General features: G+C 35.4%; 1 pseudogene across 1 annotated transcript; it reads right to left on the bottom strand.

Annotated features, from left to right (window-relative positions):
- Nucleotides 1–38,066: 38,066 nt before the first annotated feature.
- On the bottom strand, nucleotides 38,067–71,715 carry LOC129894656 (60S ribosomal protein L8-like; annotated as a pseudogene). The gene is made up of 4 exons (XR_008767696.1): nucleotides 71,563–71,715; nucleotides 71,309–71,468; nucleotides 70,947–71,122; nucleotides 38,067–39,026 (listed from the first exon to the last, which is right to left on the bottom strand). The product of XR_008767696.1 is annotated as a 60S ribosomal protein L8-like (transcript).
- Nucleotides 71,716–72,089: the final 374 nt, after the last annotated feature.

The raw sequence follows: 72,089 nt of genomic DNA, 5'->3' as shown, positions 1-72,089 counted from the left end.
GCCTACTGCTTGTAATATTGGATTCCTGATCTTGGATATTCTTTTTGCCTAAATGAATGTTTATCTTTGTTTCTTGGTTATGTGTCTCTAATAGGTAGCTTGGTTTATTACATATGTTGATTGTTAGCACTATATCTTTTTAGCTTATTTTCTAATGACGTTAAAAGGGGGGGAAATGTTCAATTGTTATGTATCTCCCTATGTTATGTAATTTGTTTTTTATGACATGTTTATATGATGGTAATGCATTAAGCCAAGGGAGAAAGAGCACTGCATTGATCAACTCCATTGATCATTTTTGTTACTAATATTGTTGATATTGCTATATACTGAGAATTTTTGCTGAAAGTCTTTTACAAAAATTGGATACGTTTGTCATCATCAAAAATAGGAAAATTGAAGAGTAAATCTTGTTGAACAAGTTTTGATAATATGGAAAAAAATCTATTTTTGGTAAAAGAATATTTATAGAAATAACTAAAAAAAGGCAAACAAGGAAACAGAGTCCTTCTAACAAGCCGACCTCCTCTCCTATAAAAAATATAGCAGACACCAAAGACAGCCACCATCGCACCTCCAAAACAATGTCACAGTAGTGTCACATGTCGCTGTTGCAGCAGTACCGCATGTCGCAGCATGCCTCACTATCTCCACCAGCGAACAACCTGCAACCAAAAGCAACACCAACATAGAAACCACATGCAAGTGAACCAACGAGCACTTCATGCCAGCAAGAACAAAATAGCCGCCATCGTCATCCCATCATGATTGGTAGAGACCACCAGTGAAGACAACACCAATGTCGTTCCTTCTCTCTTTCTCCGATGAAACTCTGCGTGAACATCTCCCCACAGTGATGATGACAACCACCGTGGTTCAAGTTCAAATTGACAAGAAACATGAAGTTCTGGAGTTGGATCTTTTTCAAAGATGGATCTTCACAGATCCATCCTGGTATAGTTTCATTTAACTCCTATTTACTATATATATTGTGTTTCTTTATAAATAGATCTAAAATTTTATACTCCTTTTATGATTATTGTGCACATGTTGGGCTAATTATATTTTGTATTCGGTGTTCTTGATAAATTTCTTTCTTGGAAGATTTAGATCTTTCTCATATTAGACTCCGTTTACTGATTTTGTTTTCATAACAAATGTTGGGCAGATTGATTACTTTGTCCATTATTCTTATTTTCTTGCTGATAAGATTCATATTATTCACATGTTACTCCATCACTTCAGTTCTTTATTTCTGCTTCAAATGAATTGTTGAATTTGAGGTATATCAAGTTGTTAGTTTGTTTATTTTTAGATTTTTATTTATATGTGTGGGTTGCAGGTTCTATTTAGATTCATACTATCTTTTGTTCAGAATCAATACACATGTTATCTTGATTTGTGGCATACTATAACTGAAATTTTATCATGAAAATTCTTTGGTTTGATATCTCCATATGTTTGAGCCTCCTTGACTATCAAATTTAGTCATATATATGATCTCTTTCAATTACCAATTAGCTCGGATAAAATGTCATTTTTTTTCAATTTCAAAAATTAGCCTTAATTCTGATTGTTCTTATGTAACATAACTTCCCATTCTAGAATTATTGGTTTTGTTTTGGTAAGAACTTAAGCATATCCTTTAATATGGTTATTTGTTTGATTAGCTAACCGATAATCGTTATTTTGTTACATTTGGTAAAGGTTTAACGTTTTACTGATTATGGACATAATCTGTTGATTGAAATGCTGGAAAATAATTATAGTAATTAACATTTTTCTTAATTTCCTAACATGTAGTCATCATTTTGGCATTTAAATAAAGTTAGTACCTCACTACTTTAAATAAAGTTAGTACCCCACTACTTTAAAATAAAGTTAGTACCCCACTACTTTAAAATAAAGTTTAAAATAATTTGGTTACTTTAATTATTTGGAGGGATGATTACATGTCTATTACTTACGTAATAGACTTTAGCCTTAAATTTTAGGTTTTCTTATTTTCAAGTAACTTGCTATTTCCTTAAATAATGACTTAAACAAATTCTTATTTTTGGGTTTTTACGGTAGTCTTTGTTTATTTAATTTTTATTTTCATTTAGTCTTTATTCGTTTAAGGAAATAATTATTTTACATTTATTGATAAGGGCTCTCTGGCCATAATTTTAGGTCTTTGCTTGTTGTGTTTCTTCACTTTTTCACCAATTTTTGAATTATTTGACCAAACTAATAATTGATTTGATTGTTGAAAATCTTGACAGATTTATTGTTGAATTATTGCTTGATTTTATTGTTGAAATTTGAGGATCGCTTGGTGAATTTTGGCTCCTCTTATTGACTACTTTGAGGGTAAAGTCTGACTAAAAATAATGGATTTCTTATTTCATGATTGTTTTGATCATTATAAATAAGGCTACATCTTGTTTTTAAGAAGGACACAGACACACACAGACAGAGAGAAGGACATACACACAAAGAACAATACAAGAACACAAACACAAAGAGTATTAAAAGAAAAGAAAGAAAATATTTTTAATTTACATTTTTTTACATCCAAAACAAATAAAACAAACAGAATAACCGAGGGCTTTGATACCACTGTTGGGGGGAGGAAGCACCACAACTAAAGTTTGATATGATAAAAATAATGAAAATAAATTGGACACAAAAATTTTACTTGGAAACCCCTCTAACTGATAGAAGGGAAAATCCACGGGGTAGAAGGATCTCACTATTTTAATATAGAGTACAACTCTAAAATACAAGGAGAATACAACAATTAACACTTCTCTCTTGTAAAAGGAACAACTACTAAAGAGGACACTCAAGACTACAATATTTATTTTGGTGTATAACTCTCTTTGTATTCTTACTCTCTTTTTCTGGGATGATTTAAATGAGGGCAAGAGGCCCTCTATTTATAGGAGAATGAAAACACGTAAAAGGATTTTCTACGGGTTTGTTGTCAACATTTTCTACGCGTTTTGCTATTTTTCTACGCGTTAACTTTTGAAAAAATGTGTTGGTTCCCTTTCCCTTTTTTCAAAAGTTGTTGCTTTTGTTGACTTCTTACATTGTTGCTTTTGTTGACTTCTTACATCAAGAGCGGTCATGGCAGCAAATTTGTCTGGTGGGAATTGTATTCACTTTGTAAAACTAGTATCTTTTTTTTGCTCATACTTACTTCTATATTATATATATACTAATTTGGAAGTCTTAACACTTTTGCCAAAGAATTTCTATCTGTCTCAATTTAATTGACTAGCATGTGACACTTGTAAAAGAATTACTATCTATCTCTATTTAAGTGATTAGGATGTGACACTTGCAAAAGAATTTTTAGAAAAGTTTCTTGCATACTTTATATTCCGTTTCTAGTTCTTGGTATCGCTGTTCAGATTCTTACTTGCTTATCCCTCCTAACTGAAATATCCAGGTTAGTCCTAACTTTTCTTTACATGTATGAATATATTATTTTTGAAATATATTCTTATCTTTATTTGATTGCTTTGTTAAGGTAAAATTGTATAATTATGGTATACCTCTATATTATTAGTGTACTGCTTGTATTGTTTTATGGTTTAGTAGGGTTTGAACTTCAAAGTTCAAGACACGAAGAGTTGCGAACGAAAGTTTAAGATGTTGTTATTTTGTTTACATCTTTTGTATTATTTTATTCACTTATCTTTTTATTTTAGTTTGTAATAATCTTGTAAACTCTACTCTGCATAATAATAAATAATTGGGGACTGCCTAAGGGGGGAGAGGAATTTATGTGCTACTTGTATTTATTATTTAGGTTATCTTGATCTATGTATGTGTGTCGGATAAATATGGAATTAACTCATCGTAGTTATTAAAATTATGTTATTTCATCGTTTAGATTAAAAATAATAATTCATATATGATTTAAGAGGCTTTGTTTATGAGCATTCACTTAACTGTCTATCATGCACCTTTAAAATGGGATAAGTCTAACTTTAAATGGCCTAAGCATATATTAATGAACTGTTAAATCCTTATATATTCTTCTTTGTTTTGCCAAATTCTATGTTTTGTTCCTAAAATGAGATAATCATTTGTAGTTACATTATTAGTTTTCACGTACGTAAAATTGATAAATATTATTAATACGTTAATTCATATAAAAGGTCATGTCTTTAATATATACTTACCTTAACATACGCATCATATTAAGCATATCAGTAAACAAGTTTGTAGGAATTATTCAATATTTTGGTGTGTTTTAGATAGAAGTCATGCCTATAGACTATTTATATAAACATTTCAGTACGTGCTTGAAAATTAGATATCATGCCTATAGGATTGACATATTATATTATAATATCAAAAACCACACCCCCTTAAGTGTTATGTAATATTTTCAGCATGATCAAAAAATGTATTATCTTAATATGTTTCATCATATCATTGGGGGTATAGAAATCGTGTATGTAAGTTTAAACTAATACTTTGATATATCATGTGAATAAAATGTTATATTCATAAAATTCCTTAATTTTCAGCATGTTATCATATAGAAATCATGCCTATAAGATTTTCATAAATATTTTTAACATGTTACATTACCTAGAAACCATACTTATAGGTTTTAATAATAATTTCAGCATGTCATTTAGATATAAAAATTATATTTAAGAATATTGTTTTATGTTAGAAATCATGTTCGTAGATTAAAATTGACATTGCCGGTTAAAATCATGTCTCATACAATGTGATGTTATATCAATCTAGAAATCATTTCCATAGGTTTTAATGATAATTTCTCAGCATGTTAATTTGTATAGAAATCATGCCTACAGGATTTTAATAAGTGTTTATCTTAATACAAACCATGATTATAGATTTTTAATAAGTTTCATTCTTTATTTTTTTATTAGAGATTATACCTATAGAACTTTAATAGATTAATAATGGATCATGCCTTTATTACTCGCTATAAATTTCAACATGTTATTAATTTGAAATCATGTTCATAAGATTTTATTAAGGCCTTTAGTTAATAATTCAATTTGTCAAGAATGTCTTTCTCTTATTACGACTAATGTAGTTTTTGCATTACTCTCTTACATTTGATTATTTGCACATACTTAATATTTATTTTGGCCTTCACAACTTGTATGTATTTTCAAGCATGTTAATTAATTAATTTAGAGGCATATTTGAGATTTTACGTGCTAAATAACGTCTTATTTGTTTTGTTTGATGATGTGTTTAATTAAGAAACCTACATTTTCTTTTAGTCTAGAACCTATCCAATTAGTAAATTCAATGCCTCTTAAATCTTAAGTTGGGTCGATAGGCATGCTTTATGATGTTAGTTTTTATTTCTTTTAGATCGTTTTAGGATTATAATAACAAATGAACATAGGAGGGTAGGGGTAGTTAGGCCATTCTGAAATGATGAAAGTTGACCCGAGCAGAAAAATGATAAAACTTTATATATTTTATCTTCCGATTAATAAGTCGGCGCTGATCCAATGAAGATAAGAATGTAGATCTTTTATTTCCTGTCAATTTTTAAATATTTTGTTTGTATATATTTGGGGTAGTTTAATATTTTTAAAAATAATTTTTTGGCATCACCAATTTTATTTGAAGTTTCACCCAAATTATATTTATTACATATCCATATATCTACACTCATCCATTATTTTATTTACTTATTTCTTTTATTTTTTTATATACCGCATATATAAATAAAGTAATGAATTCTAATACTCGATAGTCATATTAGTTACCATAAATTTAAGTAAGCTTATTTATTCATATGATTTTAAACATACATCTATATTTTAACACATAAAGTTTCCATACATTTCAAGAATATTAATTTATGATTTATTTTTACCATACAATGAATATATAGTACTAAATTTGATCCATTCATATTATAGACATATATATGACATACCTTGTATTTTCACCATTTTCTCAAAAAATAGTAAAACTTTTCTTGGTAATATTTTCTGAAACAAACGAATGAATAAATATTCCTAATTATTTTTCTAAAACTAAATTTAAGGACTATGTTCAGATAAGCTCTGAGGGATGCCTAATACCTTCCCCTCGTGTAACCAAAATCCTTACCTAGAATTTCACCGATTTCGCAAAATCAAATCAGAGTTTACATTTATATATTTTTAATAGGTTTCCTAATATTTTCCTTAAAATTAGGTGGCGACTCTAAATATTTTCAAAAAATCAGAGACATTGCCATTTTATGTTGTGAACTATTTTGACCAATTCAAAAATAGGATGCGACAGCTTGGCGACTCCACTGGAGAAACCCCATGTACTTAGCATTTTAGGTTTTAATCTTAGTAAAAATTAGTTTTCGAATTAAGGGATATTTGTTTATTATCCTTCTATTATTTGCTTTAATTATTTAATCGTGATTTGCTATATCACTCCTGATTTGAAAAGACGCAAATCAAATCCAAAGTTGCGCTCCATATTTGTTTGAAAACACTATATATTACTACTTTCCTTACAATGTCGCCTGCACTTTCTATAGAGTCTTTATTCGTACACAATACACACATTGTGGTTCATGCAGGGAGTGTCTCTATAACACCCTAAATATTTCTACACCAAGACCCGAATCATTCTTCATATGCGTATAAGATTGAAGTCAATGACTTCTAGTTGTATATATGAGTTAGGATCAATTCCTAAGTATTTGAAGTGCATTAGTTGTGTTTTAGGGTCATAAGGGATCTCTAACACCAAGTCAAGTCCAAAAAATTTTCATCGGCTAAGTTTTCGTATGAGTTCGGAATAGAGTCAACTTAAAACGTCCGTATCTCCTATTATATAAGTAATTAGGTGTTCCATGACCTATAAAATTAAAGGTCTTTGAGTTCTCTTTCCAACGCCACCAAGTTGGCTCATTCCAAGTTCGGAGTAAAAAGTTATGATCATTTTGCCAAAGACTACCACTACAGCAGTTTTGGGCTTGGCGCGGCGCGCCACTATTGTACCTACAGGATTTTGAGCCCGTTTTCTAGATTTTAGGGGAATTTTAGTCTTCTCTTGTTTTTTAACCAAAAGTGGTATCTTTTTGGAGGTTGAATCCTTCTATCTAAGACCCTAAAACTTCTAAACCTCATTTTTTATACTTAGACTCAATATACTAAATTCCCCCTGTCTCAAACTCTCCCAAGAGCTTCAAGGAAAGGTTAGGGTTTCTAATTCAAGACATTCAAGTCTCAATTCTTCCTCAAGTTCTTATAGAGATTTTGTGTCCCCAAGGTATGTGGATTTTCATCCATGGGTTCTTCCTCCATGGAGCCCAACTGTTTTCTCAACTTAGTATTTCAATTTTAAATGATGAAATCTTATGAGATTTTACATGATGGTTCCAAATGTATAGATTATGGTGTATCACTCTCATGCATACAAGTACTCTTTAAATGTATTTTAAGGTATTTATGAAATGAACCCACCTAAGTTCTTATGACAAAGAAAAGTTGAAATGAAGTTTGACTCCAAAGGAATGTTATGAAGTAAATTCTTATGAAGGGAAGTCTTTATAAAATGATTGATTGATGAAAGGGCTTCTTATCCAAAGTAAGGTCACAATGTGAAAGGACAATTCTCACATTGAATCAAATAAAATGTTTAAGATTATGATATGACATGTATGACATCCCTATAGGCCGTCAATGCTTTTGAACATTTTTCCAAAATGGAAGGTCCGATTAGCATGGTACCCAGAATACCATCACTGATTGTAGACCTAATTTTCTTATAAATCAAGGTTCATTAGTAGAACAATAAATAGGGCATGGTAGTCATGATGATATTATAAATCAAAGGTTTTAATGAGTTATTTCACCGATGATGATTTGATGTCTAAAGTTATACAATGCTTATGTTATTATGATATTTAAATGTTATTCCATGGGATTGACCTAGCACCGAATGTAGCATATAGATGGACACTCGACCTAAAGGGTCCTTAAGTAAAGTCCCATGTTGCACTAACTATATGCAACCATAGCAGCCCTTGTCGGCTAGGCCTTTGTAGATACCAAATGTTAAATAATTGAATGTAATCTGAATGGAGTTCTACCCGGCAAGTAGTCTGCCCATACCAACGTAGGGGCTTATGTTGGATTCCATATAATAGTTTGCATGGTCTTAAATGTTGGTTATGGTCACTTCCCCACAAAATGAATATTTTAAGGTTTATATGAAGATGTCTAATGCATGCATTCACTTATGCATATTGCTTACTCATGTCTATCTTATTTTCTTCATTTCATAGAATACTCACATACTTAGTATATTCAAAGTACTAACGCATACTTTTGGCTACATTATATCACTATGTAGTAACCGACGTCACTCCTCGACCTCCTTCACGTGGCTAGCATGAATTAGTTTGAAGATTGCTTATGGTGAGTTCCCATGGTTCGAGAACAACATCCTATTTATCCTAAGCTTATGTTATGTAGAACATTAAGATTTTTATTAAGGCATTTTTTGAAACTTATTTTGAGGATGAGCTAGGAACATGTCTTAGCCCCCGCCAAGTCGTTAATGTAGAAGGTATGGTTGGACATAGAAAAATATGTTATGGTGTCTTTGACTCTTATTAAATGTGAAGCCCCTTTAGTCCCTACATCCCTTTTGTTTTCCTCTTGATTTGTTTATCATTACCAATGAAATGCTTAATGAATTCTAAGAAGCTTGGGTGAGGTACCTCCGGGTGTCTCATTTGTCGTGTCATGTCTAGGCTCTAGGCTCGGGTCATGATAGTCTCACACTCCCCCAAACCTTCTTTTGGATTCCTTAGTTTCAGAGTTGGCGCAATAAGGTTAGTGTGCCTTCTCGCAAATATTCAGTCCCACTCTTGAACATCTAGGGAAAATCTTACTCTACAACATAAGTCATTATGCATACACCTTAGGCAAAGCGATCCAAGCATCGTCTTCACTATTAGGAAAGCCACCCTTTATCAAAGGTTACACACCAGATGACATATTTTATGTGGAAGTTGTTATGAATGATCCAAACTAAAACACATGACAAATTTGGAATAAACATACTTATCATACACTTACCTTATTTTAGATGAATATCAATCAAAACCTCTCAAACATTCAGATGGTTGTTTCGGCCCCCCAAATCATACAAAATTGGTGGCAAAACATCCATAGAACACCCGGAGCTGAAGTTAGAAGGCGTTTAGGTGTATTGTTGTCGCTCATGGGAATTCGTGCCAACAAGATCCTCACTATTCTATTGATGGAGTTTTGGAATCCAAGTATAATAACCTTTAAGTTTTTGGATTTTGAGATCACTCCAACACTAGAAAAGTTTAGTGATTTTTTGGAATTACTGATAAGAGGAAAAACACTGATATGTCCATCAACCCTAAGTGCAAGAGATTTACTAGAGCTGTTAGAGATGCATATCTTTCCATCACTAAGGAATATAGAAAATGAAAAGGTAAAGTTGGAATATCTTTTCGAAAGATTTGGTCATCACGAGAGCTTCGATAAACAACGAGATGAATTTGTCTGCACTCATAGGCAATGGATACATATGCGTCCAAGGATATTTTTGATGGCTTTTTTGGGAGCTATGGTCTTCCCAATGAGGTTCCATTCAATAAACATCAATATTTTACCGATAGTAATGGACCTTTTTGCAGTGCCACATAACTATTTCTTGGTGCATATGATTCTTGCTGAAGTATTTCAATCATTGTCAACATGCACAAGGGGATAAAATTTCTTTGAGGGTTGCAATTTGTTATTACAGATCTGGACAATAGAGCACTTCTATCGCGATAACTATGAATGGCCTACACTATAGATGCCCGTAACATGATTTAGAGCCACAATGATCATCTCAAATTTTGGGGCGCATTTATGGGAGAGGAAAAGTGGTGTTTGTTTTTTACCAACCTCACAGGAGATTCCATTCACTGGAAGTATTATTGGACAGGAGGATTGGTTTTTGTCAGGATGCAACATCTCTATTTCATTAAGTTGATTGCTCTAGGAGGTATTCAACCATATGCTCCTCTCCGAGTTTTGCGATAATTTGGAGTTGTCTAAGACATATCGCTATGGGTAAATATGGCATTACATGAGAATGATCTCATTTTGATCCCAACAGCACGGATAAGATATTTTCAATTAGAATGGGATCACATAATTACGATGAATGCAGAAAATAAAAATTGGTGTACACCAGAGTATTATATGTGGCGTACCACTGTGAGCCATTTGGATTGTCCAAGTACAAAGGGGATTGGATGTGTTGCGGACACCCAATGGGTTAATTGGGTTAGGGAGGAAGTACTCTCTCACGTAGAATTCACAACACCAATGTACAATCAAATAATTCCAAGATTTGTAGATCATTTGATATAAATGATAGAAGAAGATCCAGAAGAGGACCCTAAAGAGGATTCAAGTGAAGATCCAGAGGAGATGGAAGAGGAAGATCCGGAAGAAGATCCGGAAGAGGATCCAGAGAAAGAACCTCACTCTGAGTATGGTTTGATAGGGTCTAATAAATCCCTTTTTCAACAAATCTTCCAATTGTTCGATAAAGGGTTAGGTTCAGACCAGATTGACGAATCCCCAAAGTACTATCTAGGGCCATATTATGATTACGACGCTGATGATGATGCTCCAACATGGCCTTAGATTTTCATTGTTATATGTACTCTATCATCCCTTGGTTCACCTGATGGCATCCATGTACTTTCATTTTTAGGCTTTCACCTGTCCACTTTATTGTAAGATTCAAGTCATCTTTGATTAATAAAATTATATTTGTTCCAAATCCAAAATATGTTTGAATGGATCATTTATCATCAAACTGATTGCAATGTAGGACAACCTCTAGCAAAAAGAGGCTCCATATTAGGACACGTTTGAATGTCGCTAACTTGGTGTATATATGTGTTATATATTTGTTATACTTTTAAATATCTCCCAAACTAGCATAGTTTCCTTTTCCTTTTTTCTTTGTTTTGGTTAATACCTAAAAGAACGTTGATATGTATCGACTTGCAAACTGGTTGATCATGGTACAACCTTCGATCAAGGGGAAAGATGACAGCTGGAGAAGAATTTAACGCTGCTGCAAATATAATGATACAAGTAGAAATTTTTGAGGGTTCTCAAAATGTGGCTGACACTCGAAATGATGAGAAAATGGCTCAAATAGCATAGGAACTTGAGATCTTGAAGGAGGAATTGTGTCAAGTACGAGACTTGGCCAAATATTTGGCTGCTACCTTCCCAAGTTTAAAGATGCCCAGCTACTTCCAAGAACTGACTTGCCTTCTGCTGATTCACCAAATATGCCTAAACATGCTTCTGCCCATGGTCAAGTACCACTAGCTCATCTATCTGCAATCAGGACTATTCTTGACCTTCCTACTGAAGACTCCGCCACACCTACCTACCCAGCAACACAATAGATATTTAGGGCACACATCGCTACTCCTTGTGAACCACATGTGCCACTGGTATATGCTGTTGAAGATCCTAATTTTATGATACTGGCTAGGGTCAAGGTCCCGTATAAGGTTGACCAATATGCAGAGATGGAGAAGGATGCCCGGCTGAAACAAGATGAGTCGATATATGCCCAACTTCATGATCTAAAAAAGGTATTGAAAAACTTGTAAGTCATTAGGGGGACAGAGAGTCTAGATTACGATGACTTGTGCATCCACCCAGACATTGACATACTAGTAGGATACAAGCCACTAAAGTTTGACATATTTGATGGAAAGGGTGACCCTCATGCACATCTGAGGGCTTACTATGACAAGTAAGTCAGTGTAGGGAGAAATGAGAAGCTAAGAATGAAGTTATTCATTTGAAGCCTGTCTGGACAAGCGTTGACTTGGTATACGCGCTAGGATCCTCGTAAATAGAATAACTGGCGGGAAATGGCTGAGGATTTCATGAATCGATTTAGATTCAATACCGAGATCACGGCAGACAGGTTCTCATTAGCCAACATATAGAAGAAACCCTCTAAGGACTTCCACAAGTATGCACGACATTGGAGAATTGAGGCTGATAGAGTTCAACCACCACTGGGTGAGAGTGAGCTCTTAAAATACTTTATTCAAGCCCAAGAAGGTATCTACTTTGACAAGATGATGTCGATGTTGGGCCAAAAGTTTGCAGAATTGGTCAAGATGGGAGATTTCATAGAGGAAGGCATCAAATCGGGTAAAATCAGTCTATGGCCGCATTGCAAGCTCCAAGTAAGGCCATACAATCACGATCCATGGGTGGCATTAAGAAGAAAAAGGAGGATGTTTTAGCCGTCACTACCAGCATGGAGGACCATCCTACCAATACCCCAACAATCCCCAAATTATTGCACATACTCCATACACCTTGTACCCGGCATATAATACCCAACCATACTATAATCCACCCCAAGAATCAGCATACCAGAATCCACCAAGACCACATGTCCAGTCCAAGACTAATTCACCAAAATAGACCAACATATGTGCCAAGACCACATCCAAATCTTGAAGCAAGGAACACTCGCACCTACTCACCCATTGTTGAACCTTATGACTAATTGTTTGAAAGAATGAGGATAGTAGGAGTGCTACAGCCAGTTGAAGGAAAACTCTACAATCTAATCCCTCGCAACTTTGATGGCAACAAGCAATGCGCTTACCACACGGGAATCCAGGAACAAGACACAAAAAATTGTTATTGCTTGAAGAACCAGGTTGAGTCTCTAATCAGAAGAAGAATAATAAAATGCACTCTAACACCTCCAAATGTAAATAACAACCCTTTGTCAAATCATGAGAATTGAGAAGTCAACATGATTACTCTAGAAGAAGAGTACAACTTAGGAGAAACCATCGCGCATGTCTGGAATGCCGAAGAAATTGCCACTGCATCTCCATTGCAACCTGTTATCACTTTTCAATTGAGGAAACCTCTTACTTTCCAAATATATCTCCCAAGAGTTATAGCCAGTATAGTTGCTAAAAAGACTGAGTTTGACACCAAAGAAGTCTCATGTGTCAATAAAACAGAAGCCAAGGGTAAGATGATTGACAACACTGTGACTCATGGAATGACTAGGTCGGGAAGGTGTTATGCTCCAGAGGATATGAATCAAAGAGTTTTTAGGAAGGAACAGAATCCCAAGAAGAATGTTACCGATGCTGAAGTTACTAAATTTTAGATAAAGATGTAGAAGTAAGACTATTCAATCAAAGAGCAACTAAAGAAGACGTCGACTCATATATACATAATGTCTTTACTAATGAGTTCTGAGGAACATAGGAATGTTTTGATGGAAGTCTTAAATGGAGTTTGCATTCCAAAAGAGATAACAAGTGAAACCTTATCTACAATAATTGGACGAGTGATGGAATCTAACAAAATCTCTTTCCATGATGATGAACTACCAATGGAAGAGATTGGACGCAATAAAGCACTTCATTTTGCGGTCAAATATTGTGATAAGATTGTGACTCAAGTTTTGATTGATGGCAATACTCGATGCAATATCTGCCCTCTTACAACTCTGAGAGTTTTAGACATGAATATGGGAGATGTAGAGGAAAGTCGTGTAAAAGTTAGAGCTTTTGATGGAGCACAGAGAAGCGTCATTGGAGAAATCCATCTCACATTACAAGTGGGACTAGCAGAATTCCCTGTCTTATTTCAAGTGATGGATGTGTCATCCAACTACAACCTATTATTGGGAAGACCATAGGTCCACATGGCAAAAGTAGTTCCTTCGACTCTTCATTAATGTGTAAAGTTTGAGTGGGGTCACGCAGAAGTTACCATTCATAGGGAGCTCAATCACCCCATCTATTTTGTCAATTCTGTTCTAGTCACTGAGGAGTTAGACAGAGCCACTTTTCACACTTTAGAAATCATGTAAAATATGAGGGTTGATGAGAAGTTAGAGTCGATTAATGTGAAATTGTCAGGAGCAGCAGAGATGGTCGCAGCCAAGATATTGAAATATAGGTATCAGCCTAAGACAGGGCTTAGACCCAAGTCAAATGGCATTTTTAATCAATCCAGCTGAAGCATCAGAAAGGTACCACCTAACTCGGATATGAACCTACATCAGGAGGAGTCCACAATGCAGAATCTATCAAGACAAGGTTTGTATCAGAACAAGCTCCAATTCTAGATCATGTATCTGATGATGACGTAGTAGAAGGAATAGAAAATTTGTTCATGGCCATGATTGGAGAAAAGGAAGAGAGAGATCTTAGCAAATTGACCATCCGTGATTCCAAGCTTAAAGAAAGCTTGCAGAATTGGACCATCAGTATATCCCTGTTTTGATAAGAGTCCTTGTAATGTGAAAAGTAGTTTTGTATTTTTAAATTTTACATGATCAAAGTCGAGGCTTGTATCATGTTTGATCCCTTGTTGTTACTTGCTTTTTTCTAAAAAAGCTAGAACGCTTTTAAATAAAAGTATTTAGTTTCTTTAAAATTATCTTATTATTTTACCTACGTATTTATTTTACTTACCTTTTATACTTTTTAGTACTCATATTAATAAAAAAATCTAGTTCAATGTAACGAATCCATCGAGCAAAGTAAGAATAATGAATTGGATCACGAAGAATATGATGAAAGCATGATGCCTGAAAACCTACCACATGAGATCGAGCAACTTGAAAGCCAGAAGAAACCTAATATGGTTGAAACAGAGGTTGTCAATTTAGGAGATGAGGAAACTGTGAAGAAAACACGAATTAGCATATATTTGGAGGCTGAAAGAAAGAAGGAGTTAATAAAATTGCTTAGGCAACATGTCGACATATTTTCTTGGTCTTACGATGATATGCCGGGGTTAAGCACCGATATCATCTCACACAGACTACCAATTGATCCCACCTACCTAACCGTTAAACAAAAGACAAGAAAGTTCAATTCAGACTTGAGTCTAAGGATCAAAGATGAGGTAACCAAGCAGATTGAGGCGAACGTTATGAGGGTTACAAATAACCCTACTTGGTTGGCCAACATAGTATCAGTGCCAAAAATGGATAGGAAGATCAGAATATGTGTAGACTATCGAGATCTCAACAGAGCTAGTCCTAAGGATAATTTTCCTCTCCCAAATATTCACATACTCATCGATAATTGTGCAAAACATGAATTATAATCATTTGTCAATTATTTTGCGGTATATCACCATATTGATAAATGAAGATGATGCAGAAAAGACAACATTTATCACTCCATGTGGGTGTATTGCTATAGAGTAATGCCATTTGGCATAAAAAAATATTGGTGCAACCTACATGAGAGCCATGACTACTCTTTTTCATGATATGATCCACAAGGAGATTGTAGTATATGTGGACAATGTCATTATCAAATCCAAGAGGAGTTCGGACCACCTAGATGATTTGCAAAAAAAATTTGAGAGGTTCCGAAAGTATAATCTAAAATTGAACCCAGCAAAGTGTGCATTTGGAGTACCCGTAGGAAAACTGTTAGGATTCATTATTAGTAGGAGAGGCATAGAGTTAGATCCCTTTTATATCAAAGTAATTCAAGAATTACCTCCCCCAAAGACCAAAAAAGACGTGATGAGTTTCTTGGGAAGGCTTAACTACATTAGTCGGTTTATAGCACAATCCACAGTAATTTGTGAACCCATATTTAAATTACTAAAGATGGATGCTACCACAAAATGGATGGGGGAATGTCAAAGGTCTTTTGATAAAATCAAAGAATATTTGTCCAACCTGCCAGTATTGGTCCCACCTGAGCCTGGGAGGCCATTGCTACTATACTTATCTATCATGGATAATGCATTTGGATGTGTATTGGGATAATATGATGAGACAGGAAGAAGAGAGAAAGTCATTTACTACTTGAGCAAGAAGTTCATACCGTATGAGGCAAGATATACCTTGTTGGAATGAATGTGTTGCGCTTTGACTTGGATTGCGTAGAAATTTAGGCATTACCTGTCTGCATACACCACATACTTGATCTCAAGAATGGATCCACTCAATTACATCTTTCTGAAGGCAATGCCTACAGGTAAATTGGAAAAGTAGTAAATATTGTTGAGCGAGTTCGACATTGTGTATGTGACACAGAAAGCCATCAAAGGACAAGCCTTAGCTGACCACCTCACAGAAAATCCAGTGGATAAAGATTAAGAACCTCTCAAAACCTACTTCCTTGATGAAGAGGTGTTCTTTGTAGGAGAAGACATATCAAAACCATACGATGGTTGGATGATTTTTTTTGATAGAGCATAAAATTCCAAAGAAGTCGGAATAGGAGTAGTCTGAATTTCATAAATAGGCCAATATTATCCAATTTCAGCCAAGATTAGGTTTGATTGTACAAATAACATGGCAGAGTATGAAGCTTGTATTCTCAGACTTAGAATGGACGTAGACATGAACGTCAAAGAGCTTTTGGTCATAGGCAATTCTGCTGAGAAATCATCTTGGCGAAGATAAAAGAGTTCGACACCTAACCATGGTCCGCCAGCAAGCTCGTTCTGATCTTAGAAGTCAACAAGAATATCTAAAAGATTTTAAGGAAGATAGTGGATAGTCACAAACAATGGCATAAGAAGTTATCGTATGCTCTGCTCGATTATCGTACCATAATCTGAACTTCCACTGAGGTAACTCCTTATATGTTGGTTTAGGGTTTAGAAGACGTAATACATGTTGAAGTAGAATATCATCTTTAAAGACTATTCAATAGGTCGGTTTAGATGATAAAGAATGGATTCGTAGCAGGATTGAATAGATGATGCTTATTGATGAGAAAAGAATGGACTCAGTTTATCATGGTTAACTCTATCGGAACAGAAAGGCTAAAGCATTCAACAAGAAAGTCAAACCTCAACAGTTCACACCAGAACAATTAGTATTGAAGAAGATATTTCCTCACCAAGGAGAAGCTAAAGGGAAATTTGCACCAAACTATCAAGGTCCTTACATGGTTCATAGAGTACTTTCTGGAGGAGCAATAATCTTTGCAGAAATAGAAGGCACAGTGAGCATGAAGCCAATCAATTCAGATGACATCAACAAGTACTAGGCTGTGACTAGTGCCCGAGCTGGACACTCGTACACACCTGTTAGCTATAATCCATTCGATTTGAACATAGTATGGAAATTCTTAGGAACAATATGTCATCTCAGAACTATCACATATATATATATATACCAAGACAACTTATCTCTTATAAAGTCACACTATCAATGGATAACATCGTACATAAGCCGACAAGGCTATCATAATATATGGGAACGTCCCAACCATACACATACGCAAGTTGACAGGGCTTCCACTACATACAACATCCCAAAACATATATATATGCAACTCAACAAGGCTTCCACTATGAATGGGGACGTCCTAAAACACTAGTCATACTAACATAACTGAAGAACATCTATATACAACCCACACATATGTCTATAAACCTCTAAGAGTATCAATAGTAAAATATGACGGGACAGGGCCCTGTCATACCCTTGAATGAACATATATATATATTAGTAGATCTGTGCCAAAAGTCTAGACTCTAAAATAATGGAGCACTCTAAGACAGCTGAGTAGAAGTCCTAAGCTGGTGGGTCACCAAATCAAGTATCTATACCTGCGGGCATGAACGTAGACCCCCCCCCCCCCCCCGAAGAAAGGGGAGTCAGTACAAGATATGTACTATATATGTAAAGCATGAAATACAATAACAAAGATCATAACTAAAGTAGAGAGTCCAAGATACAAGTATGATAATCAGAACTCACGGTACCTGTGCCTTAAGAAACAAATCATGCATATCATTATCATATATAATACCCGGCCCATTATGGGACACGGTACCATAATTGTGTCATCATATTATCATATCATCATATACATATACTATATCGTACCCGGCCCTCTAATAAGGGACTCAATAAATAAAATCGTGTACAGTATATCATACCAGCCCATCATGGGACTCGGTGCCATAACCATATCATTGTATCATCATATCATCATATAGAGTACCCGACCCTCTAGTGAGGGGCTCGGTGGATAATGTAGTAAAATATATGTGATAGCATACCCGGCCCATCATGGGACTCGATAAAAGATGTAATAAAGTTGTACACGATAACATACCCGGCCCAGGACTCAGTGAAAGGTATAATAACAGTATGCACGAGTAGAGTAGTGAGTAACCATATATATTTAGGTCATCATTTGAGACTCAATAGGTAAGTAGGTTCAATACTCTTTGAATGTCATTATGAACTATATTAAATAAATCCTCAGGTATCATAGACATGTATCAAGATAATGCGAGACAGCTTATGAAAGTTAAGGACATTAATCATTATAGATTCTTTAAAAATATGGACTTTCACATACCAACTATTGTCCAACATATAGAAGACTCAAGGGCAGTAGCTCAACTACTTTAAGAGTTTTAACGCCAAGAAATAAATAAGAGTCACGAATCATACTCGGAACCGATGAATGGAATTACCCCAAAGCTCATATCATATATCACTTATAGCTAAGATATGCCAAAATAAAGAAGGGATATCTTTACATACCTTTAGTGCCTATTCACCACAATACGTCTACGCTGCCCGTAGTGTCTCAACCTATATTAAGACATTAAGCACTATGGTTAAGCTATGGAAAGGTATTAAATGGACTTTATCATTAGGTTATTTCTAGATAATTGGACAGCACCTCCCTTATATAGCTCGCTTCACTCACATCCCAGCCAGCCATACAACCAGCAAGTAGCATCAAAAATCATACGTTCAAATGCATGTTAAGGCAAGCCAAGATAAGATTCAAGGATACTCTGAATAGACCACATAACATTTTAAACAACCCCACATTCACAATATTTGACAACAATCCACGTACTACTACCACATATTCAAGTTATTCTTAACGATCCTTAGTCATAATATTTTCATCTAAAAAAAACCCATAACAGCCCAACTAATATACAACACAATGTATAGTCTTAATTGTCATTAATCTTCCAAGCTCAACAAAAATAAAAACAACATATCAAAATGGCCCCTAACAATAACATAAAGAGATACCCGATAATTTACGAACATCTATGAATACACCAAGAAAACCACATATGTTTCTCATATGTTATCTCATACAATATTTTCATCCAAATTCATGATTTATACCAGCCCACACATGACCACAACATCATTCATTCATATGCAAGAACACTATGTTAATATCACCACAAGTTCTGCAATAGCACACAAAACAAATTCAACCTCCACTTTAACCATTTAATTCCTTCACTCTCGTCACATAATTCATGATAACAACAACCAAAATAATACTTAAAATTAATTCATCAATTCAAACTACAACAGCCCCCTTACATGGCTCAACAACACTTCAACATCAACATACATAATTCCATGTATTCAATTCATATCTACCAATTTATAACAAGTCCAAATACCTACTAAAACGTGTAGAATATGATCAAATCTTACCTTAATAACTTGACTCCTTAATTTACTGAATTTGGCAACTTCAATTGATAACCACCCTTGCTGCCCTCAAGGACCAATTCATGTTACCATAGACCTTTCTTTGATTTAAAACACCATGGAAAATTAATTGGAATCAAGCTTTGTGAACTTGATTTGGCTCAACCATAACTGTGAGCATTTCTTTCTCTATCTCTATGGTTTAATGTTGTGGAGAAGACGAAATGAGGTTATTAGTCATCAATTTGCCTTTTATATGCAGCACATAAGGGTGACACATATCCAGCCCTTGACATGTGTCCCATTAACATCCAAGGGTCAATCAAACTTTGCCACATTTTTTGTGGCCCACTTAGGAGTCTAATTAAGTTAATTAATCTTAATTAATCACTAATCCCCACTTAATTCATGTCTCAAGTTTGCAAGTAGTTGCATCACCTACTTGCCCTTTCCATTTAAAATGTAGTCCACCTATTCTAAGTAGGTGCATCACCTACTTGTTCTTGTTAGTAGGTTAGCAATTAGTCTTACCGTAAGAACCTGTGTGATCCTTGCTACTTAAGCTAGATGTGTAATCAAGTAGCTTAATTATGTAAGACATCCAAACTAGTAACTTAAGCAAGTAGGTCGATTACTATGAAAAATTATCTAGCCTCAAACCCTTTTCATACTTTCAAACCATCACTACTCATATAGAACTAGTCTATGCAAAATATGGGGTATTACATCCTCCCTTCCTTAGGATCATTTGATAACGTGATGGATAACATGGATCACATGGCAGCTTTAGAGGAGCTTAAAAAGTTCCAATGTACAAAAGTATGGGATATAATATTCTTCCCCCCTTTAGAACATTCGTCCTCAAATGTTAACTAGCCTCATAAGGTCTTACAAGGATTCTGGGAAGTCTCTATAATAGTTGTCATATATAGTTTCCTTAGTAATCAATATAACCAATTTAGGGGTTTAGAGTACTCGTGGGTATAGGGAATAAGTGAGGATACTTGTTCTTCATCTCCTCTTCGGCTTCCCAGGTCATCTCTTCTCTATTCTTGTTTCGCCATAATACTTTGATGGAACCAACGTCCTTGGTACATAACCTTCTAACTTGGTGATCAAGTATAGATATAGGGTTTTTCTTGTAAGACAACTCCTCCGTCACTTGGACATTATCCACGGGGAATACTTTAGAGGGATCATTAATACATTTGAGAAGCATCGACATATAAAAGATTGGGTGAACTGCTTCTAAGTCAGATGGTAAGTCCAACTCATAGGCAACCTTTTCCACCCTACGAACAATCGGATAAGTCCCAATATACCTTAGTCTAAGTTTCTCTTTCTAGCCGAATCTCATTACACCCTTCATCGGTGACACCTTCAAGAACACCCAATTCCCAACTTCAAACTCTAAGTATTGACGTCGATTTTTTGCGTATGACTTCTATCGACACTGGGATGCTAATAGTCTCTCTTGAATAAGCTTTACTTTATCCATAACTTGCTGAATTATGTCTGGTCCTATTAGTTTAGTCTCACCAACATCAAACCAACCAATAGGTGACCTACACTTTCTTCCCTACAAAGCCTCGTACTGTGCTATGTGGATACTAAAATGGTAGCTATTATTATAAGCAAACTTAATGAGTGGCAAATGATCATCCCAGCTACCTCTAAAGCTAATAATATAGGCCCACAACATATCTTCTAATTTCTGGATAGTACATTCAGCCTGCCCATCAGTTTGAGGATGAAATGCAGTGCTAAGACTCACCTGTGTCTCCAATCCATTCTAGAATTATCTTTAAAAGTAAGCTATAAACTGAGCTCATCCGCCCAATATAATAGATTATGGGAACTTCATGAAGTTTTGCTATCTCCTTAATATATAACTTTGCATAGTTCTCAGCTGAATAGATAGGCCTGACCGAAAGAAAATGGGCCGATTTTGTCAGCCTATCCATAATAACCCATTTAGAATCATACTTCCGTGAAGTGCGAGGTAAGCCTATAATGAAGTCCATATTCTGGGATCTTAAGCCTTATATATTACTTTTTGACTTCTTAGAAGACTTTAACTGGTATTCTACCTTTTGGCTTTTGATCTCAATCATTCGAGTTGGCTACCGAGTAGTGATGAAGTTCCCTCATATAATAACTCTACATAGTTGTTCCGTGCTTTAACTATCTTTAATTGGTATCATTCCGAAAGAATTTTGATTCGACATATAAATTTACTGTCATCTAGTAACCAACTTGTTCTGATCATCTTGCTTAAATCATTTCACAGTCTTTCTTAATCTAACTTGTAATACTTTAGGCATATTATCTCGTGTCATTTCTTTATTTTTAATTCAAACCCTTCTATTGCCTCTTTACTCAAATTTTTCTCTCAGTTTTTCTGTCACCCATTATGTTGCAGTCTTTACAAGAATATGCGAAGATACTCAAATTAGCAAAAGAAATACCTTAGAGTCATTTCACTAATCTTTATGATTTACCTTGCATTCTTCTCTCATATCTTACAATCAGTATTGGAATAAATCTTTGGCTCAACCATGGCCATGTCCTATTTTCCCTCTGTACCAATTCTACTTCGGTAATTTACTTTAATCATCTTTATATCTTTCATTAATGTACCTAAAATGTCACAACTATGTTTTTATTACTGAATCCTTACTATTCTCATTAAGTATTCACTTGGTCTCATTCTTAGCATACAAACATTCGTAGGTTGCATAACCTTTCTGACTTCTATTTATTTATCGATGGCATCCAGATCTTACTAACCTATTTCAGCAAGGAATCTCACTTGAAGTTTAAGCATCTATGTGAATTATATTGCAGTGTCGATCATCTCAATCTCATACTTGTATTTCTCGCACCCATTTCCTTCCTTAAGGGTGTACTTATATCATTATCCATTTATACTTTGCTCTATGTCCCTATTTCCAATCTCAAATTCATCTAATCTCTTTCTAATCCATTTGGTACTGTACCATATCCATATCTTTCTTTATAATTTATAACTTGATTATCCACGTACGAAACCTTGACTAAATCATGAAGTGATGAGAACCTTTCCATAACAAGTGCAAAATTTCATCTGATAAGCTGTACTCAAGTTATGCCACCAATGTAGCTACTTATCCAAGGACACATTCCACTCATTCCAATCAATAGTTAATTAGTACTTGTAGACGTTCCAATCTCAATTAGGCAGCACTTATATTCCGATGATAAGTGTCCAAAGTTCTCTTAAAATAGTATCTTTATCCCAACCTATATCATCTGTTTCTTTTGATGAATTTATATTGCACCATTTGTTCCTAAAGCCTACCATCTTAACTATTTTCGAGGTGAAGTTGTGTGCACGCAGTACCCCTTTATGCCATATGCCTTTTTACCCTTATTGTGTACCCAACATAGGCTTCTAACTTACTCAACAACATACCAAGTTCACCTCAATAATGGTGTTACCTTATCACCATGTCATCATACTACACCTTTAAGTTCGTAACTATATATTCTCATTTCATCCTATACTCGTATTCAATTAATTACATCTATCTTAGATGCTTTCGTTAGAATTCCCTTGTCATTTCTCCCATCTATGTCTATCATTTATTCTGCACACGAAGAATCTTATGCTACCCATGTATCATTATGAAAGCATCGCTACTACATGGCCTCTTTCTCATTTTCAAAATTTATTTCATTCATCCTTATATGTTCTTAGCATATTAGTTATTCTCTAGCACTCACTCTACCTCGTTGCTTATCTTTCTATCACTGGGTCTTTCACAGTCCCGACACTTATATTACTCGTGTCCTTGGCTACACATGTTATGATTTATTACAACACTGTTATCTCTCTCTCTTCATATTTCCTTTTTTCAATTAACTCCTTCTAGGCTTTACTTATTTTCATAACGATCCTCATTATATTTATATTATATCATATTCGTATTCAATTCCATAGTGTAACACTTCTTAACCTTATTCATGATTCTTACTATTGGTTAATAACACTGAGTGGAGTAAGCGTACTTAACCTTTTACCCTTCCTAGTCAATCTTATCTTTAATATCTCACAAGTTGTCTTATTAATACATTCATATCCATCACAATTCTTTTTCCTCTATACTCTTATCGAAATCATACTATTACTTCTTTTAACTATAACTCATCACAATTTATCACTACTTATCAATTCAGTCAGTACCTTAATATAATACTCTATCAAGATTTGCCAGCCTTTTCTAAATCATCTTTAGTATTACAAACCCTTTCCAAATTCCTTTTTACCCTATTGACATCGACTTACTATTACCATTTATTCAGTAGTTAACTTATTTATCGAGGTCATCCATACTCGCAGCTTAGTCAAATCTTATCATTACTATTGGCATGACCTTTTAAGACATATTACAAACCTAATCTCATTCTCTTTCATTTCTAGGAAAATTTTGACAAAGTTTCATCTGTATTTCTTACTATCTTAGAACCTGCACGCAGGAAATACCAATAATACCTAACAGGGCCAACATATATATATTTATCATATTATATCACAGCCACACAGGGCTCCCAATATCAACCACAGTATGAAAATAATGAACTTACCACATATGTCCAACTCGAACTGCATCTGTTACACTTTCCTGTTTACTTTTCTTTTCAATTTTCATCTCTACATTTCAATCATGCTTTCAAATACCTTGCCTGACATACATATTGCATACCATTGCTTACCTATGTACTCTTGTAACCCCCAATATCATTAGTCGCTTTCTTCTGTCAATGTCATTCTTTTGCTGAAATCAAGGGTTAGTGTAAGGAATCTCATTTCCTATGACTTGGCTAATCGCATGATCTTAGATATGAAAGAAAGGTAACATCCTAAATGTCCTGTAGCCTCCTATTTATAGATGTGGTGCACAACACACCAATAAACAAGACTCTACTAGAATAGTCTATAGACACTCTGAGGATGAACTGCTTTGATACCACTTTTATCACGACCCAACCCTGTAGGCTGTGACTAGTGCTCGAGATGGACACTCATACACACTTGTTAGCTATAATCCATTCGAACTGAACAAAATATAGAAATCCTTAGAAACAATATGTCATCTTAGAACTATCACACACACACAGATATATATATATATATATATATATATATATATATATATATCAAGGCAATCTGTCTCTTGTGGAGTCACACTATCAATGGATAACATCTTACATAAGCCGACAAAGCTATCATAACATTTGGGAACATCCCAACCATACACATAAGCAAGCCGACAGGGCTGCCACTACATACAACATCCCAAAACATATATATATGCAAGCCAACAAGGCTGCCACTATGAATGGAGATGTCCCAAAACACAAGTCATGCTAACACAACTGAACAACATTTATATACAACCCATACAAATGTCTATAGAACTCTAAGAGTATCAACAGTAACATATGATAGGACAGGTCCTCGTTGTACCCCTGAATGAATATATATATATATATATCAGTAGATCTGGAGGACATGATGCAGTTACGGCTTACGGAGGACATGACCTTAGATAGGAGGGTGTGGAGGACCCACATTAGGGTAGAAGGCTAGTTCATAGTCTCATTATTCTTCTCTATTCATAGGCGTAGTAGTGAATTACGATCTCTTGCGCTTTGACTTCTGATTTTTGTTACTATTTATTACTTTCTATGCTTTGACTACTCTATTTTATCTATGACGCTTTCATTATTTATTTATTTGTTATTTATTATTTGTTATTTGTATTTATTTATTTGTATTTATTTGTTATCTATTCGTTATTTGTTTGTTATTTTTCTCATAAAGCTTTTAATTTCCTATTCTTATCTAACATTTTTATGCGTTTATTCTTTTACTGAGCCGAGGGTCTCCAGGAAATAATCACCCTACCTTGGTAGGAGTAAGGTTTGCATACATTCTACCCTCTCCAGACCCGGTGTTATGGGATTTCACTATGTTGTTATTGTTGTTGTTGTATCAGTAGATCTGTGCCAAAAGTCTAGACTCCAAAATAATGGAGCACTCCAAGACAGCTGAGTAGAAGTCCTAAGCTGGAGGGTCACCAAATCAAGTATCTGTACCTACGGGCATGAACGCAACCCCCCGAAGAAGGGGGAGTCAGTACAAGATATGTACTGTGTATGTAAAGCATGAAATACAATAACAAAGATCATAACTGAAGTAGAGAGTCCAGAAGACAAGCATGATAATCAGAACTCACTATACCTGTGCCTTAAGAAACAAATCATGCATATCATTATCACATATCGTACCCAGCCCATTATGGGACTCGGTTCCATAATTGTGTCATCATATTATTATATCTTTATATACATATACTATACCGTACCCCGCCTTCTAATAAAGGATTCGGTGAATAAAGTCATGAACACATATACCATACCCGTCCCATCGTGGGACTCGGTGCCATAACCATTACATCATCATATCATCATATAGCATACCCGGCCCTCTAGTGAGGGACTCGGTGGATAATGAAGTAAAATATGTGTGATAGCATACCCGGCTCATCATGGGACTTGGTGAAAGATGTAATAAAGTTGTACACGATAACATACCTGGCTCAGGACTCAATGAAAGGTGTAATAATAGTATGCACGAGCAGAGTAGTGAGTAACCATATACATTTAGGTCATCGTTTGAGACTCAATAGGTAAGTAGGTTCAATACTCTTTGAATTTCATTATGAACTATATTAAATAAAGCCTCGGGGATCATAGACATGTATCAAGATAATGCGAGATAGCTTATGAAAGTTAAGGACATTAATAATTATCGAGCCTTTAAGAATAGGGACTTTCACATACCAACTCCTGTCCAACTTATAGAAGACTCAAGGACAGTAGCTCAACTACTTTAAGAGTTTTAACGTCAAGAAGTAAATAAGAGCCACGAATCATACTCGGAACCGATGAATGGAATTACCCCAAAGCTCATATCATATATCACTTATAGCTAAGATATGCCAAAATAAAGAAGGGATATCTTTACATACCTTTAGTGCCTATTCACCACAATACGTCTATGCTGCCCGTAGTGTCTCAACCTATATTAAGACATTAAGCACTATGGTTAAGCTATGGAAAGGTATTAAATGGACTTTATCATTAGGTTATTTCTAGATAATTGGACAGCACCTCCCTTATATAGCTCGCTTCACTCACATCCCAATCAGCCATACAACCATTAAGTAGCATCAACAATCATACATTCAAACGCCATGTTAAGGCTAGTCAAGATAAGATTCAAGGATTCTCTAAACAGCCCACATAACATTTTAAATAGCCCCACATTCTCAACATTTGATAACAATCCACATACGAATACCACATATTCAAGTTATTCTTAACGATCCATAGTCATAACATTTTCCTTTAAACAACTCCATAATAGCCCAACCAACATACAACACAACGTATAATCTTAATTATCATTAATATTCCAAGCTCAATAAGAACAACAACAACATATCAAAATAGCCCCTAACCACAACATAAAGAGATGCCCGATAATCTTACGAACACCTACGAATACACCAAGCAAACCACCTATGTTTCTCATATGTTATCTCATACAATATTTTCATCCAAATTTGTGATTTATACCATCCCACACACGATCACAACATCATTCATTCATATGCAACAAAACCCATGTTAATATCACCACAAGTTCTACAACAGCCCACAAAACAAATTCAACCTCAACTTTAACCATTTAATTCCTTCACTCTCATCACATAATTCATGATAACAACAACCAAAATACTACTTAAAATTAATTCATCAATTCCAACTACAACAACCCCATTAAATGGCTCAACAATGCTTCAACATCAACATACATAATTCCATGTATTCAATTCATATCTACCAATTTATAACAAGTTCAAATACCTACTAAAACGTATAGAATATGATCAAATCTTATCTTAATAACTTGACTCCTTAATTTGCTGAATTAGGAAACTTCAATTGATAACCACCCTTGATTCCCTGAAGGACCAATTCAAGTTACCATAGACCTTCCTTTGATTTAAAACACCATGGAAAATTAATTGGAATCAAGTTTGGTGAACTTGATTTGGCTCAGCCATAGTCGTGAGCATTTCTTTCTCTATCTCTATAGTTTAATGTTGTGGAGAAGATGAAATGAGGTTATTAGTCATCAATTTGCCCTTTATATGCAGTACATAAGGGTGACACATATCCAACCCTTGACATGTGTCCCATTAACATCCAAGGTCTAATCATACTTTGCCATATTTTTGTGGAGCCTACTTAGGGGTCTAATTAAGTTAATTAATATTAATTAATCACTAATCCCTACTTAATTCCTACCACAAGTATGTAAGCAGTTGCATCACCTACTTGCCCTTTCCATTTAAAATGTAGTCCACTTATTCTAAGTAGGTGCATCACCTACTTGTTCTTGTTAGTAGGTTAGCAATTAGTCTTACCTTAAGAACCTATGTGATCCTTTCTACTTAAGCTAGATACGTAATCAAGTAGCTTAATTATGTAAGACATCCAAACTAGTAACTTAATCAAGTAGGTCGATTACTATGACAAATTATCTGGCCTCGAACCCCTTTCACATCCTTTCAAATCTATTTCAAACCATCACTACACACATAGAACTAGTCTATGCAAAATATGGGGCGTTACATCCTCCTCTCCTTAGGATCATTTGATAACATCATGGATAACATGAATCGTATGGAAGCTTTAAAGGAGCTTAAAAATATTCCAATGTACAAAAGTATGGGATATAGCATAAGCAGAACTACGTCTCGACCTAAATTCCCATGGTGGGGTACGTAGGTAGCCCACATCGGTTTTGGTCCTCCCATAGAAAATCCAAAAAATATCATTTCCATATAAATAGAACTATGTCTTGACCTAACTTCCCATGGTAGGGTATATAGGCAGCACACATAGGGTTTGGTCCACTCTTAGAAAATCCAAAAACATCATTTCCATATATTTAGAACTACGCTTGATTTGACTTCCCTCGGTGGGATACTTAGGCAATCCTTGTTGGATTCGGTCCCTTCATATTTTTGCTTTCTATTGTATTTGAACTACATCCTGATCTGATTCCTCTCGAATACATAGGCAGCCTGAGTCAGGCCTGGTCATTGTATTATTTTACTTTCTTATTGTACCCAAACAACGTTATGACCCAATATCTCTTAGATACGTAGGCAGCCTGAGTCAGGCTCGGTCATTGCATTGCATAATGTTCTCTTTTTATCCTCGAACTATGTATAGACCTGATTCCCATTTGAGGATACGTAAGAAACCTTAAAGGTTCGATCATACCTATAGGAAACCCTCTTTTAGTTAGGTATCATTAGAACACGAAGGATCTGGAGAGCGAGTCAAGAAAAGCATTATCAGAAGACAAGACTACGAGAAAGATTGCATTTGGATATGGAGAAGCTTGATTGACTTCGAAGCATGTCATAACCTTAAAACGAGAAAGGATTACTTTCTCTCTCTCTCTCTCTATAAATATATATATATATATATATATATATATATATATATATATACTTGATATATACATGATATACTCCTTTGTTAAACAATAAACTATAATTTTTTAAAAAAAATACTTTTCTACTATTCCACCTATCAAGTCTCTAGGTTAAGATACTATAGACGGACTAAAGAAGTATTGGAGGTTTTCGATGACGAGGCTTGAATCCGCGAGTCGATACAAATCAACACCCCATCCCAAACTAAAAAATTTCTTTGAGTGCACGAAAATAGAAGATCAAGGACGACAACCTCAAGTCTAGGGGTATGACTGAAGACGCCATTCGACTTCTCAAAATCATAAGCCAAAATATCCTTCCCTTACCTTATTTATTGAGAGTACTTTATACTTGGATTTGTTGTCTAAAATATTTCCTTTTAAATCTTTGTAGGTACGCTTGAGATCCGGATCAAAACACTGAAGACAAAGGAGGCCCATAGGATAGTTTACTTTTTGTCAAAAAATAACTCCATCAATTGGAGCTTTTCATTTAACCTCATCAACAACTCCTCCATTAGAGAATATCTTCTAACTGCATCAAATAAGCTCCCTCTATTGGAGAACGCCATCTAACACCGCTCAAACTCGACCATCTAGAGGCTGCATATAGTGAACATCGTTCAAATTCCACCGTCTGGAGGCTTTATATAGCAAACATCATCCAAACTCCACCATCTAGAGGTTGTATATAGAAAAAATCATCCAAACTCTGCCCTTTAGAGGTTGTATATAGCAAATATCATTCAAACTCCACCGTCTGGAGGCTGTATATAGCAAACACCATTCAAACTCCGCCGATCGGAGGCTATATATAGCAAACACTTTCAAACGTTGTCGATTGAAGGCTGTATATAGAAAACATCATTCAAAATCCACCGCCTGGAGGCTGTATATAACGAACATCGTTCAAACTCCACCATCCGGAGGCTGTATATAGCAAACATCATCCAAACTCCATCGTATGGAGGTTGTATTAGCAAACATCATCCAAACTCTGCCCTCTAGAGGTTGTACATAGTAAACCTCTTCAAACTCAGCCGATCAGGAGAATCCATACAACATCATCGTACATCTATAGTTATATTCCATATTACATGCTTCACACCGCCAGATACAGGCGTTACATTTACAAGCTCTACATTGCTAGATACAGGTGTTACATTTACAAGCTTTATACCACCAGATACAGGCATTACTTTACTAGTTTTACACCGCTGGATACAAGCGTTACATTTATAAGTTTTACATTGCCGGATACAGGCGTTACATTTATAAGCTCTACACCGCCGAATACAGGCGTTACTATAAGCTCTACACCGTCGGATACAGGTATTATATTACAAGCTTTATACAGTCAGATACAGGCATTTCATTACAATCTCCTCGCCAGTCGGAGGATTTAAAGTATCAGCTACTTTGCTTACATTGCATTCATCCCATAAAATAGAGACATCAACAATTATTTGGACATCTACACTTTACTCTTTACATTAATATTTCAATTTATTATCTTTGAACAACGACAGGTACTTTTCACCCTTTTACCTAATTTGCAGGACACCGCATTACAATGTGGAACTCCCTCTAAGCAGCAAACTAGGGCAAGCTAGTAGAATATCAAGCATCCCTAGCTACATCAAGGATTCTCTTTCAGAACTCAACTCGACTCGATTTTCAAAAGTTTGGATTTGAATTTTATTCATAACTCTTTTATGTCTCAGCATCACCATAACTCGTTACTGGGAAATTTATTTTGAAAATTCATGTACTTTTCTCTACCATAGGTCTTCAAAAGAAATTACTACGGAATATTTCTCATTCCGAGTTGTTCCTTAGAATTACATCCAACCTGATTTCCCATATTTTGGGATATGCAGATAACCTCAGTTTGAGCATGACCATATTCGTTCTATTCATGCTAAAATCTTCGTACGTCATCACCCGTAAGAACTCGGTGTTACCATAATCCAATACTGGGCAAATTTTGAATTCAATCAAAATTTGTTGTGATTCAACCTTCTAGAACTACACACAGCCTGATTCTCGTATAACCAGAGATATGTAGGCAACTTGAAACCAAAGTCTCGGCCGCAATATTTTTTACAACTCCAACTCATATCATTGGGTCCCTCCGAGATTATTCCATCGGTCGGACAAAGTCGGCTACTCCGTCAAATTTCTTTGCTTGTCATTTCATTCTTCATTCCCAAGCAAAGAAGGGGCAAGTTGTTGATATCCAATTTTGATCAACCTATTACTATTTTTTGGATTTGCTATCTCAATAGATAGACAGTTTTCAAAAATATTTCTTTATTAATTAATTGAATATATATTTATCTTAGCCAATAAATCGCAAATTTTGACATTTGTAATATTTTTTATTTATTTATTAATATTATTTTAATTATTTTTTAAATAATAGGCTTCATACGTTCAAATAATTTTGCGTGTCTATTTAGTATATAATATATATGTGTGTACTTTCTTTATATAAAAAATATTACTTAATTAAATATATTTTATTAATTTACTTATTCATATTAATATGTGCATATTGCATATCTATTTTAATACGTCTTATATGCATGTGCATATAAAGTTATTACTTAATTAAGTTTATTATATATTTTAGTTAATATATATGTTATACATCTATTTTAGTACTTATTATATATATACGTGCATCATATATATATATACTTGATAAGTTTATGATTTTACTTATTCAATGTATATTATGGTTATTAATTAGATAACAATCTATTCAATTTTCCTCCAATTTATTTAAAACATTGTCCTTTTTATCTAATTTATTTAAATATTTTTCTCAACAATTAATTATAATTCTAGCCTAATTGAATTTAATGTGGTCTAATTTTAAAATTCTCTTTTAATCACATCCATTCATCTACTAATCAATGGCAACGATTTAATCCCTCATTATTTCCCTATTTCTAATTACTCAAACCATTCCTTACCATAACGAATTTTTGGATCATTTTCTCCAAAAGAGAAGAGGAGTTGCCGCCCCTCTCTCCCTAAAATTCCCTCTCCATTGTCGTCTCTCCTCTCTCCACTACACCACTATTGTCGCCCCTCTCTCTCTTCTCCTCCACGCCGTAACTGCTTCACCAGTGGGACCACACCACCGCTGACCTCCTCTCCTCTAAAAATGCAGCCACCAAAGACAACCATCATTGCACCTCAACAGCAATGTCGCATAAGTGTCACACATTGCCATCGCAGCAGTGTCATACTTCGCCATTGCAGTAGTGTTGCACGTTGCAACCCACCTCACCATCTCCACCAGCGAACAACCTGCAACCAATAGTAACACCAACGCAACAACCACCTGTAAGAAACCAGCGAGCACTTCACGCCGGCGAGAACGAAACAGCCGCCATCATTGTCCCATCATTACTGGTGAAGACCACCAGTGACAACAACACCAACGTCTTCCCTTCTCTCTTTCTCTGATGAAACTCCACGTGAACATCGCCCCACAGTGATGATGACAACCACCGTGATTCAAGTTCAAATTGACAAGAAATATGAAGTTTTGGAGTCGAATCTTTTTCGAAGACGAATCTTCATAGATCTGTCCTGGTATAGTTTTATTTAACTCTTATTTAATATATATGTTGTGTTTCTTTATAAATAGATCTAAAATTTTATACTTCTTTTATGATTATTGTGTACATGTTGGGCTGATCATAATTTGTATTCAGTGTTCTTGATAAGATTCTTGCTTGGAAGATTTAGATATTTCTCATATTAGACTCCATTTACTGATTTTGTTTTCATAACAAATGTTGGGCTGATTGATTACTCTGCCCATTATTCTTATTTTCTTGCTCATAAGATTCATACTGTTCACATATTACTCCATCACTTCAGTTCTTTATTTCTGTTTCAAATGAATTGTTGAATTTGAGGTATATCAAATTGTTAATTTGTTTACTTTTAGATTTTTATTTATATGTGTGGGTTGCACGTTCTATTTAAATTTATTCTCCCTTTTGTTCAGAAATAATACACATGTTATCTTGATTTGTGGCATACTATAACTGAAATTTTATCATGAGAATTCTTTGGTTTGATATTCCCATACATTTGAGCCTCCTTGACTATCAAATTTAGTCATATACATGATCTCTTTCAATTCCAAATTAGCTCGGATAAAATGTCATTTTTTTCAATTTCAAAAATTAGCCTTAATTCTGATTATTCTTGTGTAACATGATTGTCTATTTCCCCTTTCTAAAATTATTGCTTTTGTTTTGATAAGAACTTAAGCATATCCTTTATTCTGGTTATATGTTTGATTAGCTAACTGATAATCGATATTTTGTTAGATTTGGTAAAGGTTTAACGTTTTACTGATTATGGGCATAATCTGTTGATTGAAATGCAGGGAAATAATTATAGTAATTAATATTTTTCTTAATTTGCTAACTTGTAGTCATCATTTGGTATTTAGCATAATTAATTTTTCCCCTTTATTAAACTTTAAATAAAGTTAGTACCTCACTACTTTAAATAAAGTTAGTACCCCACTATTTTAAAATAAAGTTAGTACTCCACTACTTTAAAATAAAGTTTAAAGTAATTTGGTTGCTTTAATTATTTGGAGGGATGATTACATGTCTACTATTTACGTAATAGACTTTGGCCTTAAATTTCAATGTTCCTTATTTTCAAGTAACTTGCTATTTTCTTAAATAATGATTTAAACAGATTCTTATTTTTGGGTTTTACGGTAGTCTTTGTTTATTTATTTTTTTTTGTTTTCATTTAGTCTTTATTCATTTAAGGAAATAATTCTTTTATATTTATTGATAAGGGTTCTCTAGGCATAATTTTAGGTCTTTGCATGATTGTGTTTCTTGACTTTTTCACCAATTTTTGAATTATTTGACCAAACCAATAATTGATTTGGCTGTTGAAAATCTCGATAGACTTATTGTTGAAATATTGCTTCATTTTGTTGGTGAAATTTGAGGATCCCTTGGTGAATTTTGGCTCCTCTTATTGACTATTTTGGGGGGAAAGTTTGACTAAAAATAGTGGGTTTCTTGCTTCATGATTGTTTTGATCATTATAAATGAGACTACATCTTCTTTTTAAGAAGGACACAGACACGCATAGACAGAGAGAAGGATATACACATAAAGAATAACAAAAGAACACAAACACAGAGAGTATTGAAAGAAAAAAAAATATATTTTTACTTTACATTTTTTACACCCAAAACGAAAATAAAAATAAAAGAAAAGGTTTCTTGCATACTTTATATTCCGTTTCTAGTTCTTGGTATCGATGTTCAGATTTTTATTTGCTTATCCCTCCTAGCTGAAATATCCAAGTTAGTCCAAACTTTTCTTTACATGTATGAATCTATTATTTTTGAAATGTATTCTTATCTTTATTTGATTGCTTGGTTAAGGTAAAATTGTATAATTGTGGTATACCTCTATATTATTAGTGTACTGCTTGTATTATTTTTATGCTTTAGCAGGGTTTGAACTTCAAAGTTCAAGACATGAAGAGTTGCGAACGAATAGTTTGAGATGTTGTTATTTTGTTTACATCTTTTGTATTATCTTATTCACTTACCTTTCATTTTAGTTTGTAATAATTTTGTAAACTCTACTCTGCATAATAATAAATAATTGGGGACTGCCTAAGGGGGAGGGGATTCTATGTGCTACTTGTATTTATTTTTTAGGTTATCCTGATCTATGTATGTGTGTCGGATAAATATAGAATTAACTGATCGTAGTTATTAAAGTTATGTTATTTCATCGTTTAGACTTAAATAATAATTCATATATGATTATAGAGGCTTTATTTATGAGCATTCACTTAACAGTTTATCATGCACCTTTAAAATGGGATAAGTCTAACTTTAAATGGCCTAAGCATATATTAATGAACTATTAAATCCTTATATATTTTTATTTTTCCAAATTCTATGTTTTGTTCCTAAAATGAGATACTTATTTGTAGTTACATTATTAGTTTTCACGTATATAAAATTGATAAATATTATTAATACGTTAATTCATATAAAAGGTCATGTATTTAATATATACTTACCTTAACATACGCAGCATATTAAGCATATCAGTAAACAAGTTTGTAAGAATTATTCAATATTTTGGTGTATCTTAGATAGAAGTCATGCCTATAGACTATTTATATGAATATTTCAGTATGTGCTTGAAAATTAGATATCATGCCTATAGGGTTGACATATTATATTATAATATCATAAATCACCCCCCCCCCCTTAAGTGTCATGTAATATTTTCAGCATGATAAAAAAATTTATTATCTTAATACGTTTCATCAGTTGGGGTATAGAAATCATGTATGTAGGTTTAAACTAATACTTTGGTATATCATGTGAATAAAATGTCATATTCATAAAATTTCTTAATTTTCAGCATGTTATCATATAGAAATCATGCCTGTAAGATTTTCATAAATATTTTTAACATGTTACATTATCTAGAAATCATGTTCATAGGTTTTAATAATAATTTCAGCATGTTATTTAGATATAAAAATTATATTTAAGAATGTTGTTTTATGTTAGAAATCATGCTCGTAGATTAAAATTGACCTTGCCGATTAAAATCATGTCTCATACAATGTGATATTATATCAATCTAGAAATCATGCCCATAGATTTTAATGATAATTTCTCAGCATGTTAATTTGTATAGAAATCATGCCTACAGAATTTTAATAAGTGTTTATCTTAATACAAACCATGATTATAGATTTTAATAAGTTTCATTCTTTATTTTTTTTATTAGAGATTATACCTATAGAATTTTAATAGCTTAATTATGGATCATGCCTATATTACTCGCTATAAATTTCAACGTGTTATTAATTCGAAACCATGTTCATAGGATTTTATTAAGGTCTTTAGTTAATAATTCAATTTGTCAAGAATGTCTTTCTCTTATTACGACTAATTTAGTTTTTGCATTACTCTCTTACATTTGATTATTTGCACACACTTAATATTTATTTTGGCCTTCACAACTTGTATGTATTTTCAAGCATGTTAATTAATTAATTTAGAGGCATGTTTGAGATTTTACGTGCTAAATGTCATCTTATTTGTTTTATCTGACGATGTGTCTAATTAAGAAACCTATATTTTCTTTTAGTCTAGAACCTATCCAATTAGTAAATTCAATGCCTCTTGAATATTAAGTTGGGACGATAGGCACGCTTTAGGAAGTTAGTTTTTATTTCTTTTAGATCGATTTAGAATTATAATAACAAATGAACATAGTAAGGGTAGAGGTAGTTAGGCCCTTCGAAAATGATGGAAGTTGACCCGAGCAGAAAAATAACAAAATTTTATATATTTTATCTTCTGATTAATAAGTCGGCGCTCATCCGAAGAAGATAAGAATGTAGATATTTTATTTCCTGTTAATTTTAAAAAAAATCTTTTGGATATATTTGGGGTAGTTTGATATTTTTAAAAATTATTTTTAAGCATCACTAACTTTATTTGAAGTTTCACCCAAATTATATTTATTACATATCCATATATCTACACTCATCCATTATTTCATTTACTTTTTTATTTTATTTTCTTTTATATTGCGTATATAAATAAAGTAATGAATTCTAATACTCGGCAGTCATATTAGTTATCATAAATTTAAGTAAGATTATTTATTCATATGATTTTAAACATACATCTATATTTTAATACATAAAGTTTCCATCATTTCAAACATATTTATTTATTATTTATTTTTACCATATAATGAATATATTACTACTAAATTTGCTTCATTCATATTATAGACGTATATATGACATACCTAGTATTTTCACCATTTTCTCAAAAATTAGTAAAACTTCTCTTGTTAATATTTTCTAAAGCAAACAAAAGAATAAATATCCCTAATAATTTTTTTAAAACAAAATTTAAGGACTATCTTCAGATAGGCTCTGAGGGATGCCTAATACCTTCCCCTCGAGTAACCAAAACCCTTAACTAGAATCTCATCAGTTTTGCAAAATCAAAATTGAGTTTACATTTATATTTTTTATAATAGGTTTCCTAATATTTTCCTTAAAATTAGGTGGCGACTCTAAATATTTTCAAAAAATCAGAGACATAGCCATTTTATGTTGTGAACTATTTTGACCAGTTCAAAAATATAGTGCGACAGTATTCCCTTCAGATTTGCCTGGTATGCCTCCTGACCGAGATATAGATTTCTACATTGACTTAGAGCCGGATACCCGTCCAATTTCCATTCCTCCCTACCATATGGCTCCGAAAAAGTTGAGAGAGCTTAAGGCTCAGATCTAGGAGCTTCTTGATAAGGGGTTCATTCGTCCCAGTGCTTCCCCTTAGGGTGCTCCAGTGTTGTTTGTCAAGAAAAAGTATAGTAGTATGAGAATGTGCATCGACTAACGACAACTGAATAAGGTTACCATCAGAAATAAATACTCTTTGCATCGTATTGATGATATCTTTGATTGATCTCATCTTTGGGTATCATCAGTTGAAAATTAGGCTTGAGGATATCCGAAGACCGCTTTTAGAACCAGATATGGGCACTATGAATTTTTGGTGACGTCTCTTGGACTGACCAATACACATGCAGCCTTCATGAGTTTGATGAATAAGGTGTTCAAGTCATTCCTGGATTCATTTATGATAGTGTTTATAGATGATATATTGGTATATTCAAAGAGTGAACAGGAACATACGGACCATCTCTGAATTGTCGTAGGTATTTTGGGAAGACAAAGGTTGTATGCAAAATTGTCTAAGTGTGAATTTTGGCTACCTTCAATTGCCGTTTTAGTCTATGTTGTTTCAAAAGAAGGGGTAATGGTTTTTTTTAGAGCCAAGCTAAACACATTATAAATGGCAAATTTGTTTAAGCAAGGGTCCCTTAATAAAACTTCTAAATAAGATCCCAACAAAACTTAGTATAAAGATTATTGTAGCTGAATACTCAAAATCCAAACACAACAAGAAGGAAAATAGTAACAAAACTAATATCTTAGGCCTTGTCAGCTTTGGAAGCAGTAGCAGCAGCTTGACCATGAAGACGACCAGTCCTCCTTGCTGCAATAAGACCAACTTTTTGACCAGGTGGTGCATCCCGATGGACAGTACTGGCATGACCAATATGTTGATGGTTACCATCACCATGAGGATGCTCCATAAGATTCATAGCAATACCACGAACCTTTGGCCAGCAGTTTCTCTTTACCCGGTACTTGTGGTATGCATGACCACCTTTAAGCATTGGTTTCTCAGTTCTTCCTCTACCAGCAACCTGACCAATCATGGCTTGACATCCACTGGGCACAATCTTCTTGGATCCAGATGGAAGCTTAATCCTAGTTGTTAAGTTATCGGCGTTGTGACTAATAACAATAGCATAATCACCAGAGCATCTAGCAAAAACACCACGGTCACCAACTTTATGCTCAACGTTACAAACCACAGTACCTTTAGGTATAGATATGAGTGCAAGGACATTACCAACCATAAGATTATCTTTTTCCCATAGTAAATAAACTGACCAGTATATATCCCTTCTGCAGCAACGAATAATTCTTTTTGATGCTTGTAACAAAACGAATAATGGAATGTCATACGTGCTAATGGCGCACCCCTACCTGGATCATGAATGATGTCTGTAACAACACCTTTGAGGTAACTATTACATTCACCAAAATCAAGCGAACGAAACCTTGCAGGACCCTTGCGGTGATGAGTGTGAGATTTGAATATAGAACCTACTCCCTTATATTGTGCTCTGATTACATGACCTATTTTGGTGCTCTCTCTCTGTTTTCTCACAGAAGGGATAAAGATGGTAATGGTAGACCCATAAAAGAGTGAGGTAGTTAAGAACTAGGCTAGGCCTAGTTCTGTGATTGAGGTTAGAATTTTTGTGGGACTGACTAGTTATTATCACCGATTCATGAAAACTTTGATTCTATTTCTAATCACTTGACCAAGTAGACTAAAAATAAAGTGTCATTCAAGTAGACTGATAAGTGTGAAGAGAGCTTCCAAAAGCTTAAGACTCTTTGACCACAGCACATATTTTGACCTTGTTGGCCGAAGGTAAGGTCTTTATTGTTTATTATGATGCTTCACATTCAAGTTTGGGTGTTGTTTTGATGTAGAATAAGAACGTTGTAGCATATGCTTTGCGAGAGTTGAAGGTGCATAAGAGGAACTACCCAACTCATGACTTGCAATTGGCAGTGGTAGTGCTTGCATTGAAAATTTGGTGGCGTTATCTATATGGCATCAAGTGTGAGGTGTTTACTAATCACCGCATCTTACAATATGTGTTCACCTAGAAGGACCTGAATTTGAAATAGCGAAGGTGGATAGAGTTGCTCAAGGACTATAATGTCACCATCCAGTATCATTCGAGTAAATCTAATATGGTAGCAGATGCATTGAGCCGAAACCAGTTATCATGGGCAGTATAGACTGTTTGGGAGCCCTTAAGCTACCCCTAGCTAGAGATATTCAGGCCTTTGAGTCCAGGTCCATAAGGTTAGGCATATCAGAGAAATTTGCGATAGTGGCCGGAGTAGATTTAAGGCCCACTTTTATAGAAGAGATCAAGACCAAACAGTTTGAAGATGTTAACTTAAATTAAATTAAAGGAAAAATTCTGATGGGTAAGGCGTAAGACTCAACACTTAGATGAAGGTGGGGTGCTCCACTTTAGGGAAAGGATTTGTGTTCCTCGAGTAGATAGACTAATTCATAAATTCATGTCTGAATCTCATGGTTCACAATAATCTATTCACTCTGGAGTGACTAAAATATATGAAGACTTAAAATAGTTATATTAGTGGCCATATATGAAGAAAAGCATAGACTAATATGAAGCCAAGTGTCAAAAATACCAATAGGTGAAGTACGAGCATCAAAGACCTGCAGGTTTGCTTCAAAGAATTCCCATTCCTGAATGGAAGTGGGAGAGAATACCCATGGGCTTCGTGGTAGACTTCCCAAGACTTTGGGGAAGTATGACTACATTTGGGTGGTGGTTGACAGTTATCAAATTCAACACACTTCATCTCAATTAGAGTGGACTATAATGCACAACAGCTGGACAAGATTTATGTGAAAGAGATAGTAAGGAAGCACGGGATGCCCCTTTCTATCATTTCAGACCGTAGTACGCAGTTCACTTCCAAATTTTAGGGAAGGTAGCATGAAGAGTCGCGCACTCAACTCACTTTCAACACTGCTTTTCATCCCTAGACAGATGGGCGGTCAGATAGGACTATTCAAGTGCTAGAAGACATGTTGAGGGCAAGTGTGATCGACTTTGGGGGACATTGGGACAAGTTTTTGCCTTTATGTGAGTTCTCCTACAACAATAGCTATCACTCCAGCATCGAGATGGCACCATTTAAAGCACTTTAAGAGACGGGATGCAGGTCTCCCATAGGGTGGTTTGAAGCTGGAGAAGTAGAGCCATTAGGGGTAGACTTAGTAAGGGACACTCAGGATAAGGTAAAGAGTATCCAAGTTAAGCTTCTAGCGGCTCAGAGTCGCCAAAAAGAGTATGCTGGCAGAAAGGTGAGGGATATGAAATTTAAGGCTAGTGATCAAGTACTTCTAAAAGTGTCACCCATTAAAGGGGTAATGAAGTTTGGCAAGAAGGGCAAACTCAGTCCTCACTATATTGGCTCTTTTGAAATCCTTAACTATATAGGCCAATGGTGTACAAATCAGCCTTACCACCTAGATTGTCTGGGTTACACTCGGTATTCCATGTATCAATGCTGAAAAAGTACCATGGGGATGGGACTACATCATTAAATGGGATTCGGTGTTGTTACACAAGGACCTCTAGTATGAGGAAGAACTAGTTGCAATTCTTGACCATGATTATCGAAAGATGAGGACTAAAGAGATCAATATGGTTAAAGTGCAATAGAAACATCGTTAGTAGAGGAAGCTACTTGGGAAATTGAGAAGGACATGCGAGATAGGTATCCTAAACTATTCATCGAAACATGTACTACTCTATCTCTATTTTAGCCCAATTTTCCCTAGTTAGTCACTCGGGGATGAGTGATAGGTAAATTGGTATATATTATAACGACATGTCTCCGTAGTTATGAGTAGGCCAGTAGGGAAGGATTTTTGGGTCCAAATACTTTGGGTAGTAATTTCAGAAAAATTTAGCCTAGGCCCAACTTGGATGAATTCTGAGTCAGGTGAAGTCTAGGGTAAACTGGTAAAAGTGAGAGATAGAATCTCTGAATTATTTGGATAAGTTGATAGCCAAGATGATATAAAATATTTACGGCTTTGCGGAATCAAATTCAGGTGAATAAAACATCTGAAATCAAATTTGACGTGAAAGGTATACTTTAATACATCTTGGGAAAAGGGTATGTTGTAAAAAGGGAGAATTAGAGACTCTTTACATGATCTCCGTCTCCACATATCCCACTAGAGTAATATTACTGCCACCAGAGCGAATGGGTCCTGCTAAAGTAGGGTAGTCATGACTTCAAGTCGGGAAAAACCCCCAAATGGTCTTTTCTGCAAAAACAGTTTCTAAGACTTAAGGAGGAGACCTAGGGAGATTTTCATCAATTTCCCACGGATGTCCATGCTTAAAGTAAGGATTTTACTCTCTAAATTCATCATTTTATTCCTAGAACCTAGAAAGAGGGTTTGAACTGGAAACTAATGGTGGGAAACAGCCCTAGGGTAGGGTAGGATTATGGGTTAGTCCTAGGATGTAAATTTTGTTATATTTTAATGATAGTTAGTCTATTGTATTGATATTTTATATGTATTTACTATTTTCTAGACTAAGAACAAGAGGAACGAACTCAGAAAGGGAAAACTCTTGCATTGTAAGGTTGTTGAAACATGAATTTGAGGTAAGTGATGGTTTTGTTTCCCGTATGTGTTTCATATACTTGTTAAATTACTTTATGATATGCATATGTGTATATGAATAGGGGAACATGCTAGATTATGTGTGAAATGATCACTTGCTGGCCTATTTTTGTGATGAACCTGTTCTTGGTGATATAATGTTTTAAATACTGAATGTATTTGTCATTATGGTATGTTTGGATCGGATATCACATTTCGACATATAAACTAGATCGAGTTTCACATTTTGACACATATTTAGATCGGGTGTCACATTCCAATACAAGTTTGATTGTTTTTAGGTCCCTTGAGACGACTCTTGTGTGAAATTATATTATGTTGAAGATATTGAGTTGTGATATTGCTCAATATGGTTGAAAATGAGATTAGCTGACTTGTTCTGTATATGTATATGTCTGTTATGTTGAGTTTACTTGTCTATGATCCGCTAACTGGCTAACCGCGTGATCCTACCAGTACACCATTATTTTGTGTACTGATACTACTTTTGTTCTGTCAAGGCCTTTATCAACAGCTCTAGAAAGAAAACAACTACTTCCAATAGTTCATATAAAGAAATAAACAATTAGCACATAGGTCCTATTTGGGTCGTCGAAGCTGCCATGATATTGAGAAAAGCATAAATGCTATGTGGGCCATCAAGGCCACCATAATCTCTATATATTAACTGGAAAACATGTATACACAATGTAACTAGGCCAATAAACTACTAACTGCTACCAACACAACAATAAGGCCCAATTGGCTAACACGATGCAACTAATAAACATATAAGGCCAAAATGGCCACTATCGCAGCTATACAACCCAATTAAGTAGTCTGCAAGCCTTTATAAATACAATACTTGGTAGGACAGGGCCTCAACCTACCCAAAAACTATAAATAGCAAAAAGGTAAACCTCTAAGACTTTAGTGACCCCTGGAAGGAAAGGAGTCAACCAACCTATTGAAGCTCGGCTATGCTACTCGACAGGTCTGCCTGATCATCACTCAAAACCTATAGGCATAAATGCAGTTCCCCAGGCAAAGGGCATCAGTACTGAATAATGTACCGAGCATGTAAGGCAAATAAAAAAACTAAAATTGAAGTATAACTACTGAACAAAAAGGCAGGGGTAAAACACAAGTACAATACCTTATTTCCCTATAAAAAGACAATATAACACATAACAAGTTATAACCTGACCTGTCCCCCATAAGCCCATTAGGTACAAATAGCATACAATCACTATAAGACCTAAAGAGCACAAATAATTGCTAAATACCCATATTATCCCCTTACCTGGATCCCAATGATAATCTGATCTGAACCGTCTGAATATACATATTTCATGAACCAATGCAACTCTGAAGTTTTGTGGTACAAAACATATATGCCGCCTCTTAGGTACAACTAATCGGTCCCATAAGTACGGTCTTCTCAGCCCGTAGGCTCGGTCTACTCATCCTATAGGCTCGGTCTACCCATCCTATAGGCTCAGTATAATAATCAATCTGTATGCTTAAGAACCTTGCAGTGTCAGTGTCTAGTGAGGCGAAAATAAGCTCATAGGCGGCAGCTAGACAATAAAACATCACAATGATAACAAGTAATCATAATTGATCAAAATAAAATCATAGCATGATTTTCTAAGCTACTAGTAGAGGAGTAGAGTGTCGGTGATAGACATTAATCAGACTGTGGTAGCCAACTCAATAGGATAAGACTATAAGTCATATAACAACTATAAATAAGACATGACAAGCTTAGGCCATCAGGATCATGCCAGAAGAGAAAAAAATAGACTTAACATACCTTTCAATCAAAGCCCAAAATATGTCGCTATGAATCTTGGTCAACCAAAAATAGTGCTACAATGTGAAAATCAATAAGGCTACAAAAATAAGCCACAACTACTCGATAAGGTGCTTGTGTCAAACTCGTGACCAGCCAAGTCCAATGTATAAAATGAGGACAATAACAACAATAAACAACAACTAAATCCAATAAAGAAATTCCAACAACATCTCAAAAAACCAACAAGCTCTCGAGGTAACTTAACTAGGCGTTCTCCATGCCGTTCAACCTAATAACCATCCAATACGACCCAAATAAGAATTACACTAATCCACCCATTACCACCATCACCTTAACACCATCAATAAACAATAATAATATCTAAATTATCTAAGACAAAGGGGCTTCCCAAAGCCACAATATCAAAAACACCACCACGTGGCTCAAAAATCAATAGAAATGATACTAGGATATGGAATTATGAAGGAGGGTTGTAAAAAGAAGGTTACCTCAACAAAAATGTTGGAAATATGAAGCTTGAAAATCTGTCTCCTTGCTTCAACAACAAACAAAGCTTAAATCAATAAGAAAACTATACCTAAATGATGAGCTTGCAATGTAGAGCATCTTCCGTTAAACTTCCGAATTGAAAAGATCAACACCCATGGAGACTTTAGTAGCTTGAATTCTATTTTTTCTAATTTTTTTCAATCATTTCTCTTGGAAAAAAATGATGAAGATATCCTTATATAAAGATAAACTGACTTAGAGATAGGGGGACCCACCTAGAGGTGCCTGCTTGTGCAGTCTCACAAAAATATAAATATCTCTGAATCCTGAAGTCGTATGGATGAGAGGTTTAGGTTTTTGGAAACTAGACTTGTAGAGATTTGATTTGATATATCATGGACATTCTAACTCCTCATATATTAGGAGAAAAGTTTGAGACATTTGACCCAAAATTTTAGAGAATTCCTTAACGACATTTATTATACCTTTTACCGACTTTTATTTCGCAACTTCCTTGACTTTCATACTTAATATACGAGCTTTGTACAATTAAATAACTCATAAAATATCCTTCCTTATGTATTAACAAGTATTATTATTATTCCAAAAGTATAAGTTAATTCTAACGTTCAAATAGGAGGGTTGTTACATCCTTCTCCCTTAGGAACATTCATCCTCGAATGATAAAAATATTTCTTGCAACATCAGAAACAATACAAGAACTCATATGGATCATAAGTAATATACCTCATTTACTCAAATGTAGGATTAACACTCTAAAGGAACGAACAGGTGGGGATATTTGGGTTTCATGTCCTCTTTAGCTTCCTACATCAACTATTCAACATTTTGACTCCACCATAGTACTTTCATAGAAGCTATATTCTTATTTTTTTAATATTCTTATAACAATCTACTATGAAAACATGGACTTCTTCATAAGATAAGTCCTATGAAATTTGAACATATTTTGTTTGCACTATACGTGGTGGATCTCCAATATACTTTTGTAACATAGAGACATGAATAACAGAGTGTACTGCTTCTAACTCTGGAGGTAACTTTAGATAATAGGCAACTTGGCCTATCCGTTGCAAGATGTCGTAAGGCACAACGTACCTAGGACTCAACTTACCCTTTTTTCCCAAACCTCATAACACCCTTCATAGGTAAAACATTCAGAAGGACCCAACCACCAATATCAGAATTTTGTCTCGCCACCTAACATCCGCGTATAATTTCTAATAGCTCGGATCTTTTAACAAACATCCTCTAATTAACTTAACGTATTCTATCGCCTGCTGCAGTAAGTTTGGTCCAAACAATCCTGATTCTCCACCTTATAACCAACAAATAGGGGATCTATATTTTCTACCATATAACTCATATGATGTCATGACGATGCTGGAATGATAGCTGTTATTATAAGCAAACTCAATAAGTGGTAAGTGATCATCTCAATTTCCTTTGAAATCTAGCATACATAGCAGTAACATTTACTCAAGCATATGGATCGTATACTCAGCTTGGCCATTGGTCTGAGGACAAAATGTTGCGCTTATTTTACCTGTATCACCAAGCCATTTTAGAAGAATTTTCAAAAGTGTGTTGTAAATTGTGCTCCTCTTCCTGAAATAATCGATATAGGAACACCATGCAATCAAACAATCTCTCTAATATATAGCCCTTTATAATTTTCAGCTGACAATGTGGTTCTGACTGGTAAAAATTAGGTTGATTTCATCAGCCTATTGATAATCACCCAAATGGAAACAAACTTCCATCGTGAGCCAGACAAACCTGTAACAAAGCCCATATTTATTGCCTTCCACTTTCACAATGGAATGGGTATATCCTAAGTCAGCCCACTGTGTTTCTAATGCTCAACCTTCACCTGCTGACAATTAGGACACTCTGATACAAACTCAGCAATATGTTTCTTCATCCCAGGCCACTAGTAAATCTCTTTTATATCACGACAAATCCTTGTAGAACCTGGGTGAATATAATATCGAGAATAGTATGCTTCCCCCATAATCTATTGCCAAAGACCTATAATATCTGGAACACACAATCGATGTCCATATCTAAGGATTTAATAACAACAACAACAACAAACCCAGTATAATCCCACCATATGGGGTCTAGGGAGGGTAGAGTGTAAGCAGACCTAACCCCCACCCTAAAAGGTAGGGCGACTGTTTCTGAAAGACTCTCGTATCAAGAGAGAAAAACAAGATAAAAGGTCAGATAGGGACAAGAATATCAAAAATAAGATGAAAACAAGTAATAGCAAAAGTGGGTATCTAAGGATTCAATCTTCTACTATATTGAAAGCTAAAGACCTCTGCTGCTGAGCCTTGCCCCTAAGTTTCTCAAAGCTAGGATCCTTGTATATTCGTGACTTCAACTCCATAACCTGAGATGATATGGGTAATTCTCAAATTGTGACTCCATTATTAAAATCGAATAACCTAACCCCCAAGTTAGCTGGCTGATGAAGCTCTTGGGCTATCTCCCACTTCTCCACTCTCAAATATGCTAAACTTCCCATATATTTATGACTTAAGTCACCTGCTACTATGTTTGTCTTCCCTGGATGGTACAGGATATCTATATCATAGTCTTTTAACAACTCCACCCATCGGCGTTGTCATAGATTCAACTCCTTTTGCCAGAAAATATATTACAGGCTTTTATGATATGTATAGACATAAACATGCACACCATATAAGTAATTCCTCCATATCTTCAAGGCATGAATAACTGCGGCCAACTCTAAATCATGGGTCGGTAGTTTTTCTCATGCTTCTTGAGCTGCCTAGAAGCATAAACGATTACCTTACCATGTTGCATCATAACACAACCCAATCTGATGCCTAAAGCATCACAATACACCGCATAGCCTTCTGGACCCTCTAGTAAGGTCAAAACTAGGGCTAAAGTCAATTTATCTTTCAGCTCTTGAAAGCTCTTCTCACATGTTGTGGTCTACTGAAACTTAGCTACTTTCTGATTTAGCTTAGTCAAAGGTGCTGAGAGTGAAGAGAACCCCTCTACAAACCTCCTATAATAGCTTGGTAACCCCAGAAAGCTACAAACTTCTATTGGGGTCATAGGTCTAGGCCAAGTCTTCACCATCTTAATCTTCTGCATGTCAACTTGTATTCCTGCATCTGATACAATATGGCCTAAAAAGGCCACAGAATAAAACAAGAACTCTTATTTTGAAAACTTAGCATACAATTTCTGAGCTCGAAGTACCAGAAGCATTTCTCGAAGATGGTCTCTATGCTCCGACTCTGATCTTTAATATATGAGAATATCATCAATAAACATAATTACAAACAAATCTAAGAATGGCCAAAATATGTTGTTCATTAGGTTCATAAATACTGCTGGGGCATTTGTTAATTCAAAAGACATCACAAGAAACATAAAATGACCATATCTAGTCTTGAAGGCTGTCTTTGTAATATCATTCTCCCGAACCCGCACTTGATGGTACCTTGAACATAAATCAATCCTTGAGAAACATCGAGCACCTTGTAGCTAGTCAAATAAGTCATCAATCCTTGGAAGTAGGTATTTTTTCATTATAGTTACCTTATTCAGCTATCGGTAGTCTACACACATGAGCAATGACCTATCTTTCTTCTCTATAAACAACACTAGTGCACCCCATGATGATGCACTCACCTAATAAATCCCTTATCTAATAAAAAAATTAACTGCTCCTTCAATTATTTTAGTATTGCTGGTGCCATTCTATATGGGGGAATTGATATTGATCGGACATCAGGAAATATATCAATAAAAAAATTAATCTTCCATTCTGGGAATACCATGTAGCTCATCTAGAAAGACATCTGGAAACTAATTAAACTATAGAATAACTAAAGTGTTGGTAGGTCAAAATCAATATCTTGAACTTGGGTGGTATGGTAAATGCAACCTTTGGTGGTCATTTTATTTGCCTGATGATAGGAAATAAACCTTCCTTTTGGCGTTGCCACATTACACTCCCAACCATAAGAATAACATGTTGTGGAGTCCTAACAACATTTCTCGAGATGTGATCTACCATAAGTATCACAATGAGGCACAACTGATCTAGATTTCTCTAGGCGATGATACTACTATAAGCCTGACATCTACGAACTCTCCCCTAGGCCTGACTCCCCCTACGATCATATCTACTGCTCTAGGACTACTGTGGTAGAGGCCTAGAGGGCTTACTAGAATACCTGGGTCTAGGACCCCGATGAAAATCTTCCCCAAAAATTAGTAGGTCTGATCACTTCTGCTGCCCCCTCTCAGCTCGGTCTGCTCTAAATTGCCAATGTTTGAACTCTTCTAGATTTTGAGTGACTGCCTATATGCAAGAGATATAAATGTCTTGATTCAATGTTGCTATGGTACAAGCCTCAACATATTGCTGATCTATCCCTCCTATAAATCTTTGCATTCTAGCATTCATCGTATGTACAATCATCGGTGCATACTTGGCTAGGGAATCAAACCAAAGCCCATTATCCCTGACACTCATACTACCCTGGCAAAGGTTTATTTACTCATCAACTCGAGTATCTCGAATCTCTCTAGGTAGATATTGATCTTAAAAGGCCTTTGTGAAGCAATCTAAAGTCTGGGGTATATTGGCCCCTATGGACCTCTCCTAATCCTCGTACCATAGAACATCTACGCCTCTAACCTTGAATACTGCTAACTCAATAGACTTTATAGCTGAAGCATGTATAATCCTAAAAATCTTATCCAGAAGGTCAATAAAGTGTTGAGGATACTCTTTGCGGTCTATCCTTGAATACAAAGGAGTACTCAAGGTAAGGAACTCTCATATCGTCGACCTTTCGGGCCTTTCAAAAAATCAGGTTACATCTATTTCCACTGTCGGGCGTTGCATGGCTGTTAACTAAGCGAATGTATAAACTGCACTACTGAATTTCTAATCTATAGAATGACTCTGGAGGTTCTGTAAGTCTCTGAATGTAAAAGTGATACTAGGGTGAGGGGTAAAGATGTCTCCCCTAATTCCTCTAGCAAAACAGCCCCGACAGGTGGTACTTTGCTCGCACCCTTACCTATGGGTGCATCTGAATTCTTGCCAATTTCAATCTGACATGCCATTAGCATTTCTCTTTCAGTACAGGACAATAATAATTGTAAGTCAAAGAACTCAATTCTTATGACTCAGATTTATTGCATGATTTGAGCAAAAAAACATTCCTGAATAATATCAGAAGCTTTTTAATTATATAATGTGGTGCAATACACATTTATAAATAAGACTCTACCAAACACAGCTTCTAGACTCCATAGGATACGACGTTACTCTGATACCAAGTTTGTCACACCCCAAACTCATGGGGCGCAACTAGCACTTATTTCCAAAACTTAGACAAAAGCTGACCTTACTGAGCCACTTGTTAAAGATGCGTGGCAGCCGCACACAGTCAACAAAACAAACAATTATATCTTGGATTAAAAATAATCCCTCAGCTGCCAAGGCCCTTATCAACAGCTCTAGAAAGAAAATAACTACTCCCAATAGTTTATATAAAGCAATAAGCAAGTAGTACATAAGTCTTGTTTAGGCCGTTGAGGCCGCCATAAATCTAGAAAAGCATATACACTATGCGGGCTGTCAAGGCCACCATGATCTCTACATAATAACTAGAAAATATGTATACACAATGTAACTAGGCCAATAAGCTCCTAACTGCTATCAACATAATAACAAGGCCCAACTAGCTAACAAGATGCAACTAATAAATATATAAGGCCAAAAAGGCCATCATCATAGCTATACAACCCAACTGACTAGTCGGCAGGCATCTATGAATACAATACTTGATGAGAAAGGGCCCCAACCTACCTAAAAAGGGAAACCTCTAAGACTTTGGCAACTCCTAAAAGGAAAGGAGCCAACCTATTACACCCCTTACTTTTGTAGCTTGTAACGCATTCTTAAGTCTCTTGAAAGGCTCTTAAGTTTCATGGAAGGATCGTAAGCCTCTTATGTTTCTTAAGGTTTCCTAAAGTTTCTTAAAGCTTCTAAAAGCTTCTTAAGACTTCTTAAGAACTCTTAAGCTTCTTAAGAGTTGCCACGTGATTCGGATAATCTATAACGCTATCAAACAACTCTAAGAAAAGGAGAATGCGATACCCCATAGTAGAGAAGATTGGAAATAGAGTTATAAGAATCCGGAAGAAGTTGGAGACCGAATGATGAGTCGTAGTACATGACATATTTACATAAGCTACCAACTTGGAAATCTTACATACTTAAGCTAGTAGAGTACATACCAAGTTTACGTATCAAGGATTATATAGGTTCGTAAAGTAGGACGAGATTATGAACCCACGAGGGGAAAAAGAGAGCGTCACGTGGCAGCATGAGAGTGCCATGTGGCAGCATGAGAGAGTGCCATGTGGAAGCAGCTAGAGAAAGGGTGGTGGACCCACATGCCATGTGGCAGCCTGTGATTGGAGGAAAGGGGTGTATTGTCCAAATAAGGGCTTGACACGTGTCACTACTTAGGTCTTGACACGTGTCACCACTTAGGGTTGACATGTGTTACCCCCTTAGGTGGACTATATATATATATATATATATATATATATATATATATATATATGTCTTATGACTTATTAAAGTTACATACTTATCTAGAAAATTCAAGAACAAGAAAGAAGAGAAGAGAAGAAACTAGAGAGGGAGAGAGCCACGGTTTTGGAAGGAAAAAAAGGTGAGTTCTTCAATTTTTCTCCATGAATTAATTATCTAGGGTATACCACGATATTATGAAGGTGTTATTAATAAAAATTTATGGTTTGGATCATCCCAAAACGTTAGCAAACAGCCACGAAAGTTTAGGTGCGCTACAGGAACTTCCGAGGCAAGTTTTGACGAGTTTTGGGCAAGGTAAGGGATTTCCTTTCAAATTGGAGTTTATGATGTTGTTATGAGGTATATTAAATGTCTTAAATAAGGTTGGAAGTGGAAAAATTGCATAAGGATGCTTGACGTTAGAAACAAACTAAATTGAAGTGGTTATAGCTAAATCGAAGTCGAGTAGTGGGTTGTCGTTGTGGTATTGCAGATGCAGCTGGTTGGGTTATGTGTTGCAGGGATTTAAAGTATTTTATAAAGGGTTTGGGTTCTTCTAGTTTCATCCACACGACCCTCCATTTGGTATGGTTAAGGATTTTGTGAAATAAAGATTAAAAACTCTATTTTTATATTGTAGTTTTGAGCTAGTTGTTTGGAGTTGTATTGTGTAATGTTGAGGTGATTTACTTGTATATATGATGCTGGTTTTTGTTTTTGGTATGGTTGTTGACACTGTGTCCGAGTTCAAACCTCGGGGATATTGAAGTTACAGGGAAAATGCTGCCCGATTTTCGGTAGCATCGGAACTAGTAACAAACTAGTCGAGGGTAATGGATAAGGAAATGACTCATATTAGTACTTGGTTGTAGAGTGGGATATTGGAAAGTGAAATTCTATTAATCTTAGTATTAATTTCATGTCAAATAGGTTAAGGAGGTATCAAGGCAAGCCAGATTTTAACTAATCCCGAAAAAGGTATGTGAAGCTTTCTCTTGGCATGTCTTTGGCATAAGTATATGAAGCTATCCTTCTTTTGTTTTGGCATTTCTTAGCCTTAAGTGATTGATATATAAAATATGGGGATAATTCCATTCATATAACCCCAAGTATGACTCATAAGTCTTATTTACTTCTCGATGGTAGAATTTCTATACTAGTTGAGTTATTGCCTCTCAAGGCTTCTATATGATGGAGAGTAGTAAGTATGTGAAGTTATCTCTTTTCTCTTGGCATATTTTGGCCTAAGTACGTAGAGCTACCCTTCTTTCCTCTTAATATGTCTTTAACATAAGTGTGGTGCTATGATGGTAAGGTAATGCAATAATAAGGTTATGATACCGAGTCCATGACAGGCTGGGTACGATATATGTAATGATGACTCCTTGAGGAAAAGTAGAGACTAGGTAAAGCTTATTCTTTCTCTTCCTTTGGCATTTCCTAATTATAAGTAAAATATGATACGAGCTCTGGGTAACTCTCCTTTTAAGTCCTAAATGTAATCTGTATTTCTTATTCACTTCAGAATGTCAAACTCTTGTAGTAAGTTGAACTACTTTCCTTGAACTCCATAGGTTGAGAAGTACTGGATGCATAAGCTCCTAGTCCTAAGGACTATGTGATGACGGATATCCCTGATTCTATGAACTGTTAGTATTACTTTAGTACACATCTAGGGTCCCCAAGATCCTAAGTGATATAGGCCTCAATGGCATTTAGAAGGCACTCGAGATGGCTATACTACTATTCTGGTCCTCGGACGATAGCTTAATCTTCTTACATTATTGAGTCTCTGATAATGATTTAGATTGTATATGGTTACTCACTACTTGATTCGTGTATACTGTAATACATCTTTCACCGAGTCCTAGGCCGGCTATAATATAATTATTAGTATATGATATATGTATCGAATCGAATGTTCCTCGGTATTACTATATGATATATGGATTGGACCAAACGTTCCTCAGCATTACTATATGATACGTGGATCGGAACAAACGTTCCTCGGCATTACTATATGATATGTGAATCGGGCCGTCATTCCTCGGTATTATTATATGATATATGGATCGGAATGTACGTTCCTCGGCATGTACTTACTATATACATAGATCGGGTTATACGTTTCACAACGCTAATAAGATATAAGTTCATATGATGAAAGAATGATGTAAATGGTACACCGAGTCCCCAAAATAGGTCGGGCACAATACATGATGGTAATATGTATGACCTTCTTTTATACTATGTGAGTATGGTAAATGGTTAAATGTTATACTTTCCCCCTACATCCCTATGCCAATTATAACTTTCTTATGATGTCTATGTTTTACATATTCAGTACATATGTCGTACTGAACCCCCCTTTCTTGGGGGGGTTGTGTTCATGCCCGCAGGTACAGATACACACTTTGGGGATCCGTCAGCATAGGAGTTCTATTCAACAGTTCAAAAGCGCTTCATTATGATAGAGTCTAGTTTTGGTATTAACCCTCGATGTATATATTTATTTGTTCACAGGAACGGCGGAGGCCCTGTCCTGCCTTATGTTACTGTTCTTACTCTTAGAGGTCTGTGGATATGTATATGGGTTGTGTATGGGTTGTATATGTATGTATGTACAGTGGTGCCTATGATAAGCCTCGCTGGCTTATATGTTATCCTGCCTGTGGATGTGCTGTAACTTAAACAGGGGACAGATTTACTTACAGATAGCAGGGATATATGCGAGTGCCCAGTTTGAGCACCCGTTATGGCCTACGGGGTTGGGTCGTGACACAACCAATCCACTGAAGCTTAGCAATGATACTCAGTAGGTCTGTCTAATCATCACTCAAAACATGTAGGTATGAATGCAATGCCTCGGGCAAGGGTCATTAGTACTGAATGATGTATCGAGTAACAATAACAATAATAACAAACCTAGTATAATCCCACAATGTGGGGTCTGGGAAGGGTAGAGTGTACGCAGACCTAACCTCCACCTTGAAAGGTAGGGCGGATGTTTCCAAAAGACCCTCGGCTTCAAGAGAAGAAAACAAGATAAGAGGTCAGATAAGGACAAACAAGATGAAAACAAGATAAAAACAAGGAATAACAAAAGTGAGAAAGTCATGGTAGAATGGTATGAAAAGAAAGAGGCATTAACTAGTATAAGTAAATAAATAAGATAATAAAGGTACAATGGCGCCACAACTATAAACAATAATACAATGAAGAAATTAAATGGCAATAAACAATGGGCAATAAGCAGAACTACAACTACTATGGTGTAAAGAATGAGTCACCTAGCCTTTCATCCTAATCTGCGTCCTCCATAAAGGAAATTAAAGTGCGCTAATGCGCCTACTAATATGGTAGAAAAACGAGACTGTGTACTAGCCATCTACCCTAATATGGGTCCTCCACATATTCCTATCTAAGGTCATATCCTCGGTAAGCTGAAATTGTGCCATGTCCTGTCTAATCACATCTCCTCAATTTTTCTTCAGCCTACCCCTACCTCTTTTGAAACCATCAATGGTCAACCTCTCACATCTCCTCACTGGGGCATCTATATCTCTCCTTTTTACATGCCCAAACCATCTCAGCAGCATTTCTCGCATCTTGTCTTCTACCGAGGCCACTCCTACCTTGTCCCAAATAACCTCATTTCTAATCCTGTCGCTCCTGGTATGCCCACATATCCATCTCAATATTCTCATCTCGACTACTTTCATCTTTTAAATGTGAAGACCTTAATTGGCCAACACTCCACCCCATATAACATAGCCGGTCTAACAACCACTTTGTAGAACTTGCCCTTAAGTTGTGGTGGCACTTTCTTATCACAGAGCACACCAGAAGCGAGACTCCATTTTATCCACCCTGTCCCAATACGATGTGTGACATCGTCGTTAATTTCCCCAGTGCCTTGCATAACAGACCTAAGATACTTAAAACTACTTTTCTTTTGGATGGCCTGGTCACCGAGCCTAACTTCCGCGTCAACCTCCTGAGGTGTCTAACTGAACTTGTACTCTAAGTACTCTATCTTGGTCCTACTCAGCTTAAACCCTTTAGACTCCAGGGTGTGTCTCCAATCCTCCAACTTAGCGTTAACTCCGCTATGAGTCTCATCGATCAGGACTATGTCATCAGCAAAAAAGCATACACCACGGCACCTCACCTTGAATTTGTCGCGTCAATCCATCCATCACCAAGGCAAATAAAAATGGACTAAGGGCTGATCCTTGATGCAATTCCATAACAACTAGAAAGTGCTCTGAGTCCCCTCCTACTGTCCTTACCCTGGTTTTGGCACCCTCATACATATCCTTGATCACTCTAATGTACGCAACAGGTACACCTTTAGCCTCTAACATCTCTATAGTATCTCTCGTGGACCTTTATCATAAGCCTTTTCTAGATCGATGAATATCATATGCAAGTCCCTCTTTCTCTCCCTATACTGCTCCACCAGTCTCCTCATAAGATGGATAGCTTCTGTAGCTGAGCATCCCGGCATAAATTCAAATTAGTTCTCTGAAATAGACACGTCTTTTCTAACCCTCATCTCCACCACTATTTCCCACACTTTCATAGTATGACTTAGAAGCTTAATACCTCTATAGTTGTTACAGCTCTAAATATCCTTCTTGTTTTTGTATAGAGGGATCATTACGCTTGACCTCCATTCTTCGGGCATTGTTGCTATCCTAAAGATGACATTAAATAACCTAGTCAGCCACTCCAAACCTACTGAGCTTGCATTCTTCCAAAACTCACCAGGAATCTCATCAAGTCGGTCGCTCTTCCCCAACGCATCCTACGCACAACACCCTTAACCTCTTCGACCAAAATACTCCTACAACACTCACTATCGTGAAGCCTCTCTGTATGTTCCAAATATCCCAACACAATCTCTGTGTCTCCATCTTTGTTCAAGAGTTTATGGAAGTACGACTGTCATCTCTGTTTAATGAGGGTCTCATCCACCAATACTTTTCCATGCTCGTCCTTTATGCACTTCACTTGATCCACATCGCGTGCCCTTTGCTCCCGCACCCTGGCTAGCTTGAATAATTTCCTATCCCTGCCTTTCTCTTTTAGTTAAGCATAAAGGCATTGAAAAGCTATCGTTTTTGTCATCGAAATGGCTGACTTCGCCTTTTTTCTCTCTATCTTATAAAGTTCCCTATTCGTCTACTTCTCCACCTCATCCTTTCTTTCTATCAGCTTTACATACGCTATCTTTTTTACTTCTATCTTCCCTTGCAGTTCTCCATTCCACCATCAGTCCCCTCCATATCGGCTATGGCTACCAGTTGATACTCCCAACACTTTCCTTGCTACAACCCTAATATAACTAGCCATCCTATCCCATATAGTGTTCGCATCCCCACTACTATCCCAAGCCCCCATATCCTTTAATTTCTCTTCCATCTCCAAAGCGCTAGTCGTGGTCAAAGTCCCCCATCTAATCCTAGGTCGGTCATCCCTAACCCTCTTCGCCCTCATCGTCTTGATCCCTAAATCCATAACCAAGAGCTTATATTGGGTCGTAAGGTTGTCAATCGGAATGACCTTACAGTCTTTGCACAGACCTTTATCTTCTTTCCCAAAGAGTAGAAAATCTATCTGGTTCTTAGACACCGCACTCCGGAAGGTTACCAAGTGGTCCTCCTATTTTGGGAAACTCGAATTGGTTATCACCAACCCAAAGTCTCTTGCGAAATCCAAAAGTGAGACTCCTCCTCCATTTCTGTCCCCGAAGCTGAAACCTCTATGCACATCATCATACCCTCCCGAAATAGACCCGATATGTCCATTGAAATCCCCTCCCATGAAAATCTTCTCAGTAGGCGGTATGTCTCCTACTAACTCATCCAAATCCTCCCAAAAGTGTCTCTTATCCTCTCCATTTAAGCCTATTTGCGGCGCATAAGCACTAATAATGTTCAATGTGGTCCCTTCAACGACCACCTTAATCGACATCATACTATCAATGACTCTCCTAACCTCCACCACCTGATCCCTTAAATTACTGTCTACTAAAATACCTACCTCATTCCTATACTTCGATCTACCAGAGAACCAAAGCTTATACCCATCTACCTCCTTAGCTTTAGAACCTACCCATTTGGTCTCTTGTATACAAGTTATATTAATCTTCCTCTTCTTTAGAATATTAACTAGCTCTATGGATTTTCCCGTCAATGTCCCAATGCTCCAAGAACCTACTCTCAGTCTAGACGCTCCTTTAACCCACTTACCCCTCCTAACCCTCATCCCCATCCCCATCCCTGAGCGAGAACATGACCCTAGTCTACCATCACTATCCAAAGCCACGAAAATACGTATGAACTAATAAATTATTCCAATTATTCAAAGGTTTAAAGTCAGCAAAATATAACTACAATTGTATGAGTAAGGAATAAAGAGGGAAAGATATGGAAACCGGAGGTACCAACTCCAGTTGAAATAAACCTGGTTGTCAAGGTTTTGTTCACAATGATCTTTGGGTTGTGTGGATAGCAGATCTTGGGTTGAACAAATTCCTGGTCTAAAAACCCAAAAATGATTGCATTCAATGAAGCAGTATTTCGTTGAGGAATTTCGTCGAACACCTTCGAGGCACCAACAAGGAACACCTGTAAAGAAGAGAAGAGAAGAAAAGAAGAGAAAGGAGAAATTCCTACAAAATGTTTCTCTAATGAAACAATATATATGCAGCAGATATGTAGTAGAATCAAATGTCTGCTTCAAAAAACTAAGCTTCTGGATAAATCAGTGAATGAAAAAATATATATACCGCAGATATGTAGTAAATCAGTAGCTGTTTGTTGCATGTGTGAGAGAGAAAACGATTTCAACTTTGAAGAGAAAATGGGGGATTTTTTGATTACATAAATATTACTCGAATAATATATCGAGCAAGTAAGGAAAATAGAAAGGTGAAACTGAAGTATAAGTACTGAACAAAAAGGCAGGGGTGAAACACAAGTACAATACCTTATTTCCCTATAAAAAGACAATATAACACATAGCAAGAAATAAGCCCAGTAGGTATAAACAACACACAATCACTATAAGTTCTAACGAGCACAAACAATTGCTAAATACCCATATTATCCCCCTTACCTGGATCCCAATGATAATCTAATCTGAACTGTCTGAATGTACATATGACATGAATCAATGCAACTCTGAAGCTCTGTGGTACAAAACATATATGCTGCCCCATAGATACAACCTGCCCGTCCCGTAGGTACGGTCTACCCGGCTCATAAGCTCGGTCTACTCGGCCCGTAGGCTCAGTTTACCAGGCCCGTAGACTCGGTCTACCTAGCCTATAGGCTCGGTATAACAATCAATATGTATGGTCAAGAACCCTGCAGTGTCAATGTCTGCTAAGTCCAAACCAAGCTCATAGGTGGCAGCTAGATGATAAAACATCACAACGATAACAAGTAATCATAATTGATCAAAATATAATCATAGCATGATTTTCTAGGCTACTAGGAGAGAAGTAGAGTGTCGGTGATAGACATTAATCATCGGCGGTAGCCAACTTAATAGGATAAGACTACAAGTCATATAACGACTATAAATAGGCCATGACAAGCTTAGGCCATTAGGATCATGCTTGAAGAGAAAAAAATAGCCTTAATATACCTTCCAACCAAAGCCCAAAAGATGTCTCTATAAAGCTTGTCCAACCACAAATAGTGCTACAATGTGAAAATCAATAAGGTTGCAAGAACAAGCCATAACTAATCGATAAGGTGCTTGTGTTAAACTCATGACCAGCCAAGTCCAATGTATAAAATAAGGCCAATGAAAATAATAAATAGCATATAAATTGAATGAATAAATTCCAACAACATCTAGAAGAAGTGACAAGCTCCCGAGGTAACTTAACTAGGCATTCTCCATACCATTGCATGTAACAACTATCCAATACAACTTGAATAAGAATCACACCAATCCCCCCATTACCTCCAGAACCTTAACACCATCAATAAACAACAATAATATACAAATTATCTAAGACAAATGGGCTTCCCAAAGCCACAATATAAAAAACACCACCATGTGGCTCAAAAATCAATAGAAATGATACTAGAATATGGAATTATGAAGGAGGGTTGTAAAAACAAGGTTATATTAACAACAAACAAGCTTAAATCAACAAGAAAACTACACCTAAATGATGAACTCGCAATGTAGAGCAACTTCCGTTAAACTTCCGAGTTGAAAAGATCAACACCCATGGAGACTTTAGTAGATTGAATCCTATTTTTTCTGAGTTTTTTTTATCATCTCTCATGGAAAAAGTTGATGAAGATAGCCTTATCTAAATATAAACCGAATTAAAGATAGGGGGACCCACCTACAGGTGCCTGCTTGTGCAACTTTACGAAAACGTGAATGTCTATCAATCCTAAAGTCGTATGGACAAGCGGTTTAGTTTTTTGGAAACTAGACTCGTATAGCTTCAATTTGATATGTCATGTACATTCTAACTCCTAGTATATTAGGAGAAAAGTGCTGAGACATTTGACCCAAAATTTCAAAGAATTCCTTAATGGCATTTACAATGCCTTTTGCCGACTTTTATTTCGCAACTTCCTTGACTTCCACACTTAACATATGAACTTTGTGCAATTAAAATAACTCATAAAATATCCTTTCTTTGTATTAACAAGTCTTAGTCTTATTCCAAAAGGACAAGTTAATTCTAATGTTCAAATGATGGGTTGTTACATTGGGAGCACCCCGTGGTGGAAATATTTGGCCTTATAAAGCCCTTATCCAACAAATCCCTCAATTTCTATTTCAAATCCTTAAGTTCCGATGGAGTCATATAGTAAGGAGGAATAGAAATAGGTTGGGTATCGGGAAGAAGATCTATGCCAAAGTTAATTTTCCTTTAGGGAGGAACACCGGGCAAATCATCAAAAAATATATTGGGAAACTCATTAACTATAGGGACCGACTCAAGAGTAGGAGTTTCGGAATCAACATCCCTAACTCGCATAATATGATAAATGCACCCTTTGAAAATTATTTTTCGGGCCTTAAGACATAAGATGAATCGACCCTTAACCACTGAATCATTACCCTTCCATTCAAGAGTAGGTTATTACGAAATTGAAACTTGACCCTATGGGTTCTACAATCAATAGATGCATAAGCGGCATGTAACCAATCCAAACCAAAAATGATGTCAAAATAGGTCATGTAAAGTTCGACAAGATCACACGGAATAACTTTGTGTAAGACCGACATGGGACAATTCTATAAACTCTCTTGGCTAATACCAACTCACCAATGGGAGTATAAACCAAAAAAGGTTCTAATAACACTTTGGGGAACACATCAAATCTCATAGCAAGGTAAGGATTAACAAAAAACAAGTTGGAACCCGGATCAAGCAATGCATAAGCATCAAAGTTAAAGACCCATAACATACCCGGGACCATATCGGGAGTCTCATCCACGTCTTGCATAGCATGAAGAGCATAGAATCAGTTATTGCATTGGCCACCCTTAGGTTGAGATTAGGCGCCTTGTTGTACTTGGTCTCCTTGGGGACGACTTTCTCCACCTTTGTTGGCAGCATGAGGGCACTCGGATTGCTTATATCCCATCTTTCCACTTCCATAGCATGCACCCGTTCTCATCAAACATTTCCCTCTATGATTTTTTCCACATTTTGCACACTTAGAAAAATAAGGGCTACTAGTATTCACACCTCCTCCTCCTTGAACTTTAAGGTATGACACCCTATATTTAGCAAACTTCTTCCCCTAAATTTGGCCTTATTGATAACAGCCACTACTACCACCACTGGTCCTAGCATTGGAGAGCCCACCTTCATATCGGGCCCTTTTAGAATTCCTCATTCTCTTCTTCTTGAGCTTTCTCCTTCAATTTATTCGGCAAAAGTCATGAACTGAGATATGTCCATCTCCTTAACAAGCATAGTTGTGCAACATTCCTTAGAAACCAAGTCGGACACTCCCAATATGAATTGGCTTATTCGGGCACATGGATCGACAACCAGTGAAGGAGCATACTTGAATACCTTAGTAAACATGAGTGTATAGTCTCTCATTCCCATATTGCCTTGTCAAAGATTAATGAACTCCACCATTTTAGATTCCCTTAGCTCAAGAGGGAAGAAGCGATCAAGGAAAGTAAGTTTGAAGACTTCTCATTTTATATGACCTTCGTCTACTCTCTCCAATTTCCATTGAGTGTACCAAACTTGAACAACACCCTTGAGTTGGTAATCCGCCAACTCCACTTTCTCCTCCGAAGTCACCCCCATGATACTCACTATTTCATAGACCTCATCAATAAACTCTTGGGGGTCCTCATTGACTTTCGAACCATGAAACTCGAGAGGGTTCATTCGTGCAAAATCCCTTACTCTTGAAGTAGGAGTAGGAATAGTAGGAGGAGTCGCAACCTCTTGGTTGGCCACTAGTTGGGATAGCATGGTAAAGCGGTCTGGAACTCAGCATGTGTCACTAATCGGGCAAAGGCTTTTAAGCCCTATTTTTATCAAAGTTAGATAAAGCACAACTTATAAACTCTAAAAGAATTAATTATTGTATAGAGTCACCACCTAATTATTAGGGAAAATAAGGAAACCTATTTGATGTATGACATGTATGACTCACGTTTTCATCTACGAAAAAAATCCAGTTTAGATTCTAGGTAAGGGTTTACAATAATCCAGAGGGAAGGTGTTAGGTCATTTTGAGAACGAGAGATCCTCCTTTCATAGAAGACCCTTTTCATAAATCTAAGTTAAAATTTTTGGACCTTTTGGTAACTTCGGTTAATTAGTTGAGGATAATTTTAGAGATTTAATTTAATTAGTGGGATAAAGTATTAATTTATTTAATACTTATACCACTTTTCCTATATTTAATAAAATAGGTTAGTAGGATTTGTCTTTTTAGTACATGATTAATTTAGAAAAGAAAAAAAAGAAATAAATAATAATAAAAGAAACTAGTAATAATAGTAATAATATATATATATATATATATATATATATATATATATATGTAATCTGATGGCATTAAGCCATCAGATGTGCAGTGGCGGCGTAAACAAGAAAAAAAATGCAGAAACTGGAAAACAAATACGGAGGAAAAAAAAGAAAGGAGAAAAGAAAAATAAAGGAGAAGAGAAAAATAAGGATTTTTATTCCAAAGCGTCAAGGTAAGTATTCCCATCCTTTTCATTAAATTTTTATGTGATTATGAACATATTTTTAGGCTATATTATTGGGAAAATAATGCTGAAATAAGAAAATATGACCCTAGGGTTCTTCACATAAAATCTTGATTTTGGGGGTCTAATAACGATCCGTTTTAGCTAAAATTTAACATGTGAGTTTATTTTATCATGAGTGAACATAATCAAAAAGAAAATTTTAGATTTGACTTCAACGACTCAAGATGACTTTTTGACCCAATTCTTTATCCGAAAATAAATATAGCAATATGTGTGTCATAGGATTAGTATTCTTATGAAGATTATGTATTTGAACAGATTTTGATTGTTAGGAAGTGTTACAAAAGGCTCAAGTTTTAAAATGATTATTTAATTTAATTGAGGTTTAACCTTAGTTTTAAAATTCAAAAAATATGGGAGTTGACATGTTAAGTGGCATCAAGATTAGGAACGTGTTTATAGATTTGCTTAAATTTTTGGGTCTAGGCTAGACATATGGTAATAAGGGTATTGTTAGTTTCAAAAATCTTATTGTGATTATTTATTTGACTAGATTACGTTGATTTGGAGGCCCAACAAAAAGGGAAGGCTCAAGTTCCAGAGTGATTGCTTGATTAATTAAGGCAAATGAATTTATAAACCTCAGTTTAAGCTTGTAGATGCTTGTATTTTCGTGTTATGTGTACTGGGGAGTAATGAGAATTGGACTGGGTTATTAACTGTATGATTGGCCTTAGAAATAGAGATAGGGGGTATAAAATAGTGATCTAATGACATGTATTGGTGTAATTGATATGTTGTGATTATGGATTTATTTTGGACATGTGAAATGACTATGTTGATGTGAGATAGGAAAAATTATTATTGTTGTCATGTTATTATCGTGAATTATATGAACATGAATTGATTGTATTGGTTCTGACGTATTGTGTTGAGATTAAAAATAATATGAAACAAAAGGGGTTGGGCCACATGCTCTATGGCAGGTACTATGAAACAAAGGGGTCGGGCCACACGCTCCGTGGCAGGTATTATGAAATAAAGGGGTCAGGCCACACGCTCTGTGGTAGGATATATATATTGAGGGGATGGGCCGCATGTTCCGTGGCAGTTACATGGACAGAAATGTCCCCCATGGGTTCTGGACTGCAATTCAGCGGATGTGTACCGATAGGACAAACATGCATTATCTCATTGCATTACATCACATTTTGTTGATATTTGTAAATTTGTGCTTACCCCTTTATTGCTCTGTATATGCTGAACTTGACTTGATATGATTCATTGATGAGACTATTGATGAGTATTCGTGGGTTGTATTACTGTTATTATTGTACAAGTCTAGAGTTGGGCTGGTTTATACAGGTCGTTGTTAAGGAGGTTCGGTTGGGAGGACAGGAATACTTGTATTTATTGAGCTTTGCTTAGTTTTAGTTATCCATTTGTTGAGTACCGTGTTGTTTGGTACTCACCCCTTGCTTCTACACTTGTGTAGGTTGTGAGCCCGGATCTGCTTGATCTCCTACTGTTTTCTACCACATCCGAGGCTAGCATTTCGAGTGTTGAGGTAGCTATTACATCCATCTAGCAGACACCTCTTACTCTTTTATTATGTTTTAGTCCTATTCTAGAGACAAAGACATTGTGACTGTATTTTCTTTCGTACTTCAGTAATGTATTAGTAGCTTGTATACGTGACAACCAGTCTTGGGGGATTTTGAGATTATTTATCTGTTTTTGACTAAGTTAAATCTTGTTTTATCTCAATTACTTCTGCATTTACTTTCCGTTGGGTATTAGGCTGACTTATCTCGGTGGGTTGAGATGAGTGCTATCACACCCGTATTTGAGTTGTGACAGTTAGGCATCCTTCAAAATCCACTAAAAGTGGTACCCGACTAGACTTAATTTATAAAAAAGGGAGGGGGTAAAATTATTATTTGTAAGTATAACACACACATTTATAAAGAAATATATACGAAAATTGTATAAAGATATATGTATAAAAGAGTATTTATCAAATAAGTAATGTATATTATCGTCAACTATGTGTATGAAAATATGAGAAAGATGATATGAATGTATATAAAAAAGGTATTTTTATGCAATATTAAAAGAATTGCCCTTTATTAATATGAAAAAAAAAGAGGAACTCTTTTACCCAAAAAAAATCTTTTGTAATATGTGAAAAGAAAAATATTTCTTTTATAGAAGAGAAAAAAAAGTATTCTCAAATAACATTTTTAACTTACAATATCAATGAGAGGATAAATTATGAAAAAAATATTTTAAAGAAAAAAGATTATTTAATATTGTCTAAAATGTGAATTAACTAATTAAATAGTTAAATCAATTAAAAATATTATGTAAGTATTAGTAAGGTATAATAATAATAATCTCGTATTAAAAGGTGGGTACCTGTAGAATGTATTGAAATATCCATATTAGAAGGTAGGTACCTATAAAATGTATTGAAATACCCGCATTAGATGGTAGGCGCCTCTAAACTGTAATGAAATACACGTATTAGAAGGTGGAAGCCTATAAAATATAATGAAATACCATGTATTAGAAGGTGAGCGCCTGTAAAATGTAATGAAATATCCGTATTAGAAGATGGGTGCCTATAAAATGTATTGAAATGCCTGCATTACAAGGTGGACGCCTGTAAAATATAATGAAATACCCGTATTAGAAGATGGGTGCTTATAAAATATAATGAAATACCCATATTAGAATGTGGCAGCCTGGAAAATGTAATGAAATACCTTTATTAGAAGGTGGATGCCTATAAAATATATTGAACTACCCACATTAGAAGGTGGGCGCCTGTAAAAATTAATGAAATATCCGTAATAGAAGGTGGGTGCCTATAAAATGTAATGAAATACCTGTATTAGAAGGTGGGCGTCTGTAAAATATAATGAAATATTCGTGTTACAAGGTGGGTGCCTATAAAATATATTAAAATACCCGTATTAGAAGGTGGGCGCTTGTATTTGAATTTAAAATGCTCATATCTAGAGGCGAAAAATAGGAGTTTTTTTTTCATTTTTTTTGTGTTTGTTTTTGTAAGAAATGTTGAAAAGTGAACAAGACAGAATCACATATTAACTTCAGTTGGTACCAACAATTAGTATTGTGTATAAGAATTCCACCGTCTTTTCGCAGCTAACTGAGATCAACATCAAAGTAATTCTTATAGTTTCAAGTGGTACCTCAAACATACCTAAGTGTCGACACGATTTGTTCTTCATGCTTCAAAATAAAATTTTGAACTATATTTGTCCCTCATGTTTCAAGTGCCTTACCACAAAGAAAGTCTTAATTTTTACATATTTGAATATTTTAATTTTAGGACATTTTGGAAAGTATGCTCATGCTTAGAAAGATATTCATGCATGCAATTGTGGTACCATAGGCTTGGCCTTCATGTAAATCTCCACTAATGTGAGAACATTTGAAATGAAATCTTGTAGGGCTTGTTACTGGCTTGTAATGTAGGCTTAGGGAAGGGTAGGATAGTAATTTGAGATAAAAGTGACTTAATTCCTTCTTGAGCATTGCACTGAATTTGTGCTTTCAATATTTTTATGCTTTTAGCGCTTGATCCTCAGTTTTGTTCCTTTCTTGCGTACTTTTGGACTTATTTTGAAGCTTAACTTGTCTGAGCTTTTCCCTTCTCAACATTTTTTAAAGTTTCTCTTCCTTGCTTGGAGTATTCTTCTTCTTTTGTTGCAATTTTGTCTGCTTGAACTTGTGGAAATTTTCAACTTTCTTTTCTTTTGAAGTCATTCTTGCATCCTAAACTTTGAAGGACTTTTTAAAATTTTTTTATTTGACAACTTTGGACCTTGAATCTTGTTTTGTAACTCGCACATCTTCAGTGCGCTGAAAAAGGTCAGGACAAGAGAGAGATTGTGCATATAAGCACTCAGAAAGGATATAGGCTAAAATGTGGTTGTCCAAAGAAAAGGCTTAGGCTCAAAGTGGGACATGCTAAGGATTAATGTTATTTGGTAGGCTTTGAAAGGCATAAATGGGTCAAAAAAGGCCTACAGTCATTTTTCAAATCAAACATTACTCATAATTTTGCCTCAATAAATATTTAGGCCAAGTTCAAGATCAACATTGCAATGTAATGAATTAATCTAAGGCTCACCACACAAATGCACATGAAACAGTGAGGTTGATTTTGTTCTTGTATTAGATGTATGCAAGAGAATTTTTTCAAGTGTCATTAATGTGCAATTAAGAGGTACCAAAAGAATCTATGGTTAACCATGAAGTTTATTATCTCCATCATAACCAATATTTCTTCCTCATGCACACCCATAACTATGTTGGTACCAATTAAGTTCAGACTTTGATTCTTTTTTTTGGAAAAAATATGAGACCGAACCCAAATGAGAGTTGCCTACGTATCTTGTAGAAAATAAGAATCAGGTCTGCGTAGTTCAGAAAACTATAGTATAAGATGCTAAATTAGCAAATAATTTTTTTCTGAATAAGAAATAATGAACCCAAGAAAGGTTACCTGCATATATGTCATGAAAATACGGTAGCAAATGCATGTGTAGAAAAAAGAAAAAAGAAATAATAAATAAATTTATCTCTAGAAATAATGTAAGACAGAAAATTAAGACGAATCAATTGAGTGTCAATAGTGAAGTCGGCTAAAAATTAAATAAGATGAATTAATATCAATTAATTAACGAGTTTCTTAATATGACAAAGTAAGATAATTAACTTAATTTTGAAGTAGTTAATAAGAAAATATAAATCTATTAATTAAGCCAAACTATTTAACAAAATATTTACCTAAAAATAAAATATTTTTGAGATAATTTTCGAATAACCATAAAAGGTAATTATATAATTAATTATATAAAATATATATATCATTCAAAAATTATAAAAATGCTAAAATTTACGTAGAAGTAACTTTAAAATATTTTTAAATTTTTGCAAGATAATTATTTTAAAATTGTTTAAAATTAAAGAAGCTCGATTATTAATTTACGTTGTGGAGGGTCAAAATTGATTGTCAACAACAGTGCTTTGTTATATACATTTATTGATGACTGTAAAAATAGTGTGACTATTAAATTTTAAAATGACAATAAATTGATAAGAATCCTATTATTTACGAAAGTAAGAATGTTTATCCATAAATTATTAAAAGGGAAAAAATGAGAATAAATTCATGATAATCCTAAAATAAGGATAATTATTAATAAATAATTTCTTTTTAAAAATGGAAAAAATGTGTAAAAAATTATATTTTGTGCTCTTTAACGATCAAGAAGTCTAAAGACGTTAATTTTTAGCGCAGAACCAAATTTTGGTGTCAACAAAGGGCCATTTCTTGAGGGGATGGAGGATCTTATGCTTCGTTAGCATTGTTCCCCCCTTGGCAAAGATGGTCTTCTTGGAGGCATTTTTCTAAAAATTGCAAAGGACAAATGTTAGGGAAAGGAAGTTTTAGAACATACTCTATCGCACGACATAGATCATAAAAGAAGTGATAATTCCTAAAACGTCTTATAGCCTTTTATTCATAGATGTGGCACGCTTCACATCCATGATTAACACTCTACTTGACGCAGCATATTGGACATCCTAGGACATCTTAAACCTTGTGATCTGATACCAACTTTGTCATGACCCAATCAAGGGCTTAGTTGTAAACCACGATCGAAACCCCAAAGGGATCCAACCAAGCCTCTAGACATATCATAAAGCATACATATGGTAAAATAAAGCAAAATCTTGCATAAGGAAGAGTCTAACATAAAATGAAAAAGGAATATAATCCGACTACATAAACTCTACATGTTTTGTCCAACAATTGTCTCTACTAATGAAAAAGGGCCGGGGCTAAGACACATTCCTAACTCACCCTCAAAATGAGACATCTTTGAAAATAATAATCAACTAGTATCTAGTCCTCGATAGATAAGAACTCACCAAAAGTTTGCCGGAATGGAGGCCCACTAACCACGTGTACGAGTATGATCCTCAACCTCAATACCTACATTGTAAGACAATGTAGGCAATAAATATGTGTTAGTACGTTTGAATGTACTAAATATGTGGGCGTGACATGCAATGTAAATCATAAGGTACAATTATCAAGAATGTATATAATAAAGAAGATCGGTAAAGTCGTGAGGACAATATGATGATCAAAGCATTTAAAGGACTTAGTTGAAAATCATAAAATAACATAATGAGAATATACATGTGTGGGATAGGAACCATAACCGACAATAAGATCATGCGAGTTATAACATGGGATCCCGTTGTCTCCCCATATAATGAAGAAAAGGGGAATCTTCTTGACAAGGTAGACTCTACCCCGCTAGGCGGGTCATGTACATATGCTATATGTGGATCCACTAGCTAAGATATGAAGGCAACCTACGATGGCATGTAGTTTAAGGGACAAGAGGTTGCTACTAAGGCTTTTGGTAGGGCCCCCACCTCAAGTCCACTTGGTGCTAAGTCAAATCCCACGGAATGCATACATAACATAGAAATCATAGTGAGCATATATCATAGACATGATCAGAGGTTTGAAATTCATAGAGTAGCTCATTTCATTACATAATTGCAATGTGAGAATTGCCCTTTCATCATTACAAATCATACTTGCATAATTCTTATCATGAAGTTCCTAGGTCACCACTTAGGGTCCTAAGTCACCTGTCTTCATAATTTGCATGAATATCATAATTTGATCATAATTGAAATTCGTAGTCATGATTCATACTTGAATTTAGAAGAAAACATACATAATCAATTTGATTGAAAATCATAGAATACTTTGAAATCATTGAACTACATACTCATACTTCATGTAATTCATCATAGAAAATAGCTTTATGCATAGGCATTCACAATTCAACTTAAAATCATATAATTTACATAGAAATATGCTTACAATGATTATTAATAATGATTAAAAATATAACTGAAATAGCCCAACACAATTCATCAAAATTAGAGTTTAAAAGTAATGAGATTTCATGAGATTTATGAAATAAACCTTGGACTCCATAGGTGGAACGGGCCAATGGATCAATCCACACATAAGTAAACCTTGGACTCCATAGGTGGAAGGGACCCATGGATCAATCCACACATACCTTGATTGAAATTGGACTTGAATTTGAGAAAGAAGGCTTGATCTTGAAGAAACCTAACCAAAGCTTGATAAGCTCTTAAGAAATCTTGAGAGAGAAGTCTAAAATTTGTTTGGGGAAATAATGAGGAGAAAAAAGAGTTTAAGAGTATTTAGGACATAATACTTAATGAATCTAGTTCTTGAAAACGTCCACATACATTATTAGAATATAGGAAAAAAACAAATTACCCCTCATTAAATTTTGAGTCGGGCAACCCAAAGTCTGGTTCTACAAATCGTAGATGCAGTGACGAGTCATAGGAATGACTCATCCTGCAGGCCCTGAGAATTACTTGAAAAATAAGTCTCTGAACTTTCTATATGAGTCATGTGTATGACTCATTTTCACTTCTACGAGTCGTTGATTGGACTTGTCTTACCGGTCTAATGGAACCCTGAAATAAGGGCCTCTGATCTTTAGTTACGACTCGTGGCTATGACTTGTAGTCTTTCTTACGAGTATTCAAAATCACTAGTCTTGAAGGTTTGAGAAACTTGCAAGTTTGAAGGTTTGTGAAGTTTCACCATGACTCACTCGTTAGCCTCGATCTTGCCTTACTAAATTTTCCAGCCATGAACACATGTCCAAAATTCATCTCTACGATCAGTAAAAGTCCCTAGGAGTCGTAGACCAACTCGTAGAATTGGGGTCAGTTGAATTCTTTTGAAATTTTATTTTCATTCAACTTTTCATCCAGGGTCTTACAAAATAACTACCCTTCCATTCTAAGACTGGCTTATTAGAAAACAGAAACTTAACCACTCGGGTTCAAGAATCAATAGAAGGATAATATGCATAAAGTCAATCCATGTCAAGAATAATATCAAAATCGGTCATATCAAGCTCTACAAGATCAATTGGGTGGTTTATTAAAAAACTGAGACCGAACAATCTATATAGACTCGTTTAGCCAAAATTGAATCACCAACAGAAGTATAGACTGAAAAAGGTTCTAACAATATTTTAAGACTAACATCAAATTTCTTGAGAAGATAAGGAGTAACAAAAGATTGAGTAGCTCCCGGATCTAACAAAGCATAAACATCAAACTCAAAGACTCATAATATATCAATGGCCATATTTGGAGAATCTTCTATATCCTTTCAAGACTAGAGAGCATAGAATTTGTTCTGGTTTCGACCACAGAAATCAGTAGAAGCACTAAACATATTCTGACGACTATCTCTACCCTTGCCAAAAATCAAAGGGCAATCTGCTACTTTGTGGCCGTCTTTCCATAACCAAAACAAGCATCAGTACCAGCTAGGCACTTTTCTTTATGACTCTTTCCACACTTTTGGCAAGTGGGGATAGAAGATCCACTAGAACCACCTTCTTGAGGTTTGAGGTTAAATATCATATCCTTGTTAAATTTTTACCCGAAGTATTGGATGTATTTAGATCAGAGAACTTTTGGTGAAACTGAGACCTTTCATTGCCACCGTACCTATGAGAAGAATTACCACATGACCTCGAATAAAAGTATCCACCACTATCCATTGATCCCTCTTGGACTCTTTAGCCTTTTCCTTTAACTTTTCCTCCTCAATTTGCTTGGCGTGAGTCATCAAACTCGATATATCCATTTCTTTGATCAACATGGCAGTTATACATAATTTGACCACCAAATTTGAAACAACTGAAACAAATTTACTCATATGAACTCTAGAGTCAGTAATCATGAATAGAGCATATTTGGACAATCGAGTAAATCTCATGTTACCTTACTAGAGATTGATTAACTCTTGGACTTTGGCATCCCTTAGTTCAAGCAAGAAGAAACGGTCAAGAGAGGCATCTTTGAAATCTTTCTAATCTAAAGAACCCGCATCCCTTGTACTTCCACCTTTCCATTGACCAAACAAAATTTGTGTCATACCCTTTAATTGGTAAGTGGATAAGCCTGCCTTCTCTACTAGATTAACTCTCATGATATCGACAATCTTATGAATACCCTCTATGATATCTTGTAGATCCTCGTCCACCTATGAACCATGAAATTTCAGAGGGTTCATTCTTATAAAATTATGAACTCGAGTAACTGTTATACACCACATTTGATTTCATGGGTGCAACAACCTCACGGTTGTCTTGTGGCACCATATTTTGGGCATACACTTGGAAAGCCGCTCGAAATTCTGCATGAGAGACTTGCTCAGCTAGATGATCATTTTGTCGAGATTGTTTCGCCTCTTCAGCATTCTTTTTCAATAGAGCTCTTTGTAGAGGCATGATTGTATAATCGCAAAGAACAAGAATTAGAAGGAAAACCTAAAGAGTTCAACTCTATCGCACAATATAAGAATGATTAAAGAAGTGGAGTTTTCTAAACTCGTCATAGCCACATATTCATAGATGTGGTGCACTTCACACCCATGAATAAGACTCTATTTGATGTGGCATGTTAGACACCCTAGGACTCTTGAAACTTATGCTCTAATATCAAGTTTTTCATAATCTAAGTTAGACCCTAGACGTGACACAATAATTAGAATCTCGAAAGACTCCAACCAAGCCTCTTAGCATACGTAGCATGACAAAACATCAAATAATTCAAGAGTAAACTTTTAAAGAAGAAAATAGTCTTAACATATAGAATCTCAAAT

Source organism: Solanum dulcamara, chromosome 7 (assembly GCF_947179165.1).
Source record: "Solanum dulcamara chromosome 7, daSolDulc1.2, whole genome shotgun sequence".
NCBI classification, from domain to species: Eukaryota; Viridiplantae; Streptophyta; class Magnoliopsida; order Solanales; family Solanaceae; genus Solanum; species Solanum dulcamara.
Note: the sequence above shows the minus strand (reverse complement) of the source record. Positions and strands in the feature narration are given on the sequence as shown.